Raw genomic sequence first — 72,089 nt, 5'->3', positions numbered from 1 at the left:
ATTGGAAGGATAACTGAGTTTAATACAATCAAAAAGTATGGAACAATTCCATAACTTACTGTAAGATTCAGTATACACTGCCACCAGACCTACTATTACAATTATGCTCATCTACATCTCTTTATTTTCTCTACATTACATCATTTTTCTTCTATTGTGCCATTAACCTGGCTGAGTGTTTGTTAGTTGAAGATAAACTTCCCTTTTGCTTCATCATGGCCAATCTTCATGTTTTCACGTTGAGGGACTTTGGCTGAAGTAACTTTCACTTGCACAGAACTTTCTTTCACACTCTAAGTTCTTAGAATATTTTAGTGGCAATTACATTTTTGTTTGCTCTCCATCATCAAACCTGCCCAAAGTCACTTCAGGAAGCCCTTCATAGGGTGCCATTGAAAGGAACAAGGAAAGAAATTCTCAACTGCTCAAGTATGTTTCAAACCATGAGTCTGATGCCATGAATGAAATCCCCCACATTAGTCACTCCTGAGGGACTTTCTGGAAACTTTGACTTTAACTAGGTGAAAGATGTTATTATCTTCTTAAGATAGGATATTAGCCTATTAACACATTAGCATGATTATCTTCTCTGATGAAATGTTTTTACCATTCATTTTTATTAGAGGAAATGAGATAAAGAATGAGGTAAAGAACATTTGAAAAACACTGCATGTTGTTGAAGAACTTCTATAGGGGACTTTGGGTAGTGAGGAGGCAGCTTCAGGATAAATTTTGTCAGGTAGGAGGTAAGGAGAAAGGCCAAAAAAAGAGAAATATTCTCAAAATAAACTGCTGTTTTTCTCCCCTTTGCCTAAACTTCTTTTAGTTCCCTGGTATCTGTGCTACTTGCTAGCTCTATATCAAAATGTGATAGTTTTTCATGAAATTAGATGCTGCTTTGATTATTCTTTTATTAAAGCAATATTAAGCAATTCTACAGCTACCATTCAACAGATCCTTTTGAATATTCCTCACAGAAGAGCCCTATGATACAGAAAGTCATTTGAGATCGAAAATGAAGGATTAAAAAGAAAGTGTAGTAAATGGCTAGTCTTTTGCTATGTGTTAAGTTTTAAGATTTACTCTGTAAGTAGTTTTTAGTCTTTAAGAGAAAAATATTTAAATTAAGAGATTTTGATGGGTCACATTTAAGAGCTTATAGTTTGAGACAAATTTTTATTAGCATATGAAGCTGTTGTCTGTAACATGGCTGGCTAAAGTCCATGACAAAAATGCTAAATGGTGACTTTTCCTGTGGGACTAGACAACCTCTAAAAATACTCCCAATTCTACACTTTTTTATAAGCTTTATGAGCCTTTTTTCTTTTGTCACATTCATGTAGCGCCCCAGTCCTTCTATTTTTTTTAAAGATTTATTTATGCATATAAGAGCTGGGGTACAGGCCAGAGGCGCTGGAGGGTAAGAGGACTCACCAGAGACAGAGCAGGGAACAGAACAGGCAGAGTAACTGAAATACACTGCTGAGGGGAGCAGTGGGTGAGACAGGAGGGGTCTGCTGTGCCATGTGGGTTAGCTCCCTGGTCAGGGATTGAACTTGTGCTGCAGATAGCTTCGTAGTGCTGAGACTTAACCCCTTGTGTCACCAGGGAGGCCCTCCTTGTACTTCTTTAAGTCACTGCTAAACCATTAACAGTGAAGGAGTTAAGAAGAAAAAAAAACTCTTCAAAGTGTGAGAATAGAAGCAATATACTTTCATTGTTATACAAACCAAAAATAAACAGACTATTATAATCATGCTTAAAGATGAAGGTAAGTGCTATGAGTTTTCTCATAACAAAGGACTGAGGAGTCATAAAAAGCCTCTCTTCAGAAGAGCCAACACCTGAGTTAGACGTGAAGGAGAAAGAGGTATTACAAAGTGAAAGCAGGTGAGTGGACTAAGGTTCAGACCATTCAAGGCAGAACATTCATTCGCAGGGGTTTTGTGGCTCAGTGTTTTCTGGATACCTGGTGCTAAGAGGATGCATCCCCAAGGAAGGGAGTTAAGCGAAAACACACAGGATTTGGTAATGATTTCGATAACTGGAGTTAGTTCTCCCTCAAATGCCTTGCTTTCTCTTCCTCCCTCTTTCTCTCCTAACAAATACCAAACATTTCAGTTAGTCATTAATTAACACTTTATATATATTAACTTAACAACCCAACAGGTATAGAGTAGACTATATGAACTCATGATTCTATCTGAATATCTCTGATTTGCCTTTTTCTGCTCCCAAATGTACTCAGCAAGTATATTTTGGTCATGCTAGAGCAATACCTCTCCTGCTTTGGAGAAAGACGCCCTATTCTCTTCCCCCACTAAGGTTTTTTTCTTTCTTTCTTTTTTTTTTTTTAAGGAGCTGATTTTTTTTTTTAAGATTTATTTATTTATACATACAAGAACCAGGGTACAGGCCAGATGCGTGGGAGGGTGAGAGGATTCACCAGAGACAGAGTGAGGAACGGAACAGGCAGACTGACGAAATACACTGCTGAGGGGAGCAGCAGGTGTGACAGGAGAGGTCTGCCGCGCCATGTGGGACCCTTGCCAGCTGGCTGGGATGAAACCAGTGCTGCAGAGGCTGCGGACAGCCTCGCAGCACAGCACTCAACCGCCTGCACCACCAGGGGAGGCACCCCACTGAAGTTCTTTTACCATAAACAAGCTTCCTAGAAATAAGGGTCATAACTGACAGTGGGGAATGGTAGGGGCTTGGAAGAAAGGGAAGGGTACCATACCTAGTATAGGAATTTGCTTGTACACACACAGAATAGACTGCATGCAAACACTATGTGATTAATAATCTGTTTTCTTTGAACTAAAACTCTTGTTTTAAGCTGATAGTCCTGCCCTAGTGACACCTAAGGAAGTGCCAGACATTGACATCATCAGGAAAACAGGATGTGCCTGGGTCAAGATGACCAAGGAATCAAGAATAAACTCTGGGGGCTGAACATGACAAAGACCAAGGACATCAACCATGACATGCCTTTGTGATGGGTTGTTTGCTTATCATTAACTATCTTTAACTCACTAGAAAAAGACCAGCTTGAGTTTAGATGTCAGATGGTTTGGGGAGTAAAATACTCGCTGTTCACTCAGATCACTGGCTTTCTGACAATAAAGTATGCCTTATAGATTCAATTCCTGTCTCTGCTTATTGGTTTTTGGCAGTGACAGGCAGCCTGACCCCAGCATTTCTGGTTAGTCATGCTGAGTGCCATGGCATGGAACTTAGGAAGAAAACAACCCATTCCTCATCCACTATTTCATGTAATGTGTAATATATATAAATAGTGTCAAGTATTGCTCAGACCATTTTATATATTTGCTTATTTAGTCTTTACACTGAACCCTATTGTTATGCCCATTTACAAATGAGAAAACTACAAGAGATTTCCAAGGAAGTGGAGCTAATAGTAGTGAAGGCAGGTGGAAGTTGACCCCGGGGAAGTCTGTTTGCAGAAGTCACATTCTTAAACACTGGACAACACTTGCTCATCTGTATGACTGCCTAAAGCTTTGCTATCTCCTAAAACTATTCTATCAGGTTCCCTTTGACACCTTAGGTAAGAAAAGTCCTCATGACAAGCATTGTATAACACTGAATTAACAGGAAAACAGAAACTGGTAGAATGCTGTAAGGACAACTACTGGAACTTCTGTTTCTTCAACAAATGAGAATATGGAAGTAATTTTGTGGCCAATGAACATGGAATACTTAAGATATGCTGCAAGCCACCATGTAACTCTAGATTCTTGAAACTGGTAGTATGAAAACAGCTCTAAAGCTACTTTTAAGCAGGGATTAAAGTCAATCTTATACTACTGAAGTAATTACAGGAAAAGTCACTTTCTTGCCATATGTTTCTCCTTTCATTATTCATCACTTTAATCACTCCATTGTTTACACTCTGTTTTTTTGCTGCATTCTTCCTCCATTTTACTCTCTTTAACGGGTAATAAAGCACTTCCATTTTATTTTCTAAGTGCAGCCACTGTTCTAAGCACTGTATACTGATGAACTCAATGGTACCTATGAGATTATGGGCGAGTACGAGGGTCCATATGCAGATTGGTTGGGTGACAGGATGGTGGAAGCACGTGAAATATTTTTTCTGAACGCTTTTAGTCTCTATAAATGGGAAACATGCTGTAATCATTTCACAGATTAGGAATCTGAAAAAATTGTTCAAGACTATATAACTGCAATATAGGACTATGATTTAAATCCAAGCAATCTGATCTGCAAATATTTTCTCCTGCTTGGTAGGGTGTCTTTTTGTTTCATGTGTAGATGGAATATTACTCTGCTACAAAAAAAAAAATCCTGCCATTTACAACAATATAGATGGAAATGGAGGGAATTATGCTTGGTGAAGTATGTCAGACAGAGAAAAAAAATACGATTTTGCTCATTTATGGTGCACGAGATCTCAAAACAAATGATTGCACTAAATTAAGTAAAACAAAAATAAAATCATAAGAACAAAATAGTTATCAGAAGGGGTTAGGGAAGTGGGTATAAATCCAGTAAAAGGGATCAACTATGTATGCTGATGGATGAATCTAGAATTCTGGTGACAGCCATAAGGTAGTACTTACAGATGTTGATTGAAAAGGTTGTACACTGAAACCTATCAAAAGCTATAAACCAATGTTACTCCATTTAAAATAAGCACTTCTCTGCAAAAAACAATGTCAAGAAAATGAGCAGAAAATCATCTGAGTGGGGGAAACATTTCTGAAAGACATATCTGATAAAGGACTTTACCAAAAAACACAAGAGTTCTTAAAACTCAACAATAAGATCAACAAATCCATTAATAAATGAGCCAAATAAAGAGCACAAGGGCCTATGGTGATGGTTTATGGGTGCTGTGGTGGTGGGAGGGCTACGGGGACTACACCTGAGGGGAGAAAACAATTACTGTACAGAAATGAATAATGATGTAAGGAAATAATTTTTAAAAAATGAGCAAATATCTGAACAGATATTTCAAAGGAAATACACAAATGGCAAATCAGCGCATGAAAAAATAATCACCTTCAGATGTCAATAGGGAACTCCAAGTTACAATCATGACATATTACTATACACCTGTTAGAATGACCAAAATCTAAAACATTAACACCATCAAGTGCTGGTGAAAACATGGAGTAACAGGAATGATCAGTGTTGCTGGGACTGCAAAGTGGTACAGCCACATTGGATGGAAGTTTGGCAATTTCTTCCAAAACTGAATATATCTTACCAAAAGATATCCTTGCTATTTACTCAAATTAGCTGAAAAGTTATGTCCACAAAAACAATTGCACATAAAAATGTTTATAGCAACTTTATTCATAATTGCCCAAACATAGGAGCAGCCAAGATGTCCTTCAGTAGGCAGATAATCTGTGGTTTATCCAGACAATGAAGTATTATTTGGTGCTAAAAAGAAGTGCATTATCAGACCACGAAAATATGTAAAGGCACTTTAAATGTATGTTACTAAGTGAAAGAAGCCAATCTGAAAATGTTATGTACTGCATGACTCCCAATACAAGCGAAAGGGCAAAACTATGGAGACAATGAAAAGATCAGGTGTGGGACCTCCATGGTGGCGCAAGGGGTTAAGACGCACCTATGAAGCTTCTGTAGCCATTGCAGCATGAATTTGATTCCCGGCCAGGGAGCTACCCACATGGCGCAGCAGACCTCTCCTGACTCGCCTGCTGCTCCCCTCAGCAGTGTATTTCAGTCAATCTGCCTGTTCTGTTCCCCACTCTGTCTCTGGTGAATGCTCTCACCCCCACACCTCTGGCCTGCACCCCAGTTCTCATATGCATAAGTAAATAAATCTTTATTTTTATTTATTTTATTTTTGTGGGACCCATGCTGGTGGCCGGGAAACGAACCGGCGTTGCAGAGGCTGCGGGCAGCCTCGCAGCCCAGAGCACAACCGCTGCACCACCAGGGGAGGCCCAGTAAATAAATCTTTAAAGAAAAGATCAGGTGTGAAGGTATGGGTATGAATAGGCAGAACACAGGCAATTTTTAGAAAAAATGGCTCTGGAAATTGGAACCATCTGAAAAATCACAGAAATTCATCCTGGAAAGGCAAAATGGTGGGTAAAGTAAAAGGAGAAGTAGCTATGAGGGGAGGATGTGATGAATTGGTGAAGCACAGAACTTGACATTACGGTGCAGGAGACTATAGTGGTGGGTATATGTCACTATATATTTGGGAAAATCCATTGAAAACATACTATCAAGAGTGAACCATAATGCACTCTATGAACTTAAGAGTGATGATGATGATGTGTTGATGTGGGTTTATCAGTTGTAACAAATGAACCTGGTAAGGGAGGGATCTTAATAGGGAGAGGCTGCGTGTGTGTGTATGCGTGTTCAAGGAGTATACGGGAAATCTAGCATATGCTTATTTTTTTCAGAGCAAACGAAATAAAAAAACAAATTTAAAAAAAAAAAAAAAACTCTTCCCTAGACCTCACATTCCTTCCAGCCACCTCATTTCTTTGCTTCCTTTTAGAGAAAAATGCGGTGGAGTTCCCTGTGTTCACCGTCTCTTTCCCTTCTTCCCTCCTCTCTTGAATTATTACCAACCAGACTTTTGCCCACTCACTTTTCCAATAAAATGTGATCAATTCTTAGTCTTCATCTTGAAATGGGTTGCTGTTTCTTTTTTTTAAAGATTGATTTATTTATGCATACAAGAAACAGGGTACAGGCCAGAGGTGTATGGTGGGGGGGTGTTGAGAGGACTCACCAGAGACAGAGTGGGGACCAGAACAGGCAGACTGACTGAAATACACTGCTGAGGGGAGCAGTGGGTGAGACAGGAGAGGTCTGCGCGCCATGTGGGTCACCTCCCTCGCTTGGAATCAAACTCGTGCTGCAGTATCTGTGGATTGCTCAAAGTGCTCACGCTTAACCCATTGTGCCACCAGGGATGCCTGAAATATGAGACGTTTTTGACACAGTTCTTCCTTTCTTGATAGACTTACTTCACTTGGCCAGAGACACTCATTTTTAATGTTCACCTCCATTATGGGTCAGACTTTATTTTAGCGTCCTTTGCTGCTTTCCCCTCATGTTCCTTGTTGGAGTATACTGAGCTCAGTCTTTGGTCTTTTTTGTATCTGTACTTCATTTTCTTGGTGAGCTCATCCAGATTCATGTTTTTAAGTATTATTGATGACTAAAAATTCATCAAATAAAAATATCCAATCTATAGGATTGTGGTGAAGAGTAAATGAATTTATAAAGGTACTTACTAAAATGTCATATAAATTCACTTTATAATTACTGTATCAGTTATAAACTTGCTGACTGTTTTGCAGGTATTAAGGATGTCACATGTTCAAAAACAAATTTCCAATTTCTCTCTCTTAAGTATCCCTTCTGCACACTTCCCAAATATACTTAACTCTTTAGTTTCTTTTATATTCTCCACTAGTTTATTATTGTGGTTCTATCTTCAAAATACTTACAGAATCTAAATCTTCCCAATATTGCACCACTATATCCTAGTCCAAAACATCTCCTGTCTGCTCTATTGCAATTACCTGCTTAGTCTCTGCTTTTTCTTATTTCCCTTTCATCTGGTTCAACACTCACTAGAATGATCTTTGTAAAACGCAAGTCAGATCATGTCACTCCTTTGTTCTGAATCCTCCAATTGCTCCCATATTACTCAGAGCAAAAGCCAGTATCTAGGCAGTGGTCTACATGGTATCAGATAATTGTCCTTTGTTCCTCCTCCGATCTCCTCTTACCTTTCTTTCTATGTGGTCACTCTGTGTCAGCACATTAGCCTCCTTGCTGTTTCTCATATATACTTGTTCCTGCATCATCTTTGTGTTAGATTTCCCATCTGCCTGAAATGTCCATTCCCCCCACCACCCCGATAATCTGCTCAAATGTCTCTGCTCATCCCTTTCTGCCTATCTATTTCAAATAATTTTTCTCTCTTGCATCATTAGGTATATGAGGGGGGGACTTGGCTTATGATTAAGTCAACACCACAAAGTTGGGGCCTGGATGTAATCCTTGAGCATCTGGAACAAGCCTTGACTAATGATTGTCTTACCACTGAACTGTATATGAGGTACTCATACATTTTTTATTTTATAACAATTCTAGGAAATTTTTCAAATAACTTGGAAGGCACTGTACATGAAAAACATCATTATTGGTAGTATATATTTAATCATAATTTAGAATTGTTCATATTTTAATGTGCTGCAATTGATGAGTACTAGCAGAAAGAAAATTGTAATTATGTAAAAAGAGCTGGAGAAAGGTCTGGCTTAACAGTTCCTTTTGGAGGCATATTATACAAAACAAGAAGAAGGGGGAAGGAGACAAAGGGATGGAGACTGACAGTTATAAACTGTTAGGCTTTGTGCCAAGTGCTTCATATGCATTTTCTTCAAAATTCAGCATCCCCAGTGTGAGTCTTTTTTCTCCACATTTTACAAATGAAGATTAAGGTCATCTACCTATTGAGGACAATAGTCAGCATTCATGACTCGGGCTCTGTAACTCCAAAACACTATGCTCTTGCCATTTTTAGCATGCTGTGATTGGTCTTTAAATCTTTCTACAGTAACTAAGTCCAGCTCATTGAGTCTCAGTGAGTGAAGCCAGAAACCAACTGGAAAAAAGAATTCTTTTCAGTCTGCAAATGTCAAGGGTGATCATATGTAGCTGTGTTCTTAACATTGAACTTAAAATCTTGCAACCCAGGCTTTTATAGAATTATGAAGAATATTTCATCAGCATTTAAGAAGTTAATGAATGATAAAATGTTTTCCATAGTGACACTTATTTCCCAGGACCTATCCTATGAAGATTATGAGTCAACTCTAAGTAGAACATATTAGCTCATCTATTCTTACCAGATGCAGTAAAATTTAGTACCTATGGTTATGGTTGGATTAAGGGGCTCCCTGAACTTGACTTCAGTGTGCAAAAAATTTGAAATAGTATTCCTAGAAAATTATGATTATTCTTTCACATTGTAGTTTAGAATGTATTATATTAGAAACATTTAAAGAAAATTAACTTGTCTCAAGAAAGATTAAACTGCAATAAAATATACAGCTAATTCACTGAAGTCAGTATTATTAGGTTCTACTTGTACTTTGAACTCTGCTGGATACTACATACAAAGAAAGCATGGTGTACTCAAACTAGTTCATAGTCTCTAGCCTTGAGCGACCCTTCTTTTGTGAGTTCCCAGGCAATGCAAAAGCTATTTGAGACGAGCACAAACCAGTCATTTAAGTTGGTTAGTTCATCTTCATGGAGCAAGGAAAATTAAAGTAATAGCAGGGTATTCTTTCTCAATCTCATTGCCAATCTACATTTACTCTTTTAAGTATCTTCTAAATTAACCTGTTTTGCACATGTATTGCTATTCTTTGAATCTGTTCCAAAACACTTTATATATTACCAGCACTGATAGAGAAATGGATACTTAAATTTCCCAGTAATTTGTGTGAAGACGTATATATTGAAAAAAGTCATCAGTATGGGTTTTTTGTTGGGGACAGATGCCCTACCAAGGTTTATTATTGATATTCTTGCTGTTAGTTTGATATTCAATTTTCCTTGTAAGATCAATATTCAGTTCACTTGTTCAAAGTATCCTCATCCCATTAACATTTGTGCTATGACAAACAATATTTTATTGTTTAGTATTATTTATTAAAACTATACTACAGTATTTGGTCTGTGTGTTTATTTCTGTTCTTTTTAGAATTTGCAATAGCAGCCAATCTCCGTTTGGGGCCACCACTGTGTCATCTTGCTTTCCTTTCATGTAACAAGGAAGTTGTTCACAATGTTATATCATACAGTTAAGAGTCCAAGAAAAAGTTTATTTAAGTTCAAATCAACCACACCTTTCAACACATATATAGCAGTGTCTGTACATGAACGGGAAAAACACTTGGCAAACAAGACTACAATACAGCTGTGAGAAGAGGAAGGATGACACATGGGCTATGAATGTTTACTTCTTAGGCCAAGAGAGCCCTTATGCCTGCACTTCTGGACTTTGGACTCTTGAGGGTCCAGATTCAAGAAACACTGTTAGTATTGGCAGTCATGGAGCACATGTTAGTTTTTGGAGATTGGGTGAGGTATCTAAGATATTTTTTTAATGTATCCACATATGGCAATTTTCAGGGACCTTCCTGATTTCAGAAAGAAATCATGACTACTAATTTTATTCTTTTTTACCCAGTTATGGGATATATAGCTTTTGTCAGCTTGTGATGTGCATATGTCTGAAGGACAAGGATGAAGTACTGTAAGAAAAAAATAGTCTACGTTAAAGTATGAGACTCCAAAAATATAGTAACAGTTTCCAATTTAGTGAGAAATATTAAGCTCCAAAGTATCACTGTTATTTTTTAGAAAAAAAAAAAATATCAGATTATGATTGAAAAACCTACAGTTGATAGGTATTAGTTTGAAATTGGGAAGTTTTTTCATTTTAATGTTGAAGATATGAAATAATTCAACAGACTTGGGTATTAACAGTAGACATATATCATTAAATCTGTTTCAAATTTTCATTTATCAAATTAATTAGACATTATTATTTCTTTTTTTCCAATTCATATAACTTAATAGATCTGAGAATTTGGTCAGTGTAAATAAATATCTTATTCACACTCAGTAAGTAGGCTAATGTCTATCAATTTAAAAGCATGTTAGGGCCTCCCTGGTACAAGGGGTTAAGTCTCAGCACTATGAAGCTGTCTGTAGCCACTGCAGCACAAGTTCAATCCCCGACCAGGGAGCTGACCCACAAGGCGCAGCAGACCTCTCCCGTCTCGCCCGCTGCTCCCCTCAGCAGCGTATTTCAATCGGTCTGGCCCGTTCTCGTCCCCACTCTGTCTCTGTATGTATAAAATCTTTTTTAAAAAAAGCATGTTAGACTGAGATATTAATAAAACTATATTTGAACATGATTGCTGAGTTAATTTTTTAAAAAATATGCATACAAGAACTGGGTACAGGCCAGAGATTGGGGGGTGGAGGAGGGTTTGAGAGGATTCACCAGAGACAGAGTGGGGAGCAGAACAGGCAGAGTAACTGAAATACACTGCTGAGGGGAGCAGTGGGCGAGACAGGGGAGGTCTGCAGCGCCATGTGGGTCAGCTCCCTGGCTGGGGATAGCTTCATAGTGCAGTGTCTTAACCCCTTGTGCCACCAGGAAGGCCCTTACTGGAGTAATTAAGTAATTCATTGAGGAAGCTGGGGTGGATAGGATATGTAAATAAGGGGAAAGTCCCACCTTTTGAAGATCATAATCTAAGCATTTTAAGTAGCATAACACAGTCAACGGAATTAACTTGGCTACTGCTTGGGTTTGATGAAATTGACTGCTGAAGAAGATCACTATCTCTAGTAACATTTCAGAAAAGCAAAGGCTTTTCTGCCATTTCAAGCAGGCCTGATTTGTTTTTTTGCTGTATGGGCTTTCTTGAACCATGCCTTTTCCCTGCACAAGTTACCTCAGTACCTCGGGGTTTCAAATCTCTTTCTAGTGTAATCCAAAGGCTAGGAAAACTAGATTTACTTATGTCATTAAAGACCTTTAAAAAAATCCAAGTTTTGACATTTTGGGAAGAATACAAAGAATAGAACTTTTTAACTTTTAGCAATGTTATTTGACTGTGAAGGTTTTGGATTTTAAAGAATCTTAATTATGGTTTTCTTATGCCTCAAATGTTTTCAGCCATGAAATCAGAAACCTCTCCACTCTTCCACTGAACTAAATCACACTTGCTCACACTTGCATTACAGTCATTCACTAAATTTCTGTCTTCCCCATTAAGTTGATGCCTCATGGATACAGCTATTATTTCAACAATTTAACCACTGTCACCACCAATACTACCCTAGTTTTTGCCGAGTAGCTGCACACCAAGTGTTGAGTAAATTAAAGATGATACTTAACAAAGGGACAAAACGGTGGGGATTTGACTGTTTCCTCCATATTTGAGCTAAAGTTGTTAAGTAGAGATAGCACCAGAAATCATCATCTATATGCATCTCTTATATAAAAATATCAGATGAATTACTCAATAGCAACAATTTGTCCATGAAACGTAAGTATATTAACTTCTGGAGTTAAAGCAATGTATAATGATAGCATGTAATTTTTGGGTAAAAAGTTCCAGTTTTAAGGACTGCTGTGAGAATGTCTCAGTGAGAAAGAAAGAATGAGTAGATCAAAGAATGGAACAAATGAAGTCATTAAATGGCTAAATTTTGCTTTACGAGTTCACTAGTGACATTGCACCATCAAGGTCCCAGGGTTCAGTATTCATTCTGAATGGGTCTGCTGTGCCTTTAGCCCAATTAATTCATGTTGCAGATTCATTGCCCAGAAGTGAGTAGTGGTTTAGATTGTCTTCTAATTAAATCATAGCGATGTTGATTTTTATATTGGCAATCACAATAGCCCCACAGTATATTAGTAAGGTTAATAAAGAACTATTCATAAAATAATGACCATAAAACTGTGAGATTTCATTCTGCTTCTAACACTTACTGGCTATTTGCCCTTCGTACATTTCCTTACCCTCACTGGGCCTCATTTACCTTTCATGTAGCATGGGGCTAGAGGACTCAGCTCACAAGGCTGTTATGAGGGATACATGAAATTAGCATGTAAAGAATTTATTATATTTTAAAAGGACAGGTTTATTAGGAAAAGGGAGAAGACCTTGCCCAGACAAAGTGGGCAGAAAGAGCTGCTGCTGCTTTGCAAAGGGAAAAGATTTGTGAAAAGAAATGCCTACAGAATCACAAGCAGGCAGGAGCTGCTAGCATGTAAAGAATTTAGCATAATGCCTAGGATACAGTATGTTCTCAGTAGATATAAAGTGTTAATATCAGCATTATCATCCTCCTTCTACATGTACTATTCCCCCTCAAATCAATAGAGTTTAAATACCAACTAAAGAAAAATAAAATAATTAACAAAGCACAAATAGGCCAAAAAAATCTTTTAAAGTACTTTCAAATATTCAGTAATTAATTCTACTATCTTCAGCTTTTATAATTATAACATATTTATAATAAAATATAAATCTAAATACATGCCATGTATATTTTAGGAATTTAGGTACAGTGTCACAAAAAGGAAACCTTTCTGCACTCAATCTCTTAATATGATACAAATATTGCTTTTTAAGGCAGGAAAATATACTGTAATAAGTGAAAATACCAATAATTCCAATAACATAAAAATATTAACTGGGTAGTTATGAGTTCACAGTATTTGGATGGTTTTCACTTTTTCAAATATATTCTGTATTTTTCAGATTTTCTATAAACACATTTTTACTTTTACGACGTTTATTTTTAGATGGTAAAGATATCTGTCTTGCTTTTGTACATATGCACACAAACATACAAAAACACTCAACAGAGTTTTCAGATTTTAGAATAACAATCCCTGTAAAAATGATATAAACAAAACAAATATATAAAACAGAAAGAACATAAGAAAGCAAGGTAATATATATCACATTACCAAAATGAAGTAGAAAAACCAGATGATTATAAATTAATGCAGGAAAGCATGTGACAAAATCCAATACCCAGACATGATAAACGACTCAATAAATAGGAATAGAAGGAAAGTAATCTCAACATAATACAAAACTATATATGAAAAATCCACAGGAAAATCATTTTTTCACAAGGAAAACTATTTTTTCTACCCCTCCGCCCCCCCATCTATATGACGGATTTAACTAAACTTAGCTGTGGTAATCATTTCACAATATATGTAAGTCAGGTGTTTATGCTGTACACCTTAAACTTACACAGTGCTGTATGACAATTACATCTCATTAAAACTATAAGAAAAAAAAGGCAGTGAGAAGAGGGAACCAGGAACCAAACCAAGACGACTTTGAAGATCATAGGCTGAATGTTTAAATTCTATTTGGTAGACAATTTAGAGCCACTTAAGGATGATAAATATGGAAAACTCTTGATTTAGAACATTGCTTTAAGAAGCTAAGTCTGATAACACTTTTTAAGTGTTAGGAAGGAAAGGAAAGTACAGTGTATATGCGCAGGTTGGCCGGGGCAGACTCAATGCATATCTGATATCCTAGTACACGTATTGAAAGAGCCTTGTTCCTTCTCCCTAAAGTTCCTGTCCAACTCAAAATATCCCAGTTTGGAAGAGAAATAATACTTAATAATTATGGTGGGAGAGGAACCTGAGTAATATAGGGCAGTGAATATGAGAGAAACCTTGATGTGACAGAAAAACCAAGTATTTTTTAATTCAAGTGTCTGGATAATGAAATCTCAACTGGGTGGGGGGGGGGAGAAAAGGAAAAAGAGAAGATTAAGAACACACATGAATTAAGTTTGGAATCTGACATACCAGCAGGATGCTCATGTAACTTATTGAGCTGTGCAGTAACTTACTGGAAGTGTGAGGCTGGAAGTCTAGTTCCCCACCCTTATGGAGGTATAATTGAAATAATTAAAGTGACTGAGATTACCAAGGACTAGAGTATAATCAAAGATGGCAGCAAGGCATGGAAGCCTCAAGGAAAGCTATTTAGCAAATCTTAAAATTGTAAATATAAATGAAGTCAATGGGTAGTTCACAGTTAATCCTATAATTACCTGATCATTTGAGCTAGAACAAAATTACCAACTGCCTATGTGGAATGCTGAGTTTGACAGGGAAACCAAAGGGTAACTTCACAAACTGTTTCGTTTATAGACATCTTTATCAACTCTTGTTTCCTACATAATTTGCCAGCCTATTAAGCTGAGGGTTATCCCACAATTAGCAGTGCTGGCATGAAGATTATAGAACAGAACTTTGTATTATCTATGTATTCAGAACTACATTTGCACACTACTATTGACTAGCTGTGTAATTTTAAACGTGAACATCCATGACTTACTGTTTCATTTACAGAGATATAAATCGCACCCAGGAAAGACTGTAAACTTACACCTTAAAATTATATGAAATTGATAAACATATGAAAGGAATTAAAATTCAATTTCAAGGCTACTTTGATGAATGAGGAAAAAAGTACATGTAGGAATTTCACATTTTGTAAAAGCAAATGAAAATTCTTTTGCCCTTAAAACAAAGCTATATGAAAGCACCCCAAGTACAAACTTCATCTAACTGTACAGAAAGCTGAAATTTAACAAGACAAACAGTGGATGATTTCACTCATGTGGTATACAGGGACAACATATAAACGAAAACAAAACTTTAGGCTTTAATATCAATTAATGGTTGCGATAAGGGAAGGGGAACTCTGTCAATCAAGTAAAAGGGGACAACTAGACAATGTAAGTCAGAATTGGACTTCTAGTGGTGAACTAAATATAGTACATACACATTTTAATGGTATACACCTGAAAAAAATGCTAAGTTCAAAACAAATAAGATGACAGACTTTTATCAAACACAAGAATAATCATGTTACACGTAAATGGTCTGAGCAGCCAATTAAAAGACAGATGATTAGAGTAATAAAAAAAAGCAAGATAATAATATGCTGCCTAAAAGAAGCTCATTTTAAACATAGAGACACAAATAGTTTAAATGTAGAAGGATGGAAAAGATATGCCATGTTTGCACTTGTCAGCAGGATACAAAAATTTGAAAAAAACTATTCACTTATAGAACATACCAACCAATAACATCAGAAATACCAAGATGAACACTATTCTGCGTCGTAAAACCAGTCTCAGTGATTTTATGCAAACATCCTCATTACAGAAAGTACGTTTTCTGGCCACAATAGAATTGGAATTTCTGGAAATTTTTCAAGTATTTATGAAATAGCACATTTCTAAATAGCCCACTGGTCAAAATGAAATCAGAAAGTATTTTGATCTGAATAAAAATGAAAATTTATGGAATTTAACATCAAAACTTTAAGGGATACAGCTAAAAGGAGTGGTAGGAAATATTCAATGTCTATTTTGAAAAGTATCAAATGGTAACTTTAGCTGCCATGTTAAACTGTAAGAGAGCAAATTAAACCCTAGTAAACAAAAGAAAAAATAATAAAGATCAGAGTGAAAATCAATGACACAGAAAATAGTAAAATTACAGAAAGGTATCAATAAAACTAGAACTGGCTCTCTAAGATGCTCAAAAGATACTAAGTTTCCAGAAGGTGAAAAAAAGATAAAACACTATTACATTAGTATCAGGATGAAAGATTTAATTAACATTGATACAAATCCAATGATACTACAAGAAAAATTCTGAACAAGTTCATGCTAACACACCAAAAACTAACATGAAATGAACAAATTCATTCAAGACAATTTAACAAAGTTCACATAGAATAACCTAAGTAGCCCTAAATCTATTAAAACACATTGAATTTTTAATTAAAAACCTTCCCAAAAGGGAACAGGTCCAGATGGTTTCACTGGTGAACCCTTCTACATATTTAAGGAAAACATGATGATATACACAACATATTCCAGAAAATCAAAGAGCAGTAAATGCTTCTAACTCATTCAATGAGGTTACCTTGATCCAAAAGCCAAAGAAAAGTGTAAGAAAACTAGACCAAAAGGCATCAATTATGAACAGATATTAAGTATTCTAAAAAAAATTTTATCAAAATTTAACAAAACAAAGTATGTCAGGATTAAGTAGGGTTATGTCAGGAATTCAAAGCTGGTTTCTTCATATTAACAAGGTGAAATAAAACCATATAATCACTTCAATAGATAACAGAATATCTGACAAATCCGACATCCATTTTTTTATTAAAACAAAACCCAACTATAAGTAAACTAGAAATAGAAGCATATTTGTTCAACCTGACAAAAGGAATGTATGAAACATCTATAGATAACATCATTATAAATGGTAAATGGTTAAATGCTTTCCACCTAAGATCACGAACAAGGTAAGAAAGCTTGCTCTTACCATCTTACTAAAGGTCCTAAGTCAGTGCAAAAAAAGCAAATTTTAACCAGTCTTTTCTTTAAAGCATCACAGGCTTTGTGGAGTCTTTCAGTCTTTGTGGGCAACTAGTCTACTCTACCACAGTAGCATAAAAGAAGGTAAAATAACATGAATGGGAGTGGATATGTTTGAATAAAACTTTATTCACAAAAACAGGGTTGCTGACTCATGCAATAATCAAAGAAAGAGAAATAAAACTTAACCATATTGAATAACTTACCCAGACTGGAAATCATCTGTCTTTATATACATAGGTGACTATCTGTGTAGAATACTATGAAATGTATAAAAATGCTAACAATAAATAAGCTTAGGAAGGTTGTGAAATATAAACTGCAAAAATCAATTTCACTTCTGTATACTAGCAATGAACAATTACAAATTGAAATAAAAATACATTTACAATAGCATAAAAAATGATACTTAAGGATCTGACCAAAGATATGCGAGGCCTGTGCACTAAGAACTATAAAACACTGCTAAAATTCAAGAACACCAAAATAAATGGAGAGAAACCATATTTATGGATCAGAAGACATACTATTGAGATGCCATTTCTTTATAAATCTGATCTACAGTTATAACACAAGCCCAATCAAAATTTCTACTGTGTTTTTGGATAAAAATAGATACACTCAGTTGAAAAATGCACATGTCAAATAGAAAGAATCTAGAATAGTCAGAGCAATTTGGTAGAAGATTAACAAAGTAACATTTATTCTTCCTGATTTCAAGGCTTCATTGAAACTACAGCCATGAAAATATGGTATTGATACAAAGATAAAAAGATAAATCAGAATAAAATTAATAAAGAGCTGAATAGCTGATTGATGGTCAGTTGATTTTCAACAAAAGTGAAAAGGCATTTCAGTGCAGGACCGTCCTTTCAAAAAAAATGCTGCAACAATTATATGTTCACCACACGCAAAAAAAAGATATTTTACCCATACTTTGAACTACACAAAATTTTAGCTCAAAATGAGAAATACACTTAAATAAACTGACTACATCAGTGTTAGCAAGGATGTGGAACAACTGGAAATCCTATATACTGCTAGTGAGAATATAAAATGGTACAATCACTTTGAAAACATTGTGAAAATTTCTTAAAAGGTAAAATGTATGAACCAGACATTGCACTTTCACATATTTTCCCAAAGTGAAACCATATAGTCACACAAGACTTTTCATGAATACTCATAGCTTTATTTATAAAAACCCCAAATTGTAAATAATCCCGAAGTTTATCAATAAGTGAATGGATAAACAAATTGTTTTATCCATACAAAGGAATACAACTTAGCAATAAAAAAGGCTGCACCATCAATACATGCAACAAGGATAGGTCTCCCAATAATTATACTGAAAGCCAAAAAAAAAAGTATATATTATGATTCTACTTATATAAAATTATAAAAATTGTAACTGATCTATGGTATTGAGTTTTTGCTTGGGGAAGGAAGGATTATAAAGGGCATGAAGAATCTTTTGGTAGAGCATATATATGTATCTTATGATTATGGTTCTACAGATATATACATTTGTCAAACATCAAGCTGTGTTATTAAAAATGTGCATTTCATTGTATGAATTATACCTCAATGAAGCTGTTTAAAAAGGTTAGTAAAAGATCTATTAAAAGTCATTTAGTTTTATCAGAGGAATTAATTCAGACATCCCTATCACTTTTTTTTGAATTTGGCTTATTTTATACTTGTAAATGTTAGTGACTCACTATAAGCTCACATTTTGAAAAATGTATTTCATTTAAAACTGTGTTTAAGTCTCCATATGAAAGCCATTACAGAGTAAATCCCTGAATACTGTTTCCTCATGGAAGGGCTTGTTCTCAATTTTATAGGCAAATATGGTGACTCATTTATGTATGTGATTAAATCAGATATAAAAAATGTTAAGTGCAAGGATAAATCTGTTAGCAGTCTGAATTTGTTGTCAAATCCTCTGAAATCCTGTTGGCTCACTTTAACTTTTTTCCTATGCTTATTTGTTTGCCTCTGGACAAGATCTGACAGTCAATTTTGGTCCTCAAATGTTCCACACTCAAAGGTAAGAGAAAATAAAAAAGACAAACTTTTAAAAAACTGTTAGCACCAGGTGATTCTCTTTAGGAAGAATAAGCAGTGATAGTAATACTTCACATTATACACTTAAAAATCTTAGCTATACTTATTTTCACTTGAGTTCACATAAACTATCAGAGTTCAAGCCAGTATATAAACCACCTATAAATTGGAATGTTATTTCTAATAAAAATTATGAAAAGGTAAATAAATGGCTTTAAGACACTATTTAAAATGCTCGCTGGCTAAGCTGGTTTTAGAAAACGAGTTGTTATTGTGCTCTTTCTACTCCATGAATGACATTCTGTGGGGGGATGAAGGGAATAGTGGTCAATATTTACCATTGTCTCTTTCTCATACTAATTTCTTTTAGCTAAAATTTCCAAAAATGCTTTGGAAACACTCATAGATTTACTCAACAAACGTAAAAAAAAAAAAAAATACTGATTTGAAAAAAAAAAAAGGCAGTTGTTTTACTGAACATAGTCTAGTATGCTTTGTTTTTCCATTGAAAATTTTCAATTTTGAAAAATTTCCATTAAAAATTTTAAGATGCTTGCTGAAATTACAAAGTATTTTGGTATGGATACCATATTATCCTAAAATTCATTCCTTTGAAAACTCAAACTCAGTAATTTCAAAACAGCCATAGATACCATCTTGTATTCACCTTATTTCATCATATACATTTCTTTGAACTCTTATGCTTACATAATCATACTCTATGTCAGGGAAAAGGAGAAATGAAGAAATCTGGATAAGATACACTTGATTCTTGCAATTTTGATAATTTTACCATAGTAGAGACAAGCTGATTGAAATTAACTGCCAAGTGTCTCTAGTGATATTCCCAAAATTTGAAACATAGAGGACAAGGACCTGTGTTTTTAAAAAAGTGTTAGTATACATTAAAACATTTCAGGTAAAGAGAACATATTAGATATAATTCAACATGCTCACTCTTATTAATAAAGACTTCTTCATATCCAGTTTTAGAACTCTTCTTTAAGAGTTCTTCCTTTTGTATGTACATGACACTCACATGTAAAGGATAAAAAGTACATTTCTGTTCTTGATAGTATTATTTTTATATAGTAGCATACTATATAAGGAACATTGAAATCTATCATGTTAAATTATTATCCTACGAATGCCCTCTCAGACTTCCAAACATGAACTTGGTACAGACAATGCACCTGCACTGATACTTCTGTTACTTCTAATCATTCTGCCTTTTTTTTTAAGAGTATCAATTTTCACCCTTCACGTTTATTTTTCACAGATATCATTAATCAGAAACCATCTGTGCAATAAACCTACAAATTAAATGATCTTTTAAAGTTATCTCTAATGTTGAAAGAATAATTTAAAAGATAATTAAAAAGAATTCTTTGCTGTCAAAAATTCTCCTGGGAGATAATAGATGTGGTGTGGAGTGTCAAGGGATGGATAGGGTCTGCTGTTCTATATATCTAAGGGTTCTTGAATGCTGTAATTAGATAGCTGAGCCTTTACCCTTCCCATTAGAATACTGCTCTAGTGGAAAAAAGAAAAAAGACCAATCAAGAAATCAGAGAATGGTCATAACCAAACTGACACATCATCATAGCTCCTTTTAGTCCTACTTTTTTTCTTGAAGGTAAACAGGCTGAAGCTAATTTGTGATTAATTCTTCCCCACCCTTAAGAAGTGGAAGATAGGTTTGGGATATGAGTTAATTATTTACTTTTCCTTCTATGGTGAGTCTTATTAAATACCTAATAATTCTTAGCATACTAGGAAAAAAAGACCTATAGAGTGAATCACCAATATGGTTAATTAGCTTATATACATGGGAATAAGTAACAGGTAGTTTAGTATCTCCACAAATTAACTATCTTAACCACATGTTAATTCACAAAAAGAATTTCAGTATTAAAGTCTTTACTTTCACTACCTATTCAATACTGAGTAAAATTCCAGGTATGACCATTTCTACGAATGAAGTGGATTCCACCTCACTCACACTGAACTTTTCTAACTTTAAGTGAAATATATACAATAATGCACATCATGAAGTGATCCACACATTAATTTATTATTCTACACTATATTTCTAACTTGAGGTTTCAGTTATTCAAATACTTTCTTTAAAAACTACATATATTTCTCCATTTACTATTAATTTATAAGCAAGAATACTCAAAATAAATAACTACCAATTAAATATGGGAACATAAAAAATTCTTAAAATACTTAAGAGCAGTAAAAGTGGAACTGATGACCTTTGTCACTAAACAAAGTTCCCTAAGACTTAAGATAAAAATATAATTTAAAGGATTCACAGGTGGAAAGAAACAGTTACAAATGTGGAATGAAACTGATACAGAAAACACTAGTATATCCTACCTACAGATTAACTGGTGTAATGTCTCTGAAGACCAAGTATAAAATAACCACCTTTGCCTGAAAAATATCTATCATAATATTTTTACCTAGGACATTTTTATAAAAACAAAAAAACTCTAGCATGTAATGGAATCTGAACACAAAATAACTGCAAAGTTTGCTTGTAGTTTGATTAAAAAGTCATTCCTATTAATGGATAGTATTTCATAGCTTAAAATTTCACAGCCTTATACTGTTACATGATTTTCTCCTTCTAAAATATATATTCAAAATCAGGTATAAAGACTGAGTACTAAAAGTTATGACATAATGTTCAAGCTATCTATAGTGCCTACTACAAATGGTTGCTTTGTGAAAAGCACAAAAATGTTAATTGGATGAATGAAAACTAATTACTATCTGACTTCTTTGCATATTAACAAAAAGCCGTTAGTATTAAACCAGAGGAAAATTTATTTTGTACCAGTTTCAGGTTTGTTTCTGAAAATGTTATGAAATTTTACAGTTATTACTAAATTCTAACTTAACTAGAGTTCAAATGCTGTGACTTTTATGGTAATTCTTATTGAGAAACAAGGTATCAACACTGCTATTACCAGTAGAATACGTAGCTAAAAAACCAAAAACCCAGAACACAAGATTTTGGTAATCTACCTCTCATCTGGGATTCCTTGAGATATATTCATTGCAACATGTTTATGAGTTCACGTGGTATGATCACAGTGTGTTAAGTACCTAAAAGCAGTAACATAGTAGTATATGTATCAGAATCACAGTCCTGAACTTTGTATGAGTAACATGTGACCCTGAAAATTCTTATACAGAATTCATTACCAGGGATGTAAACAGAACTCAAACAATAATATAATCATCTGTATGAATGCTGAATTTTCTCCACATTGAGCATGAAAACCTGAGGGTGGATGCAATACTTTAACTTAATGATCTGCTACACCTAAAAAAATGTATGATCCTATAAGTTTCATTACTATAATATTCTAAAACACTACAAGTTAGAGTTGACTAAATAAAATACGAAAAGTACATGGTAAACAATTAAGCCATTTTATATCAGTCTATGGTGGACTTACAGTATCACCTATGTCAAAGCTCACAATATACAAAACACAATTTATTCAAAAACAGAAGATTTTGGTGAATATGAGATGTCTATTGGTTGTAACTGTTACTGAATACAGGCTAAAGAGTGTGGGGTTAAGTAATCTAGACATAAAGGAAAAATAAAAATCCTCACAGTTGGGGAAATTGCCTAATTTTATAGACTATAAGGAAGTAAGTACAAAGTCATAGCTCCCTTCCCGTGGGGGTTTACATTTTAATTTTCAAAGTTTCTAAACCACAAACTTAAAATGAAGCTTAGTCACATGATCAAAATCAAATTACAGAGATCTGCTATGGTAACAATGGGAATTACATAAAAGAGCAATCTGTAAGAAAAAAACTTTAAAATTAAAAATTCTATATAAATAGGTTTCAAAGAAAAGTCAAATTCAGAAAAGTCAATTTCTATACTAAGACAGGTAACTGTACTCTCTTTCAAGCAAAAATGCCTCATGACTTTTCTGACAACCCAGTATTTATAATGTAAGAGACCTAACGGCAAAATAGATGAAAGCCATTCTACATTTAAAAAACTGTATCAAAAATCTTTTCTGCACTGTATTTTCTTTTGACTCACATATTAAAGAAAACTTGGTTTTCAAAATCATATCTTCTATAGTATTTTAAATTTAAACAACCAAAGCCTTCAGCATACTTTTGTCTACATGGGCCTATTGTTTTTTAAAAATTAATTTGCCAGTCATTTACATATCTATATAACTTTGGGGGTACATTTTCATATAGGAACATAAAAGAATGTTCAACATCACTTATTTTAAGGGACTATCTTACATACACTACAAAAAAGCTAACAATTTAGCATCTAAAGTAAATAGATTCTAACTTTTATAATTCTTAGGATAAGTTTTAAATGGTCTCAAAAATAGATTTGGAAAGATTTAAACTTCAGATTATTGAAAAAATATTTCATTATTAAATAATGCAGCAGGTAACATTTAAAACTTATTCATAGAAAGAATGGAACAAATGTTCATAGACATAAACTTTAAAACTCAAGCAGCCTCTGTTTATATACAAAACAGTTAAGTATACTTTTCACTGTAGATGGGAAATAAACTTATGTCCATGATGTTCTAAATTTGAAAACTGTCAATTATAGAACTAGTACTGAATAGCTATGAAGTCCATTTTTATTAATTTTGATGTTAACATTTAATGTGATTTATAGTGTTTTCTTAGGTTTCATAATTCAGACATATTTTAAGTTTTAATTTTCATATGTAGACAAAGGATTCAGAAATTTGAAATTATGTAACTTATCTGAGGCAGAAATGAAATTAGGGCACAGGTCACCTGACATTTTAATGCTACTTCAGTTGCATTAAAATATATTTGCAAGTAACAACAACAAAAAATGCTGTGTACATATCTAGAATATACTTAGGTGCAAATGATTAAAAGGTGTAACTAGTACTAAACATGTCATTAGGAAATTATGTGCATCACCCTACTTTTTCATAGATCTCAAAGTCAAAGGCACTCAGCCCACACTTTCAAAAACAGAATAATCAAATTTTAGTATGAATTATTATAACCCCATGAATCTCCACAATGCTTAAGTAGTATTTGACTCAATTGCAAATAATATTTAATTAAGGTTGATAATACAGCAATTTAAGAATTACTCCTTTGTATTACATCACCTATAGTTTTCTTTTCAAGGTTAGTAACCTTTTCAAGGTTACTAAGCTCATAGCAGTACTGGTGTTACTCTACCTAGTTTTGTAATATTGTCTGAGTCTTCTGTAATAGTTAACTCTATCAGATACTTAGTAAGAATCTTCAAACTAGAATGCTAAGAAAATATTCATAGAGAATTAAAAAAAAAAGCCCGTATTTGGATTTTAATGTATGATGGTCTTTATTTACAACTTTATTGGCAAAAAAGAAGAGTGAAAAGTTTAAAACAATTTAACACAGGGCATTGCAGCTGATCCTGTCAGATTTCATTTTAAATGAGTTTCATTTTAAATATCTAATTGTCAAGATATACAATACTGAATCTGTGTATGCAGTTTCCTTTATGAAGTACAGTGCTCTTATTTTAGGCATCCCTTTAAACATATAAATGCAAAGGAAATGAATCACTCATTATAACTGCATTAAATGGAGGGTATTTAATTTTAAATTTGTTGTCCTTAAATAACACATGCCCAATGAAAATCAAAAGCTGGTAAAGCAGTTACACTTCCTACTTGAGTGAACAGTTACAACAATCAATTATTTTCTGTAATGACCATTATATTTTGAATTTATCATGAACTACTCTGAACTTACTATGAGATGCAGCCAAAGTCAGAAGACAAGACGTAGGAAGAATATTCCTTTTTTGGAGGAGAGCAAGCCCTCCAGAATCAGCATGGGAAATAAACATCCTGTTTGAAGAATTCTAGGTGGAAAGAAATTAATGTAGTCAATTTCAACTCATGCTGAGCTGACAATTTTTTCATTGACTTGTTTGATGTCATTCTTCTAAGTCAAGTGTGTTTAATTCTTCTTCTAGTTCATCCAAATCTTCCCCAGTGAAAAGATTTTCATCAACAGGAACAGCATCAATGACTCCATTTTCCTGTCCCTCCCCTTCGTTGTCCTCTTCCAAATCACTTCTTTCACCATTTTCAGCCCTACCACCAGAAGCTTCACTTAATTTGTTTTCTAAAAATAAAAATTGAAATCAATAAGGCCTAGAAACAGAAAACACTATTCCATTAGTAATTGAAAGTCACAGACTGATAGTATACCTTATCTTTTCCTTTTTCATGAGCACCTTCCCTGAGGTCACTCCATCATAAACTTATCTTTTTCTAAACTAATTTTCTTTTTCTAACCTATATGCAGTATAATATACTGTCTTTTACTATAGATATCTGACTGGTTCACATATTTGAGGACAAAATTTATCTTATACATATCTTATTCAATTTTGTGTTCCCTACATGACCCAGCAATTAGGTATTTAACTGTCACATATTTTGGTTATGAAATAAAGCTTATGATATAAACAGCAGTATTACCAGCTTTTGGTTTTGTAGATAGTAGTTAAAAATAACAGTGAATGCAATGCTGTCAACAAATGAGAATCCAAAAACATTTCACCTTCAACAAATTGTGAAGAAAGAATCCAGGGCTGTGCAGCTACTTTTGCTTACAGGACAGAAATGACTGAGAACACGAAAATGCTGCCTTGTTCAATGACACCAACTTTCACACAAAAAATTGTTAATAGCTTAATTTAGATGTCAGCTATTTCAAATACCGCTGATGACAAAATCTTGGGTATTATAATCTGAAATATTTTCAATTGTGCCTATAGTCACCAAAGTCCTGTTTTTACAAGGAGTAAATCAGTCTGCAGACTGATCCCATTCTCAGATCTCAGGAGGACAGACCAGTTTTTCAAGTCGCAACTTGTATTTCTCTTATTTTAAAAATAAGGTTTTTGCTTTCTCTCAATTTTTGCCTTGATTAGTACTCTTCTGCATTTTCCTCCCATCACAGCCATGCCATACTTTTACTTTTTCCCTTCACCCAAAGAACAATTAGATACAAATTATATTCAATAATCCTTATCTCAAAATACACGTAGCCAACCATCTCATTCTTATTCTTAGCCAAACTTCAAACCGTACTTCCAGATCTTGCTTCTCTAAAATTCTTTCATCTTTAATTGTATCTCCTCTCTCAGATCCTTTCTCTTTGGCCTCCATATATATTTAAATCTGTCCTCAGTCTCTTTCCCAAGTTTTTGCTCTTTTGTCTATTCGAAAACATTGGTGTTTGCAGCATGTTCAAGAACGTTCTCATCCTGTGATTATGCTTAGGTGAGCTCAATCCCTCTCAACTATCAATGCAGATGACTTCCAAACCTATTTCTCCTGCAAATATCCACACAGTTTATCCAGTGTGCAAATATCCACACTGTGATAAATGCATGAGACCCTGACTTGAACTATTAGCTACAAATCCAAATTAATTTTGTTTCCTTCTAGTTTCACTTAATGACTGATATTCACCCAGTCACTCATTTCTATAGCCTCCACTACTTAGCACCTTTATATACCACCAAATTATACATCTACGTTACAGTCTGGTATGTGCAGATATCTAAATTTCTCAAGCCAAATTGAATCCTCTTTACACGGCTTTCTAACTCTTAGAATTACACAAAAGTTAACATACTTACCATCCTTTTCTGAAGTATATGTGCTGAATCTTTCAAGACTGGCTACAGTAATACCTGTCTCATCTACAGCTCTTGGGATGTACAGGCTTAAATCTATGTCATTTACGCTCACTGAATCATCAACCTTTAAAAACAGAACAGAACACTGTTACAAATAAGAACTGTTTTCATGAATTACTTGTCTTTATACCTCTAATATTTATCTTAATGAAATAAAATGCTTACTAATGCCAGTGAAAATAAATGATCAAGTACTGCCAAATTTTACTTTGTCCAAACACCATGAAAGAAGTTGAGCAATGCCATATCTGAAACTTCTCTGACATCACATTTTTACATATAGAGAATGACGTTTATTATCTTCTAACTCAGAAGACAGAAGTTGTAATTTTATAACCATACAAAAAATGAACAGTTAGCTATATGCAATTAGTAAGTGAGTCTGCAACCAAATCATTCTGCTGTTGTTTGCTGTTCTTTACTGTATTTTTAGTGTCTCTATCCCATGCTTTTTTTTAATGGTATAAAACAGCAAAAAACAAACATACAAAAACCCCACATTTTTTTGCCTTAGAGGGAAATAAGTTTCTACGGCTAATACATATAGCGCTTACCTATATAACAACCACTATCTTAAATTCTACAAAGAATCATAAGTAAGTATACACTAAATGCCCATTAAGTTCCCTGTAATGTAGGGTCTATCATTATGTCTATATTACAGAGGCCTAGAGTACAGACAATTTCCCAGTTTAAGAGTCCATTCTCCACTCTTGTCATTCTCTATTCTTGCTCTAAACCAACATGCAAAGATAAGGTGCCAAGCCTCCCTCCTTACCTCATCACCACCTGTTCCCTGGGTGTAACGGGTATCATCTGCTTCCTCATCATCATCATCAACCAGTTCAGGTCGAAATTCAAACACCTCACGACCACTGATCTACTCGGATATACAAATATTTCAACTTAGGACAAAATTCAAAATTTCATGGTGACTGATTTTAGATGACATATGATTAAGTAAGTACAAAAGCTTGTTTGATAAATTATAAAATGAAAGGAGGAGTGAAGAATTTATTCATGAGAATCTGAGACATACCACTAGAGCTTTCCCTGCTTTGAAGTCTGCTTTCCTTCTTTCCATATCTTGCTCAAGTTTATCAATCTTTTCTTGTCTTTTCCTTTTTTTCCATGCAAGAAAAGATTCTAGGGTGATTTTGGTTACATTTGGCCCTAGGGCAGAACGCTGCAAAGAAAAAAGAGTTAATTTTCCCCCTAGAGTTGTGTACAATAGTATTTAACATGTTTCTTTTAATGCAGTTGAGTTCTTATCTAAGACTGACATGGAGACATTTAGAATAAACTGATTTTTTATTTTACACGTCCATTAGCAAAATGAGTGTACAGAAATACAAATATTTCTAAAAATATTCTGAATTAGATTTCTTTTCAAAATTGAAGGTGAGAAAACCTGTCATGAGAAATTATTTAACATAATTGCTGAAAAAAATAAATATGAAAAGTGTCATGACAATACCCAAATTTTATCTGTGTTCCTCAGGAGGAACAACTACCTGTTTCTCAGGGTCAACGACCAAGTAAATCCACCAGGTATTTAGTGTTAAGTGCTTTATACATATATATTAACACATTTGACCTCCACAAATAAGCAGAGGAGAACAGGCAATTTACCAAAGGTTTACAGCTGAGACATAGTAAAATTAGAACACAAAAAACTCACATATATATCTCTCAAGTCTACATTTTCTATTACATTCCCTCCTATGTGAGACAAGAAACAATATGTCTGTTAATCAACAAACGCATATTACCAGGACATTAGACATTTACACATTTATTCAAGACAAGGGGAAAAGGATAGTTTGAAATATACAACTCTAAATCTATTATTTCTAATAATATCAATGTTTCCATTTCACTTCCAATAGCCATGTTTGATTACTCAATATCTTTTCTGCTAATTCATAAAATAAAAACTCTTTCATGTGGACATACAGATGAGTAGCTAAATGCCCTCTTCAATCACTCATGCCCCTATGAACACAATAAATGTTTTGAGTTCAGGAATGATAAAACACATAATTGAAAAATAATAGTGGAGGTGCTGACTTTAATACGTTAATAAGAAAATGGTGAAAATGTAAAGACATGAGGGAAGACATCTAAAACTTCAAGTTCAAATCAATCTGTATGTTGACTAAGCATGTTAAGAACTGATACAATAGTATATCAATTTTATGGAAACAACTTATTTGATAAGTTAATGGCTGGTACTTCATAAGGCAACTTTGAGAAAAAGACATTATTTTTTTCCCTTTGAAACCAATATGTTATTGCCCCCAAGTGGCAGATATCAGAACTTCGCAATTAATATTGCTTTAGTTTCTTTATAGGGAGTAAAGATACTAATTACCTCTCTTTCAATTAGATCTTCTAATGAAATTTCATCTTCTTTCTCTTCTTTCTTTTTATCCTTTTTCAACACAAATCCAGGAGGAAGTGCATGCCGATACATGCAAATATCACCCCCTCCAGGGCATACCCAAAACCAGCCATATTTATTGTTTTCAATAGCTTCAAGAAAATGTTTGCACACCTATAGAGACAATTTAAACATAAATAGTGGCTCAGTGTAGTACATTTCCAAACAAACACTTAAGTATCTGGAACAAGCACATTCTCATTCACATCCTTAGGCTAACCACTTATGCATAGAGCATGTGTGTGTGTGTGTGTGTGTGTGTGTGTGTGTGTGTATTAAATACTTAATACCACAACAAATTACCTTTAGAAAAGATCTATATAAAATTTCTACATTCAACATTGTTCTTAATTCTGAATTACACAAAAAGGACTTGCCACAGTTTAGTCTTTGTAAATAGAATCCCAAAGACTGATTTTTAAATAAGAGAAAGCAGAGATGGCTATAAATACATAAAACCAATTATTTTGATTTGGTCTTTTCTAAAAACTAATCACATGTAGTGATGACATAAACACTACCTGAATTACCTGAAATTATGAAGCAGTTTCTTACATCTAAGAAGAAAAAAGGTTCAAAAGGAATACAAGGATAGTGATCCTCCATAACACAAATGGGTACAAATGCAATTGTACTGAAGCTTCAGGTAATACATTTTCAAGTATTAAGAAGGAAAAATGAATAAACATTATCTTACCCTCCAAAATACAAAAGATATACGTGACACTAAGACTTTTTTCCTAGCATAGCAAGGTTTCTAACCATAACTGCAATACAGAAAAATACACTGACAAGAAAGCAGATCTGAGAAATAAGGCACCAATTTCCAAAAGCACATTTCCTGAAATTCTAGAGCCATTACAAAAACTCATTTGGGAACTGGTATGTAACAATATTTTCACTTTTGTGATGGAAAATGTCTCCCTACCATTAAAACAGAAGTTATTGTCCTCCCTGGTGGCGCAGGCAGTTGAGTGCAGCGCTGTGAAGCTGTGCAACTTCTGCAGCGCAGGTTTCATCCCAACCGGCCGGGGAGATGCCCACATGGCGTGGCAGACCTCTCCTGTCTCACCTGCTGCTCCCCTCAGTAGTGTATTTCAGTCTGCCTGTTCTGTTCCCCGCTCTGTCTCTGTTAAATCCTCTGACCCTCCCGCACATCTGGCCTGTACACCCCAGTACTTGTATGCATAAATAAAATAAATAAATCTTAAAAAAAAAAAAAAAAATTGTTTAAAAAAACCCAGAAGTTATAATGTGGGTTAGTTTAGCAGTTCTTTTTTCATTCATTTTGCGGGAAAAATAAGAATTTTTATCTGGGGGGCCTTCCTGGTGGCACAGGTGGTTGAGCACAGCGCTGTGAAGCTGTCCACAGCCTCTGCAACATGGGTTTGATCCTGGCCAGCTAGGGATATACCCACATGGCAGGGCAGACCACTCCTTTCTCACCCCCTGCTCCTCTCAGCAGTGTATTTCAGTTAGTCTGCCTGTTCTTTCCCCACTCTGTCTCTGGTGAATACTCTCACCCTCCAGCACATATGGGCCTATACCACAGTTTTGTATGCATGAATAAATAAAAATAGTTAAAAACAAAATTCTTATCTGAACCTCTCACTGGGCTCATCTTTACTTGACAAAGTAAGTTCCTCTCAAAGAATGGGGTTGGAAGCACTGTAGTCACAAGGTTTTCAAAGGATATTTCCAAACAAGAATCTAATGTCATATAACTTACACTTGTAAATTCCAAAAACAAAGCTTGATGTACCTTATCTTTTGAAAAGATCCAGGAGAAAATAACAGATACCTTGCTACATAATTCTCTCTAATGATAAATACCACAACAACTCAAGAAAAGGACATACTATTTGAGTTTTTGGTTTTTTCTTTTCCGCCTCACCGTGCTTCTTGTTCACTACTTCTTCCAGTTTTTTCTCATCCCAATTATCCATAGTATCTAAATAAAGAAAGAGATATGAAGACTAAGTACTATAATTTTTCTACTGTCATGTACTGTTCCCAAACATTGCACATCTCCTTAGACAGGCGATATTACAAGTCTGAAGACATAGCACCTTTTCTTTAAAACTAGGAATAAACAGTGTTGTGAGTTTTTTCACATAAAATTCTATCAGGTTCAGACAAATAAGAAAGTAGAGTTGGGGGCTTCCCTGGTGGCACAAGGAGTTAAGTCTCAGCACTATGAAGCTATCAGCAGTACAAGTTCCATCCCTGGCTATGGAGCTAACCCATATGGTGGAGCAGACCTCTCCTGTCCAGCCCGCTGCTCCCCTCAGCAGCGTATTTCAGCTGATGTGGCTGTTCTGCTCTCCACTGTCTCTGGTGAATCCTCTCACCCCCCACACCTCTGGCCCGTACCCCAGTCCTTGTATGCATAAATAAAACTTAAAAAAAAAAAAAAAAGGAGAGTTGGAGAAAAGAGAAAACAAATCTAAAGTAAGTCATTGTTTTTTAAGCATTTTCATTTACTTAATCAAAGGGCATAATGTGGTAAATTCAGATTTTATGAAAAACAATCACTGTTTACATATTCCTAAGACTGAAATATTCTTCAAGCTACTAAATATCTTAGTAATAACAAACCAAATGTAATAGGCATTTATTTTTAAGAGAATATTCTTCAAAATACCTTTTTCAAGTTCTTCATCTCTTGCATCAATGTAAACACTTCGCTTTTCACACTTTCTTTCCAGAGTCAAGTCATGAGAAAACTTACACTTATCTCCTTTAGTACACTGTCCCTGCTTGAAAAACGCACACACCACAGATTTGGGATCTGCACCTATGTGAAATGACATATGGTATTTGCATTACAATTTGAGACATCATAAAGTATATAGCATCTATCTTAGATATAATTATGTTTGATTAACTTGTTAATTTCCATTCACTGATTTGGGAGGAAAGTACTATTTATAGAAGACTTGTAAGACATTTTCTTAAAGTTCTTTCTATAGCATTTTATATCTATTTTTGTTTACTCTTACCAAAAAAGAGGGCAGGGAGTTAGAAACCAAATAAAACCATAAATTATTCCATAGCCACTTTTCTAGCTGGGAGTCAATGAGGCAGGAGATAAAAGAGAAATATAAATGGAGATATACCTGTAAGAGTTAGTTTATCCAAACATAGGTCTGCCTTAGCTACTACCAAAGACTGGCTGTTACAAACCAACTAAGGTTTTTTTCAATCTCTAATTTCACTTGAATAAGGAGCTAATTGCTACAGTGATAGTCATACAATGAAGTAAGCCGTGCACATATAGAGGAACCCTAAGAAAGTCATTGATGTAATTCTCACAAAAGGGGTATTATATTCACAGCAGAAACAATTGGCTTATAATGAGAAAATAGATGAAAACAAACGAAGAACTTTTAAATATGAATTATATTTGATTACAAACAACACTGAGGGCCTCCCCTGGTGGCGTAGGTGGTTGAGCGCGGCATGCACCAGACCTCTTCTGTCATACCCGCTGCTCCCCTCAGCAGTGTATTTCTTCAGTCTGCCTGTTATGTTCCCTGCTCTGTCTCTGGTGAATCCTCTCACCCTCCTGCACATCTGGCCTATACCCGGTTCTTGTGTGAATAAATAAATAAATCTTAAAAAAAAAAAAAACAAAAAAAAACAAAACACTGAAATTTAAAGTTTACCTTTACTTATTTTTTGAGCAGCAACTACAGGTTTGAATAGCTCGTTTAACTCTTGTAATTCTTTCTTCTTATCATCTTTCTTCAATTTCTTTTCAGCTTCACTTTGTGCTACCTGTAGTATATAAATTTGATTTCATGTACTAAAACTGCTTTTATTACATATAAAAATATAGTAATATTTTACAAGCATAACAAGTAAATTTATATATTTTCATGTATAGTCCTTACACCTCTGAACATCAGTGTTACATGGTCTTTCAGTATTAAATGATGTGGTTAAACTATTAAACAAAAGGGCTAACTCTATAATGACTTAAAAAAACCCCAAACAATAAATAGTACCATGCCAAGCTGAAAATATGTTCAAAAGTTTAGTGATAAGCACTTTTTTAAGCACTTACTACATGCTCAGCATTTTTAGCAAATGGTTCTCAATCAGGATTTTCTTTTTGTGACAACCCACTCCCAGAAACATGGGTGATTTTGAAGAGAGGCAAGCCTCCTGCAATGTGCAGTCCCACACAATAAATGATTGTACCCTCAAAATACTTACCGTAATCTTGTGGGGAAAAAAACACTGGGCTAGGTCAATGTGGGAGATCAAAACCAAACAAACATAGCATGTGACATAGGTCCAGGCACACAATTTACATACCTAATATGATTAGAGGATTCATCCAAACATTTATATGTCAGGTCCTATGTTAGATGACAGGAAATATAAAGATGAAAAGATAAAGATGCTTAAAGCTCAGAATCTAGTGGACAGACAGACATGTCAACCCCTATAAAATTATATATGGTGCTCTGAGAACAAGGAATCCCTATATGCCTAAGAAACTTAGACTAAATTAAAACCTTATTGATGAATTCTTCAGATGGGCAAGAAAGAGACTATAGAGAGAGCAAGTCAATGCAAAAATATAGGAGGCAGAAAGAATAAGGCATGAGAAACATTAATGAGAAATATGGACTTTATCAGTAGTGACAAGATAAGACTCAAGGGTTTAAAGTAAGCTAGTGACACAAACGGGTTGTATTTTATAAGACTCAAGATGGTAACTTAGTGAAGGGTCAACTAGAAGGAGTCTAAGAATGAAGGCAAGGAAAACCAAGAGGTTATTACAATTGCTGTAGGTAAGAAAACACAAGAGCTTAAAACAGGCATTAAAAGCAAGGCTGGAGAAAAGGTGAGATAGGAGAGCTCTTTAAGAAGCATAAGTGATGGGGCCAAGAAACTCAATATGAAGTATAAGAGATAGGGAGGAGTTTAAGATTATCATATGTATTGCTATTTTCTCCTGGATCTTTTCATGTGCTATTAAACAAGACAGGAAATACAGGAAGAACAGGTTTCAGGATAGGAGACAGATACTCAGTGTTGAAAATACTAAGTATGAGATACTATTTAGAAAACAGCTGGATATGGATCTTAGTTCCTGGTATGAGGTAAACATTTTAGAAAGAGTTGCTTATATTTAATAATTAGTAGATGAGATTACACAAGGACAATATACAAAAGTGACAAGAGCAGAAGAGAGTTCCCTGAAGAATGCTAATATTAAATGGGCAATATAACCTTAAAAAAACTCATCAAAGGAATGAAGTAACATCAAAAAAAAAGGTAGATATTCAGGACAAACTCAACAAGAACAAATTTTAGGATGGAAATGGCTAAATGCTATAATAATGGTAAAAAACATTCCAAAATCCCAACTTTGACCACACGGTAGATGTATTTTAAGAGAAAAATGGGAAAATATTTAAGAAAAAAATTTAAGTCAATTTATTTTTAATAACAGTATCCTCTGCTCATCTCAAACATTTGTGGGGGCTCAGAGCAAGAGTACAATGAAGGCCAACAAACTATCTTTGTAAACATTTTAAAGTGAGAAATCAAACTAGTGTTAAATAAAATTTGGCTTATACTCTCATCTGATAAATATAACTTATCACTTAGAAGGACAGATTTATATTAAAAATGCTCAGGGTGGGGCCTCCCTGTTGGCTTAGGGGTTAAGTCTCAGCAATGTCATGCTATCATTGCTGTGGCCTGAGTTCGATCCCTGGCCAGGGAGTTAATCCACATGGCGCAACAGACTTTTCCTGTCTCACCCACCGCTCCCCTTACAGTGTATTTCAGTAAATCTGCCTGTTCTGCTCCCCATTCTGTCTCTGGTGAATCCTATCACCCTTCACACGTCTGGAAAACACCCCAGTTCTTCAATGCATTAAAAAATAAATAAATAAATGCTCAGGGTTGTTTTGCGTTCCACACTGGAGCATGGCAATAAAACAGGAGTCAATCCCTGACTCCTCTTCTCACACCCATTGTGAATGTGAGTAGATAGGAGTCAAGGAGAACATGCTACGGATCGAGGCTCTGTCCACACTCCCAGCACATATCTCCTCTTTGACCAGGTTCAGGCATACCATCTGAGCAGTATACCCTAAGATGGACATTGGGTGGCATGACCTTTGTAGGCCCTGGGCTGCTGTGAGGGGTAGCACACACTCTGGATGGTATATCCTTTGGTTTCACCAAATCCTTGCCTGGAGAATAGAGTTAGATAGTGCTCTTATAGCACAGTACCTAGGATGGGGCATCTCTTCTCTGGCTCTAACAGCAGGACTGCTGCTCATTTCCAATGTTAAATATTGTGGGTAGGTATCTCATGTTCCCAGGTAAAAGCCCAGGTACCTATGAAATCATCAAAAAAATTAATGTGCTATCAAACCTAACTACCATCATAGATTTTATGGCTTTCTCAAGTGTTTGAAATCTGAAATTAGCAATTAATACCATGCCCTCTAGACGAAAGAAATGGAAAAATGGGAACAGGGCTGAAAAGGGGGATAAAGGAAGAAAGCAAATTCTTGTTACAAACCTGCATCACGTAAGAAGACTTATGTTATCATCTCAATAAACCACCATAGTAAACCCAAAAGAGCAATATCCTGACAATATACAAAGACCAATGCTGCTAAAGAATTTAAGGAATCATATCCAAGATATTACTCCAAGGTCTGAACATATATATTAATTAAACCAGGTTACTAAGTTAACAGTGTGAAAAATCAATAGTTTTCAGCTCTGAATAGAACTGTATATAAGAGGAAGGAGAGTGCTGGTGGCACCAAATTGCAGACAGCATGAAAGGGAGAGATTTGTTTCATGTAGGAGTTAACCACCTCACAAATATATATCCTGATATTCTCAGATAAAACAAAGCATTTTCCAAAGTTAAAAGAGAGAGGGTGGTGGAAAAAATACTTTCAAAAACACAGACCTGTGTTTTCTCTTAAGAAGTGAAAGATGTAAAGAATCTATATAGGCTCAGCTTTTTTGAATAACTTGTTAATGGTGGGCCTCCCTGGTGGTGCAGGAATTAAAGTCTCAGTGCTATCAAGCTATCCCCAGCCACTGTGGCATAATCCCCGGCCAGGGAGCTAACCACATGGTGTATCAGACCTCTCCTGTCTTGCCCCCTGCTCCCTTCAACAGTGTATTTCAATAGATCTGCCTATTCTGCTCCCCACTGTCTCAGGTGAATCCTCACACCCACCACACCACTGGTCTACACCCCAGTTCTGTATGTATAAATAAATAAAAATCTTAAATAAAAAAAAACTTGTTAATGGACATAATTTCAATATTCACATGGAAAAATAAATGCCTACAAATAGTTAAGAAAGACAGAAATGGAGCAAGACTTGGTGAAAAAGACTTGCCTTAACAGCCAACAGAATATGCTACTAGGCCATTACAATCAAATTCAATTTGATATTGGTTTAGGGACAGTTAATAAATAGATCAGAAAAGAGAATCCAGAAACAGATCCTACATATTTGAGACTTTAATGTTTTAATAGTGGCATTCTATTTTCAGTGGGACAAATGTTGACCTAACTAGTGATTCCTTTGAAATAAACACATTGACACAGTAAATTAATTTATATGACAAATTACAGATTGTAAAAATAAAATTGAAAAAAATCTAGGCAATTCACAGTGTAGTAGGCAAGGGAGAGCATTTAAACGTACAGCAAAGCTAGACATATATGACAATATAAAAACTAAAAATTATTGTATAGCAAAATGCAACTAAAACACCAATTATCCATAATGCAGACAAAGGGTATTTCTCATTAACTCACAAGAAAAATACAAATAACTGAAAAAAGCAAGATATGATAAGACAAGTCAGAGAAGTACAAACTCAGTCAGTCAACAAGCATATGAAAACACTCAAATTCACCAGCAGTGAGAGAAACAAAGTAAAAATGAAGTATTACTTTAGACTTAACAAATTAGAAAACATCATAGATCTTTAGTACCTATTACGCACTCTAAACGAAAATGTGAAATATAATCAGGCAAATTTATTTAAAATTAGAAACCCTCAATCTAGAAATATGTGACGAAATTATGCCAAATGAAAAAAAGCAATATGCATGTAAGAACATAGGGATATTTCTTACAGTATTATTCTTAGTCTGACTACAGATCTGAGGCATCCAGAGGGAGAGACTGAGAATGTGGTGGGGTGGGAACACAGCTCAAAGGACTATGGTAGATGACTAGGGGTGCTTTAGTGGTAGGAGAGCCACTGTAAATACACCTGAGGGGAGAATCCTCAGTTATAAACTGAATGGATACAGTACAGTGTATCTACATTGTAGACTAGTGTGCAGCCACTAGAATAAATTAGCAAATGGACTGGAGGAGTATGTAAGAGACACTGAGTAACAAAGATACAGAATAGTTTGTGAGCAGGATTCCATTTTGAAATACAATTAAAATAACCAAGTATTTTTGTCTATAACATGCCATACAATGTATTAAACCCTTAAGAAGGAAACACAGAAATTTTATTTACCTGACGAGGATTTTGTTGACCAAATTTAACTTGATGAGTAACAGCCTTGATAAACTTCTGTTGCTTTGCTCCTTTCTTATTCTTGAGGCCAAAGGTTTTGTCCTGAATGAGAAACAGTACAGAAGTATCTTAGCAATCTATATTATTTTATCTATTTTTCTAATCACATCAAGTATTAATCTCATTCATTTACTGGTATAAAATCTGACCTCAAAATACCACCCAAGAGTCTTTACAATTCAATACAGGCTTAAAACTATTGTTGAATCTGTTAGTCTATGATACCTTTCCCAAAGTGTGCTTTGGAATATCAGCTTTAATGGGGCAGAGTAGTTATAACAGAGTAAGAAGTCCATAGTCAAATAAATTTAGAAAAATGCTTGCAGTAATTCCATTAACTTCTTATATGCAGTAATTCCATAACTTCTATTTCTTCAGTATGCATTCTTCTCACAGTAGCCTGAGAGATTATGCACTACTGAACCCATTTTGGGGAATATTGCGCAAGAAAGCATTGGTTTGCTGGAAAAGTCATGATACATTTTTGCTTGAAAAACAGAAAAAAATACATCATGACTTTTCTGACAACCCAATACATTAAATTTTGGACTGGTTTTTTGGTCAGTCAAGTTATTCATCCAAAATAATTAAACAACTCAAACTACTGAAATGTATACTTCGTTTATGCTAAAATGGAAATATTAAAATTGAGGCATACTTAATTGAAAAGGAACACTGTATTTAAATATGGAATATAGTAATTTGGGAAAATTATTGATAGCAGTTATCATACTAATTTAATAGAATATTAAATACGTATGGAATGTTCATTAGGTGAAAAGTGCTAATGGTTATCTATTTATATTTAATAAGGATGCAGTCTAAAAGCATTTGGAAGCCTTTGCACAAGTGTGTGGGCCGTATAGTGTTCTCCCCCCCATTTCATGTCTACCAAGTACCTCAAAATACGACTTTATTTAGAAATAGGTCTTTGCAAATAGCAAGTTGAGGCCACACTGGATTAAAATGGGCCCTAAATCCAAGGACTGGTATCTTTGTAAGAGGAAAGGACAAAAACAGAAAACAATGTGAAGACAGGCAGACAGATGGGAGCCACACAAATCTAAAGCAAGGAATTCAAAGGACTGCGAGAAATCACAGGAAACCAGAAAAAGGCAGGGGTGGATTCTTCCCTAGAGCCTGTAGACCCTGACCCTGTCCACATATCTTTGAGAGAATAAATTTCCAGTTTGTGGTACTTTGTTAAGGTAGCTGTAGGAAACTAATACAGAAGGCTTAACTAGTGAGCATCATCCTTTGGCGAACAGATGGCAAAGCTGTCAAGAAACCACTAAATACTGGCATCTAAATTTCCCCTCCCCCACTTTTCTGTTTCTCTGGAGTAACAGAATCCTAGCTGCAATCCTCTATAATGCAATAAGCCTGGGTACAGTACTGGAAAAGAGAGCCATGTGGGGGGGGGAGTGAGAGGTTTATAGCACATTTAGTGGCCATTTCACAATCACAGTTTAACCACACCTTTGAACTTCAGCTCCAGAAGCAGAGGTCTCTTGATTTATATTCTTCCCTCTCCTGTTACTTGCAGAGATATTTTTCATTTTAGTGGTTTATAGGCAAGAACTATCTGCTACATCTACACTTTTAACCACCAGTTTTTAGCCTCTCACCTTCTGTACTACTTACTGCATGCTACTGTTGGGACTTTTCCAGAATTTTGCAGAGCAAATCCATTTGTTCCTCAATGGCATACTCCTAGCTGGGTACTAAGGTTTGACTGCTTTGAGGTAAGCCAGTTACCAATTCATCCATTCACTATCAAATCTTCATCTGTTGATGTTCAAAATTACAGATGTCTCCTAATTTCAAGATGGAGTTTGTAATACTTTCTCATTCTCCTTATGGGTGGGTCTCAGAAAGGAAGAAGAGACAAAACAGTCTTTACTTCTGAAACTAACTTGAGCCCCTCTGAGAGCCCCACTGAAATAAGTTAAAGTCCTTATTTGGTATTATTTCTAAGAGCTGAGACATGAAAATGAAAATATTACCGGTACAGAACACCTATGTATCTATGTGGATGAACTGGAAATGGAAAACAGCACTGACAGAATTTGAAAACATCCAACACAACAAGAGCATCTCAAAAACTAGTAAAACTGACCTTTTAATGTTGTTAAGGTTGTGAATAACACTGCTACGAACACGAAGTGCCTATCTCTTTTTGTATTACTGTTTTCATATTCTTTGGGTAAAACACCTTGCAATGGCATTGCAGGATCACATGGTATTTCCACTTTTATTTATTTTTTTTTTTTGAAGCGTTTCATATTATTTTCCATAGAGGCTAAACCAAAGTACATTCCAGCTAACAATGGATGAGTGTTCCTTTTCCTCTACAGCCTTACCAACATGTTGTCTTTTTGATTTAGGCCATTTTCACAGAGGTGAGAGGATATCTCACTGAAGTTCTGATTTGCATTTTCCTTATAATAAGTGATGTTTAGCATTTTCTCATGTGCCTGCAGGCCATCTGAATGTCTCCTTTGGAGGAGTTTTTACTTAGATCTTTTCCTGCAGATGTTTAATCCAACTTAAGTCATCAACTGACCTCAGTAAATTTTTCATTGGCAACCAATAATTTCTCCATGCTTCACAGACCCACCTATTTATAAATAGGATTCCACCTATTTATCTCATTACTATTTCCTTGCTGTTACAAGTTCACAGTTGGACATGCTTTACTATGCTTGCCCTAAACCCAAAGATTATTCCCTCCTTTCATAATCAACCTATTTTTTAAAACTGGCTTTAGTTTTTGCTATTTGATACAATTGTGCAAATGTCTACAAGAACCATAATGAATGAATCTGATAAACTCAATTCAGAAAGATGATACTTACTAATCAAATGAAGTCATGAAATTTGGTGGCGTTTAAAGAAGGTAAATTACAGGTTAATATAAAGAAATTATTTCAAGTGACAAGAAGTAAGCACTATATAGATAGTGCAGGTTAGTCTATTTCTCCTAAGTAGTTCTTATAATATCAATAAATAACAATGGTCATTTACTGAACATATTATACACCACATGTGAGGTACTTTGCATGTCATCTCATTTAAAATCATGCTCTGTAACATAGAATTAACTTCATTTTGCTGATGAAAAACTGTGGTTTGAATAGGTCATGCAAATTGCATGGAAATACAGAGCTTGAAATTTTAACTTCAAATATTGGATGACAAATCCACATCTATCTGACTTCAAAGCAGGTGCTTCCTTTATTAAATTATGCTGCCTCTTTTAATTTCCTTTCCTTGGGCCTCCCTGGTGGCACAGGTGGCTGTGCGCAGCTGTTTTGAAGCTGTCTGCAGCTTTTTCAGTGCCAGTTCGATCCCCGCTGGCCGTGGAGATACCCACATGGTGGGGCAGACCTCTCCTATCTCACCCGCTGCTCCCATCAGCAGTGTGTATCAGTCAGTCTGCCTGTTCTGTTCCCCCCTCTGTCTCTGGTGAATTCTCTCACCGTCCCACACATCTGACCTGTACCCCGGTTCGTATATAAATAAATCTTAAAAAAAAAAGGGCCATATTAATTTCCTTTCCTTAAGAGTTCCCAAGTTACAAGCTGATGCTGTTTTCCTTAGTAAGCACCAATGGTGGTGACAATGGAAGCAAAGGAGGTACAGAAGAGGGGACAAGTAGGCAGAACTACTTAGAAATAGTTTACAGAGTATACAAGAAAATTATAAGTCATAAAGATCAATAACCAGTATGAGCCAAGTTTCAATTACATTCATCATGAATTTGTCATAAAAGATATTTTACTTCAACTTTAAAATGCATTAGTAACACTTTCCAGTAACAGAAATTAGGAAAGTCTATACAAAAACTAAATAAATTTTGTTTTGGATGAAACCTGATGGGGAGTTGGAAGCTATACCTCTCTCTTAACCCTTTACAAAAGCCCCTGAGATATGGTGGGGCTTTAAGGAAGTTTTTAGTCAGTGTTAGATTAGAAAAAATACTGTTCTAATCAGGCTGGAAAACAGAACTTTCGTTACAAATCTAGCTGTACAATAAATGATGTAACTTAATAATACAGTCTGTGCCTCTCCAGTGGTAGCAAACATTCATATAAAATACTTGGGCCTGCAAAACTTTACTATCATTAAAAAAAAATAAAAAGAAAAGGAACTCCTCATATGTATATGTTAAATATGTATGTGGCAGGGAGGAGGACAGGCTTAATCTCACCACTATTAGGATAGTCTGTCAAGGAATGCAACTGTCTTATTTTGCAATTGTTTTTTATTTTTCAATTTCAGTTGATGGGCCACTATGAATAACTTTTATGAACAATTTCATAAAACAAAAATGCCAGTCCTACCAATTAAAAAAGAAAACAAATAGCCGTATACAGTTAAAGCTAAGTAACACATAATATGTACTTTAAATTGTCATGTAATAATTTAAACATGTCTATATGGGAGTTTTACTTTGCATCATGGCCTACCATATTAATTTAATCTCAGTAAAGGAAAATCAGAAGTAAAATGACATCCCTTTGTGCTTTACATAGCACCCCCAGAGATCTACCTAAGTGCCACCTGTACAGATTACTCAAAAAGGTAACAGCAAACACAGGTGTGATGGTAGTAATCATTATTTTAAAATAATTCAGAATATACCACTTCACGACAGTTTTAAATAATACAAACTGGCAATCATAAGGGTTCTTCAGAGTTGGAATTTGGACAAGGTTACCAGACTCTTTCATAAACATGTTTTACTTAAACTAGCACACTGCAAAAATTATGTGAAAATTGACCAAAACAAGTTTTAATTGGGCTTAAACAATTAAACCCTCAGGACTTTGCTAATTTAAAAGTTTGAAATATCAAATATTAAAAACAATAATCACTTATAAAACATTTTGTTTCACAACACCCACAGGTATTTTGGTTCCGTTCTGATAAAAATTAAGTATTTTTGCAAAAGGTTGTCTATTATTCAGATATACGTTATGCAGGAACATGCCATTGCCATTTCCAATTACATCTGAAGCTCACAAGGAACTATTTAACTGTGAGAAGGATAAATAGCAAAAACCGAGGGGAGGACTATGTTCTTGGAGGATGTATGATAGGTTTATGGAATCTCAAATGTGGTTCATTCTTTTAAGGAAATTCACTGATATAGCTGTTGGAAGACAAACAAATATAAAAACTTTAAGGTCAATGGCATTCTTCAGTCTCAACGCACTAAAATATATTCTCATCTCTCACATTCGGGTATGGCACTTAACTAGTGACACTGAAACTAATCTCTTCAAAACTCTTGTTCTATTAAATTTCGAATATATACATCAAGCTCTATGGTCCAAGACGGTGGGCTGCGACTCAAAGAAATCTCCACCCTTTAAAGAACTTTAAATACATTAGAGACGACTCGAAAAAGCCCCTCAGCAGTCATTTATTGGCTCGAAATAAGTAACGACTATTCCTAGGTGAGACGTAAAGGAAAAAAAACACAAAGGCTCGTGGGGAGGAGGTCTTCGAGGAAGACTTTGGCCCGAGCCATTCAACGTTATTTTTTTTAACACACAAGCCCAGAAAACTCTTCAAATTTGAGGACTGGGGAGGAACAAAACCCAGCAGCCGGCACTGGGGGGTCGTTCCGCACCGGGTCGGCTTAGGCCGGCGTGTGGGCGGCGAAGCAAAGGCTGGGTGTGGGGGCGCCAGCAGCGTCACTATCGCGATGAGACACCCCGGCGTCAGCACCGGCCAGGAGAAGGGGCAGTGGGCGACACCCGGCCAAAGGGAGGGACACGTGGCCCGGCAGACACGAGCCGGAGCCCGGGAGCCGGGAGCCGGGAGGCTGTGCCGGGAGGGCTCGCGGCGTCGGTGGGGGAGGGGGCGGGTACTCACTTCGATAATCTTCTCCTTCTTTTTCTGCTCCGCCTTTTTGCTGCCCCCGGCCTGAGCCTGTTTCTTGGGGGGCATCGCGGAGACAGGTGGCACCGGCCAGGCTTAAGCGCAGCTGGGCACCGTCAGGGGAAGCTGGCCCCTGGCAGGAGGTGCAGGAAGGCGCGGGCCGCGTCGCCGCCGCACCACGGGAAAGCCAGTCGCTCACTCGCCGCCGAAACGCGGCCTTTGCGACAGGTCGCTGTCGCAGAGCATTGTGGGTAGCGAGGAGCGGCGCCCGGAAGCGAAGCTGCGCGTGCGCGTCTGCCGCGGCCGGCCGGGAGGGGGCAGGGGCGGGACGTGGGAAAGTGACGACGCGTCACACGTGATGTAGCTCACCCACCTGGCCCTTTCTAGGCCGGCGCAGGTGGGAGGATGAATCGGGACGCGGAGGTGGAAGCCCACTTCTATGTGTCCTTCTTCCGCATTCTCTTTAGGTGCTCAGGGGTAGCTCTTGGCGGTCTTTGCCTCGCATGGAGACTCGTCGTGCCGTCAGCGTTATGGTCGCCTGCGCCACACCTGTCCCGAGTGACCACCGAGCAGCCGCAGCGGCTGGTTGAAGTGCCAGGTTACCCGGCCGGCTGACCAGCCCCTGCGATGTGCTCAGGCGCCTATGAATGTTTTAAGAAGAAATGGAAAGTGTCCTTCCTGTGAGGGATACCTTTCACAGGAAGAGCGTCTGCAGATAAACTGTATTTATGAAGTTATTTTCAGATTAAGGAGAATAGCTAGATAATTCCTAAAGGTTACTTTATAATGTGAAATTGTCTACACTAAGTTTGAGAGAGCAGAGCATATCTGAATAGGCTTCATCGATAAATCTGGAAACCAATTGTCACATAACACACATTTTAATCACCACAGTTACATTGTGATTGTTACTGTTCCATTTTATAGATGAAGCACAGAAAGGAGGAAGCATGTCCAGGATATGTTTAAAAGACTGGGAATTCCAACTTTTGCAGTATGACTTCAAAGACTAAATACTTAGCACTAACATAACAAATGTAGGTCACTTTTGTAAGGTACTTGAATAGGGCCTATTAACTTGTACAAACCAAAGGACTTTTAAAAATACACATTACTTGGCTGTCCCTATTGTTCTATGGTTATTTAAATTTTTTCCCTTAGAGAATTATTCTTATGAAGTAGATAAATTGTAAGTAACAAATACAGGAAAATTACAAAGAATCTGGAACTTCATAAATTATAATTCATAATCCCTAGTTCCTCTCTCCCTCTGACCTTTCTTTGCTTTTGTTTCTGCACTGAAAATTTGATGTAGGTAGAGAGAAAAGACTCTCACCTAAAGTGGGAAGAATACATTACTAAATATGGAAGCTAGTTTGATAGCCCTCTCCTGTCTGGTCATTTTTTTCATAGATAAGAAATAAGTCAAAACCAATGAATTTATTGTTTTCTGAAATAAGGAAATAGTTTGTGGTGTGGAAGCAAGATTAGGAATTCTATATTTTCTATTCTACATCTTTAAAATTCAAACTAAACTTTCAAAAAACAAAATTAAGTGTGTAGTCCAGGGTTACAAATTTAAATGCCAGGCCTCCCTGGTGGCCTGGGCGTCAAGTCTCAGTACTACCACCACCACAGCCTGAGTTCGATTCTGGCCCGCGAGCTAATTCCATATGGCGCAGCAGACCTCTCCTGTCTCATCCACTGCTCCCCTTAGCAGCATATTTCAGTAAATATGCCTGTTCTGCTCCCCACTCTGTCTCACCCCAGAACTACACCCCAGTTTTTCTATGCAATGGCGCAATGGGTTAAGACGCAACCTATGAAGCCAACGGCAGCCACTGCAGCAAGAGTTCAATCCCCAGCCCGGGAGCAACCCTCATGGTGCAGCAGACCTCTCCTGACTCGCCCGCTGCCCCCCTCAGCAGTGTATTTCAGTCAATCTGCCTGTTCTGTTCCCCACTCTGTCTCTAGTGAATCCTCTCACCGCCCACATCTCTGGCCTGTACCCCGTTCTTGTATGCATAAGTAAATAAATCTTAAAAAAAATAAGTAAAATCATTTTTTAAAAGCACAGATAAATGCCCCAGAAATAATGAATATAAACTTGGGTATCAGGGTGAATGAAATACATTAGAGAACAGTGGAAACGCAAACTTGGGGTAACTACCTCCCCTCCCCATTGAAAGAATGAAAAAAGAAAAAGTAATGGTGAGCCCAGCTGGTTCGATTTGGTAGATTGAATTTACTGCCTTCGATGTAGTACATCCCTATAATTTTAAATTTTTTCAGATCATAAATCATTTACCCAGCAATATTCCCTTGTTAAATCTATATCCATGCATGTATCAAACTCTGTTGTTTGTCCATTGGGATTATTGAATTAAAATAATGTGTGAAATCAGAAGAACTCTTAATTATATAATGTATATGATGAAACTTCTCATTTTAAAAGCGGAATATTCTCAATTTCAACAAAATTTGCCAATATAATTTTTGTTAGAATAAAAGTAATACTTTTCCTCTATCTAATATCTTTAAATGTTATCTTGTTTTAAAATTTTTTTCTTAGTTGTGGTAACATTGGTTTACACCACTGTATGTAATTTAAGGAAGTAAGTTTATACCTCCTCAAATATATATATTTCCATGCTACCCCATCATCAAAGCACCCACAGTCCTTTAACTTAAGTCATTGGGCCCCCTACCCACATTGTTCCTATCTTCACCCTTCCTGTCTTTCTAATAACCTCAATTCTGCAGTCACATTTCTAAATTTTGTTTTGGTTTATTTTGTCAATTTTTTTTTTCTTCTTCTCTCTGTTCCACATATGAGTGAAATCATAATTTAGGTTTGAGAAGGCAGATAGATAATTTCTGCCCTCACCCTTCCCACATGCCTGAACTTTATAATCTCAAGGGAATTGAAATTTCAAGGGAACTCTTGAATTTCTTGAGTTCAAGAGTTCTTCAGGGCATTAGAAGAATATATGTATTACAAATCCAGTGGTGGTAGGCCAGGGACAGCATCCACATACCATTATCTCTTGCTCCTTTTGTTTTTCTGACCTGATTTCCCAGACTTACCAAAATTCTGGACTTCCTAAGATTTCCAGGGTCCCTTAGATTCTGTGAACAATCTTTTCAATAAGTTATTTTTCTTTTATCTAAGTGAGACATATGTTTAGTTATTTACAACAAGGACTCTATTGTGTTCTAAATTATGGTCCTTCCTTCCTGTAAGATTCATATGTTGAAGCCCTCAGCCCCAGAACCTCAGAATCTAGTTGGAAATGGGGTCTTTATAAACAGGGATGAGTTAATTAAAACAAAACTGTTAAAGTGGGCTCTACTCTAATCCAACGGGTGTACATAGAAGAGGAAATCTGGGGTCTCCCTGGTGGCTCAGGTGGTTGAGCTCAGCGCTTTGAAGCTGTCCATAGCCTCTGCAGTGCGAGTGTGATCCTGGCTGGCCAGTGAGATACTCACATGGTGCGGCAGACCTCTCCTGTCTTGCCCACTGCTCCCCTCAGCAGTGTATTTCAGTCAATCTAACTATTCTGTTCCCTGCTTTGTCTCTGGTAAATCCTCTTGCCACCCCCCACCCCCCACACACACCTCTGGCCTGTACCCCAGCTCTTGTACTCATAAATAAATAAATCTTAAAAAAAAAAAGAAAAGAGGAAATCTGGATACGCAAAGGTACTAGAGATGCCTACACACAAAGTTAACACAACCTGAGGATACGGTATGAAAGCAGGTATCTACAAGCCAAAAAAAAAAAAGGCCTCAAAATAAACCAACCCTACCAACACCTTGATCTTCTAGAACTATACCTAGCTTCTAGAACAATATCTTGCTTCCAGAACTATAAGAAAATAAGTTCTATTGTTTAAATTACCTAGTCTGTGGTATTTTATTATGGCAGCCCTAGAAAACTAGGCAGACTCTTGTTGATAAAGGACCAAACATATGCTGTGGGCATTGCCATTATCATCTAAATAATTTCTTATAAGGAGACTAATTTGGCCAGATAAGCTTCCTATCCATGTTGTGGGTTGAAGCATTACATATTAAAAAGTATTTTGATTTAAATATTGAATGCTTCAAAATGCTCCTGATATGTAAGCAGTTTCTGTTAAGACATTTTTCCCTCCAAAATAATAAACTATTACAAAAGATTTGCCAATGTTTCAATAGAGCATATAAAATCTCTTTTAACTTGTCAGTTTGAGTTTCAAATCCGTAAATCTTCACTTTAACCTACACTATATTGACATAAATTTCTTAAATGGGTGACTTACGTGGGTGACTTATCTGTTTCTATTTGAAATATTTCTTGGTGCCATTATGGTAATTGTTATTATGGCAGTTGTCAAGAAATCAAGATGTACAATTTCCAAATATTTTTTGCTTCACTGAAGCTAAAACCATTTCTGGAGATTTCTATCAATCATGTCATTCCCTGAGTAATAGCTTTCTGATTGTTTCCCATGTCCCTTTGAATTAGATACAAGAAATTCCATGTCTTTCTCAGTTCAATAGCATTTGCTTTTTAATCTTCTGTTATTTTAGTTTATACTCCCCATTTGAGACTAATTTTTCCTATTCCTCACCTCCACACCCGACCTACTACTCTCTACTACCTCAGAGCTTTTCATAAATAGTTGTATATAACCCAAAACAAAAATTATCGCCTAGCTTATATCTAGGTACCATAAATAGGAACTGGTTAGACATCTTTGATTCCTCTTTCAACATCCAAATCATGTCTTCATGACTCAAGCATCTTTCAAATTTTGCCCTCCTTACTTCAGTGGCTTATTTCAGTACCACATATCTTGCTTGGGCTTTTGCAATAACCTCTTAATTGCAATTTCAAGAACTCACCTTCACACTTTTTCTTAAAAAACTTATAGGTTGCTGGTGTTTTTCAGCTAGAAGATAACCAAATGGATAAAGAACCAGTTTCAACAGACAAAATATTTCAGTGAGTGAAAAATATTTTATATACATTCTAAATAATGTAGATATATTTATGTGACATGTAGTTTTATTCTCTACTAGAAATATATTGAGATTTTTGGTAGAATTAAGTATATCAATGCTCAATTCCCAGTTCTTTGGTTATACCCAAATAGTACCACAACTTCCAGATGTTTGCTACTGGAACACATTTCAGAATATTTGATTTAATTAATCAAACACCTTGCCATCTGTGTAGCTGGATTTAGTGACAGTTATTCCAGAATCTAAAAATTGTTGAAGTGGTAAGTTTTGGAAAGAACTGGTAAGTTGAATGCTTAATTTTTCTGTCCAGAAATCTATTTTTTTATGTTTTTTCTCTGCTACAGTGTTTAAAAGTCAAACTTTAGAGAAATACGTGGACTATATCTCATTCCTTCCATTTCTATAAATGACTTCAGGCAAATTGCTGAGCACTCCTAAGCTTTGTTTCCTCACATATAAAAGAGAATAATTATACTGTTCGTAGTTTATAGGGCTATTGGAAGGATGAAATGATATAATGCACATAAACCACTCAGAGAGCCCAGCGCATGATAAGCACACAATTAGTTGGCATTACTATGTAAGCTAGGCCCTACTATAAATAAGTAAACAATTCAGGTTTAACTCATTAATTTCTAAATTAGCTCACTCCAATAAATATTAAGAATGTAAATTAGGAGGCTGGGTGAGTAAATGTAGGAGCTGAGAGGAAATAAATCAGAAAGTAGGAAAGATCTTCTAGGTGCCAAACATAGGCAAAGGATCAGTGATGGTAATAGGTGGATTAAGAAAGCAGGATAGATATAAGGCTTTCAGTTTTAACTGTTGATTTAGGTTTCTAGTGGGGTATCCATATGGAGAAATTCAATGGCTATGAGTATTTGACTTGGAAACTCAGGAGAGACTGGGGAACATATGAGCATAATTAAGAATGGAAAATTTTGATGGGGATTATACAGTGCAAAAAAAAAAAAAAGTGAGGGAACATTTAAAAGGCAAATATGGAAAAAGTATCTCAGACAGGAATGTGAGAAGAGCCAAGTGTGATAGTGACATGTAGAGAGAAGAATCTTTTTTTTTTTTTTTAAATTTTTTTTTTAATTTTTTTTTTTTTAATAGAGGCATGTTTTTCTTTATTTATTTGTTTGCTTGTTTGTTTGTTTTGTTTATACATGCACTGGGTACAGTCAGAAGCGCGGGAGGGTGAGAGAATTCACCAGAGCCAGAGCGGGGAGCAGAGCAGGCAGAAGGACCGAAGTACACTGCTGAGGGGAGCAGCGGGCGACAGGAGAGGTCTGCGCGCCATGTGGGACCCTCCTCCGGTGCCGGGGAGCAGCCGGGGATTGAACCGGCGCCGCAGAGGCCGCGGGCAGGTTCGCAACCCAGCGCTCTACCGCTGCGCCACCGGGGAGGCCCGAGAGAAGAATCTTTAAGGTAGGAGTTTATCAACAGGTAATTTTGATGCTGGAGTTTGCTTTTAAAATGTGGCTGCTCATTCAGAATTAGGATGAATCATAATGGACATCCAATTTAAGACATACAGATCTGACGTTAGCAGATATTCAAACCTATATTCAAATATAGGTCTTGACCTATATTTCTTTTTCTGGGTACATGGATACTTGCCATCTGCTGATAACCTGCATTTTTGAGGGGTCTTTGTTGTCATTTAGGGTGCTGCATTTAGGGTATTTTTACTTTTGTTCCCAATTTGATCTATTCTCCCAGATCTCTACATGACTGACTCACTTTGAACCCAGAGGTGTCGGCTCAAATACCAGCCCCTCCAAAATGGCTATTTCTAGCTATTATATCTAAAGGCTTCCCCCATCCCAGTTAATGTAGCCCTCGTCACTCTCCTCATTTTTTTTAATAGCATTTATCACAGTCTGTAATTACATTGTGTTTTGTCTCTTTATTTCCTCATTGGGTGTCTCTTTCCCCAAAATATAGGCTTCATGGAAGAAGGGATATTGACTTTCTTATTTACTGTTACATAAATGTCTAATATTTGTCACTTAGAAAGAATGCAATAAATGTGTTAAAAATGAATGATGGCCGGGAACTAAGGCAAGAACTGAGAGTTCTTTCTCATTTGCTATGTAAGAGTGTATTTAGTTTTGCTATTTATCTTTTCTATTGAGCATGGATTTAATAAAAGACTGTCAGGATGTTCTAACTGCTCAGTTCTTTCTGGGGAATTTCCTAGTAATAATGGGAATGTAATATATGTCACTAAATGACAAGATTCCACAGAAAAGGGCAAAATTAGTGGATAAGATTTCTGAGAATAAACACTACTAATTAGGTTTTCAGACACTTTTGTAGGATTACTTTCTTCCAGTTCTCCTGATGACATCTGAGCTGCTCATTACAGCATGTGGGTTTGTAATAGTGTGTTAATATTGTGGTAAATGGGGAATGAGCAATCTGGAGAAGGGTATAGACACTGATAAAATGTTACTTATGTGCTGGGCTTGAAATGAAAATTTGCCTTCTTCAATGATGCATGTGTGTAACAAAATAAGAAAAGATTTAAAAAATTCTGCAAAAGACTGATAAGTCTCTTCCTGCAATTGGTTTTTTTTTTTTTTTTCTGAAATAACTAGAGGGGACACCTAGTGTCACTAGCAATCATATTTTCTGAATTAAAAAGCAAGAAGCATGGTCTGACAAATTTATTCATATTTTTATGAGCACATAAACACAAAATGTTTTAAATTGAAATAGTCTAAACATGATGTGTAGGTGACAAAGATATGTTATCAGTATATACAAGATGATGTGGAAACAGTAGATAAATGACTGCTTACTTTCGGAACTCAGAGAGAGGAGCTTAGAGGAGGTGTTGTTTGAACTCTAAATATAGGTAATTACCAAACAGAGTGTAGAGGTGGGTATTGCAGGAAGAGAAAGTAGAATGTGCAAATATATGAACATGTGAAAGTTCATATTTTTGGGAAATGAGAAATTGTATTGAGGCAATGACAAGAGATGAAGTTAAAAACATTAGCATCCAAATTTAAAGGACCTTATAAATCATTTTAAAGAACTTGGGCTTTAAACTGAAGTTATTAGTGAACTGTTCAAGGTTTTTATAGAAATTTATGATCTCAGATCTATATTTTAGCCAAGATAAATCTGACAAAAGATAAATTAGAACAAGGAGAGATTAGACATAGTGATCTATTATTGGGTTACTGCAATAGTCTTGAGAGAAATGATGACAGCCTCTATAAAAATAGTGATGATGGCAAGAAGAAATAAATTGAAAGTTATTTAGAAGGTATAAACTATAGGGATAAATCTATATCAAGGGATATGAGAAGTGAGGAGAGGTAAGAACTAAGGATGACTTCATGCTTTCTATCTTGGGTAACTGGGATGAAGATATAGAAGACAGGGCCAAATTTGAAGCAAGAAAAGAAAACAAGGGGATTTGGTTTTGGCCAGGCTGAGTTGGCTTTGCTGGGGGATATGTATGATAGACAGTTGAAAATATAAATATGGATTTTGGAAGAAAGGTCAGAACTAGAATAATGAATCTCAACTGATTTGAGATTCATCTATGATACAGATCATGCTTAGAACATAGCAGCTGAGATCACCCCTGGAAATAAAACGAGATGGTAAGAGGACAAAGGTAAGACCCATAAATAACAGTAACATTCAAGGAATGAAATATATTTGTGGTAATATATAAAAATATGTCCACAAATGAACTGCTATTCTTCAAGAGGTAAAACCTGATTCCTCCCTTCTCGAATGTTGGACTGAACTTTAGTGACTTCCTTCCAACCAGCAGAATTAAAATAGAAGTGACAGTATGTGATATTCAAAGACTATAGCATAAAATGTACTGCAACTTTTTTGTCTGTCTGTCTCTCTTTGCTTAGTCTGGGAGAAATTATCTGCCATGTTGTGAAGTCACTCAGGCAGCCTATGGAAAGGAACTGAGGCTACTGGCATACAGTTGGTGAGGAACTGAGATGTGTAAAAAGTTAGAGAGGAAATGAGTGAGACTTTCTGCCAATTGCCTTGTGCTTGAACTGACATGGAAGTAGATCCCACAGTCTCATCCAAGCCTTTAGATGACTGTAGCCCTGGGCAACATCTTGGACTGCAGTTTTGTCAGGGACCCTGTGTCAGAAAGTCAATGCCTCTCCTCTCTCATGTTGCTTCTGAATTCCTCACCAACAAACACTGAAGTAATTAATGGTTGTTGTTTTTCATTATTAAGTTTTAGGATAATTTGTTACAAAATAATAGATAACTAACACAAAAGACTTGAAGAAAAATATGAGGAAATATCAAAAAGCAAGAAGCAAAATAAGGAAAGAAAGAGCAGTGTTGAAAAACATCAAGAAAGAGTTTTTAGGAGGAGGAGTTGTTCACATGGTATATGCAATTCACAATTGGAAAAGGTTACTGGGTCTGGCTAGAAGGGTGCTGGTGATTTAATGAGATTCAATTTTATTAGAGTTAATAGAGAGGAAATCCATAGTATAGTGTATAGAAACAGCATCTAGGAAGTGTGAACAGTAAATGTAAATGGTTCAAGGATTTTGGTAGTAAAAGAAGGGGGGAATGAAGGAATGATTAAAAACAAGGAAAGATATTCAAGATAGTATGGAAACTTGAGTGTGTTTATAGGTTGAGAAGTGAAAGACAAAGGCAGAAATTATAAGTGAATTATTGAGGAAGTAAAATCAAACAGGCTGAATACCTTTAGACTGAGAACATAGGGTGAGGGGTTCTCCTTGGAAAGGTAGAGAAAGTACCAGACTCTTAAAAAAGTAGAAATGGAATATGAGTGGACACAATATAGGTATTTGGAGGTAGAGAAAAGATCAGGTGGCAAACCTTACAGTATTCCACTTTTTTTCAGTTTGTTTTTTTTTTAAGTGATCATTGGTTAAGAACAGGGGTGTAGGGCCTCCCCGGTGGCGCAGTGGTTGAACGCTGGGTTGCGAAGCTGTCCACAGCCTCTGCAGCGCCCTTTGGATCCCGGCCACCGGACGAGGGTCGCACATGGTGCGCAGACCTCTCCTGCTGCCCACTGCTCCCCTCAGCAGTGTGCTTCGGTCCTTCTGCCTGCTCTGCTCCCCTCTCTGGCTCTGGTGAATTCTCTCACCCTCCCGCCCTTCTCACTGTACCCAGTGCTTGTATAAATAAATAAATAAATCTTTAAAAGAAAAAAAAGAGTAGGGGTGTGACTTGCAAACTCACTGGGAGGGTTTCTGTGCCTATTGCAGATCAGTTTTCCCTCCTTGAGCTGTCTTTCTGAAAATTTACCTTTTCTCTCCAATTCATCTGCTATTGAGTACTGCTGGAGAAAATCATGCTAGTTAGTTTTTTTTTTTTTTTAAGATTTATTTATTTATACAAGAACTTGGGTACAAACCAGAGGCATGGGAGGGTGAGAGAATTCACCAGAGACAGAGCAGGGAGCAGAACAGGCAGACAAACAGAAATACATTGATGAGGGGAGCAGCGGGCGGGACAGGAGAGGTCTGTTACGCCATGTGGGTATCTCCCTGTTGTGCCAGGAATTGAACCCCCTCTGCAAAGGCTGTGGACAGCTCCACAGCACTGCGCTTAACCGGCTGCACTACCGGGGAGACCCTAGTTGGCGTTTTTAATGTGTTTAAAATTCATTCTTTCCTATGTGTTTTGTGGGGGAAGGAATTTTTTTAAGGAATATGTGATCAAATTGTTAGAGAAAGAAAATATGGGTTGCTTTATTGAGGCCCACAAGATAGGGTGGAGGAAGTGACATGTTACTTCATTATCAGTTATCTTATTGAATGCGATAGACCAGTTGTGCAGCTTTCTGACTCCTACACTTTACAGAAGATTAATGGTCAAGTAAATCACAGTTTATTACCTGAGTTACCTGTAGGTTTGTGGTTTTTTTTTTTTAACCAACTGCATAAAAGACAAATTGAAAGGAGTATTGGGGTATATTAATTCAAATGTCAAGTGCAAAAATAAAATTCATAGATACAAAAGGCAAATGGTGTCCCTTCAGTAAAAATATATTGTTCATATTGTGAGACAAAGGCAGCACACACTGATTTGAAAAAGCCATTGTGTAAAAGAAGGCAAATAAACACAGCAAACCTCAGTTTATGACTTTGATCAAGTTATGTTAACTTGTTGTTACTTTAAAATGAATAAATAAATATTAAAGAAACTTCTCAGGTTTAATTGCTAATGTAAATATTGAGAGTGTCTTTCACAAACAAAAGTGCTTTGGTTACCTAATAATTTTTAAAAACACAAAGTGGTCATGAGACCAAATTAGAGAACTGCTGTCGTAGATGGTAATTGACAAAGCTGACCAATGGGAAACTTAGGTGTCTCATTTGAACAGACCAGGTTGCTATTTTTCCAGAAGAGGTAAATAAAAAACTTTAGGTCTGTTACCCTTGTTTGCAGATGTTGAGTTAATTTTTATTATCTAGGGCTCCAATCATGGTCAATTCTGGTATTTTTCACTCTATAGTAAGATCAGTGGGGTACTGCAGCCAGCTATTTGATTTTTGACATTTCTCACAGCTAGTATTGGTTCACAAAATGGGTCACAGAATTTTCAGGAATTGTGTCATATAGTTAAATATAGGCATTATTAAAAAATGAGGTATAAAAACTTACAATGAAATAAATTTTATTACAAAAGTAAAAATCATATAAATTAATTGGTAGTAAAAAGGGACATAGATTATTTATGGTGCTTTTATGTTTCTAGTTCACCAAGGGTCTTTTGTTCTTCATAATAAGGCAAAAATAAAAGTTTAATCAATAGGATAAGTGTTAACCTTGGATTTGAATGATTCTATTGATTTGGCTCTATGAACCTGAGGCATCTAAGGACTGGGGTATACTTTAGTTTATAATGAGTGCTTCTTAAGTTGTTCACAAAGAGACTGCAATTGCTGATAAACTGGGCTGAGGCAGGCTAAATAATGGCTAAGTTCAAACAAAGATAATATCTCAGATAAATATAGGAGTCACAAAATGTTCACTGTCAAAATGTTTTACACCATAATTATTAAAATAAATATCACCGTAATAAGAAGTGAAGCTAGCCAAAACTCCTAAAGGGTATTCATGACCTCTAGTGTGGAAAACAAGAGTTTAGTTTTAAACTTTTTTTTCCTAAGAACTATCCTTCAGGACCTCCCTGGTGGCTCAAGGGGTTAAGATGCAACCTATAAAGCTATCCGCAGCCACTGCAGCACAAGTTTGATCCCCAGCCGGCCAGGGAGCAACCCACATGGCGCAGCAGACCTCTCCTGACTCCCCCACTGCTCTCCTCAGCAGTGTACTTCAGTCAACCTGCCTGTTCTGCTCCCCACTCTGTCTCTGGTGAATCCTCTCACCCCCACCCCCACATCCATCTGGACTGTACCCCAGGTCTTTTATGCATAAATAAATAAATCTTAAAAAAAAAGAATTATCCTTTTTATCTATTCTCACTTTCTTCTTCTATAATCTACAACATCAAATTTATCCATGGGAAAGTTACATTTAAGTCAATTCTTACATACTTGTCAAAGAAGTTCTAGCTCTGCAACCTTAGATAAGGACAATGGTTAAGTCAGTGTGGGAACAGAGAACCGGAGATGAAGGAAGCACACAGTTGCAACTTCATGCTTAATCCTCCCTCACCTTTTCCCTTCCAGGTTTTCCACATGGTTCGGCCAACTAAAACATCAGTCATAGTAGAGGGAATTTACTCCTAATGATAATACACATTTACCTCAAATATCTTAATTTAGGTGAGTTAGTGGGTTTTGTTTTTTTTATTTTGTTGCCTTCTAGAAATTAGGAATTCAAGGTTGAATAAGGCATAGCTCCTGTAATTAGTTTAAATAAAGTAGTGACTTTGTGTTTGTTTTGGTTCCAATACCAAACTGTTTTAACTGTTTACAATAGGTAAAACCTGGAAACAACCCAAGTGCCCAAAAATAGATGACTGGATCAAGAAGATGTGTATATATATATATATATATATATATATATATATACACAATGGAATATTATTCAGCAATCAAAAAAGATAAACTCATGCCATTTACAGCAATGTGGATGGAGCTAGAAGGAATTATGCTCAGTGAAATAAGCCAGAAGGAAAAAGAAAAATATCAGATGGTTTCACTTATAACAGGAATATAGGGGAACCAAATAGGACATCAGTGTAAAAAAATAGTAATTACAGTACAAACCACAACAAAGCAAAAACAGACAATTGTAAACCAGAGACATACTGCAGGGGAGGAGGAGGGAGAGGGGTAAGAGGGAGGGAGGGAGGAGCACAGGGGACTGTGGTGATGGTTCATGGGTGCCTTGGGGAAGGAAATTCTATGGGGACTCAATCCGAGGGGATAGGGGGAAGCAAATATTTTCTAAAAAATGTAAAAAAATTGATAAATGTTAAAATATAAATGAATAAATAAATAAAATGTCTCACTTAAAAAAAAAGTAGTCACTGTACAGCATGGTGAATTCTGTAACAAAATCTGTAAAGTATTCTGAGACTATGGTATGAAGAATAATTCACAGTTGTCACTTAGGATGACATGTAAGACAATATAAAAGTAGATTTACAGTATGTTGGAAATGTGTTGACATAGTAAAAAAGCAATTTAAGGACATAAGAATATAAGGAAAAAATAGAAAACAAACTCATTGACCTAATACCAATAGACTTTAGGGAGATCTTACAATAAGAAGATAGGTAACTCCGATTTTAAAATAATATGCAAACCTGGTCCAACCACTATGGAAAGCTGTGTGGAGATTCCTCAACCTACTAAAGATAGAGCTTCCACATGATCCAGCAGTTCCACTCCTAGGTATTTACCCAAAGGACACAGAAACATTAATTCCAAAGGGCACCTGCACCTATGTTTATAGCAGCACTATTTACAATAGCTAAGCTTTGAAAACAACCCAAATGCCCAAAATAGATGACTGGATCAAGAAGATGTGGTACATATACACAATGGAATATTACTCAGCATTCAAAAAAGATAAACACATGCAATTTGCAGCAACATGGATGGAGCTGGAAGGGATCATGCTCAGCGAAATAAGCCAGAAAGAAAAAGAAAAATACCAGATGGTCTCACTCATAGCAGGAATTTAGAAAACCTAAATAAGGGACCAGGAAAAAGAATAACTATAAGAAAGAAAAAATCAAAATCAACAAACAATTATGAACCAGAGACACACTATGGGGGGGGTGGAGAAAGTAGGGATTTGGGTCAAAATAAGGGGGTTGCAATTGTATGGGGAATATAAAAATAATAAAAAAAAATAACATGCAAATGGGACCAGTCAAGGTGTGGGTCTAACACAATCCCAGGTGGTCAGAAAGGAGTTTTTTGTTTTTGTTTTTTGTATAAATATGTATATCCAAGCCTGTGCTTTTGAGAACTTTTGGGTACCACAAAACTACAGTTTCACTCCCTGACTTTGATGAAAACAGTGCAGATAACACAATACAAAACTGTTTTGCTACACTTGTTCTCCGTTGACCTCAGTGAATAAAAGAATCCTTTAACCTGGGAAAAATCAAAAACTACATAGGAAGTATTAGGGAAAGTTCATAGGACAGGTGATGCTTTCCAGGCATAGAAGTAATAGGAAATTTATCCTATAAAAAACAAAGTGCTTGTGCAAAGGCTCAACAACATAGAAAAATTATGGTGAACTTGATAGATAATAAACTGATTGAAGGAAGTTCCATAGCCCCTGCCACGTGCAGAATTTTTGGTAAAGCTGCAGGGCATAGCTCTTGATGCCTGACTATTTTTCAACATGAGGAACTATGGGTCAAGACTGTTTTAAATTTTTTAATGAAGAATGTTGAAAGGCTTACAATACTAGATAAACTTCCAGAATACTGAAAGTTCTGTTTAGAGATCCCAGCATGGGCATGTGAGATTACTGGGATTGGTTTTATTTCTCTATGTGCCACAAATTTTCCTTTACTATCACCCATTTGTCCTTCACCATTAAGAGTCTGAAGGTTTAAATCAGAATGCTCCTATTTAATATGGTTTGGTTGGTTATTTTTAAGGTCTGGGAATGATCAAATTTTTTTCATATAAATTATCATATCATTCTCAGACCCCCAAAATAACTTATCAAAGTCTACCAAATAGGAACGTTCTACTTTTGGATATTGGGGAAAACCTGTATTAACCTTAAGTACGAAAATAGCCCTAAATGATGAGGAAAAACGAATGCATTACTGCTTTACACTTAGAAGAACTCCAGGTGAGTTACACTATTATTTACATAATAGCACAGTTCTGTTGAGAGGGTTATATAGACTTTATATAATTTTCTAGTATTTAGTTCTGTTTCTATTTTCTATTTTATGATAATATGCATACTACAATAAAGTTATCATGCAGTAGATGCTATTATAAAGTTGTGATTTTCCCCCTTCTATAGTTTTTTTCATTGCTGACTTTGACTTCTGCAGGAACTGTTAGTTATATCACACAAAAAAAGTACAGTAAAAAAAGTGACTTACAGGCACAGTTATTAGTTTTCTTTTGTTGTATAACAAATCATCACAAAATTTGTAGTTTCAAAGAGCGTACACTTGTTTCCCTGCAGTTTTTGTGTATCAGGAGTTTGGGGAGAGCTTAGATGGGTCCTCTCAGAATCTCAAAAGGCTGCCATGGAGATGTTAGATGGAACTGCAACTAAAGTGAGGCTTGAGTCTTCTGCCAAGGTCTTTGGTTTCTGGCAGAATTTGGTTTCTTATAACTCATGGGATAAGGTCTTCAACTCCTAGAACAATCCCCTTACCATCCCCAGAGTTCTTCTAGGCCAACCATATAAGGTCATATGTCTCTTTTAAAGACTCATCTGATTAACGTAGCTCCCTTAAAAAAGTCCTTTTTGATTAATTCAAAATCAGAAAGTTAGGAGCTTTTATTACATCTGCAAAGTCCCTTTCCCTTGCCATACAGGAAATGATATTGGGTCACATTCATGGATCATGCCTTCACTCAAGGGGAGAGGATTATAAAGGGTGTTGATCACTGCAAGTCATCACAAAATTCTTCCTACTACATATATCAATCTTAAATTACAAACATTTTTCCTATTTTCACAAATGAGCAAAGAAATTTTATAATACCTTTATAATATATAAGACTTAGATGCTCTCACAGCAACATATACTTACTAGAAATATAATCCAAGCTACAAATATGTATCACATATATAACTGAAAAAATTTTAGAAGCCACATTAAAAAATAAATAGAAACAAACAATATTTTATTTTATAAACACATGCAGAATATTATCATCTTAACATGTATTTGTGAGAAATTTTTTATGATATATTATACAATTTTTTTCATATTAAGGCTTTGAATACAGCATCTAAATTTGGGCTAGTCACATACAAAGTGCTCAATAACCACAGGCGGTGAGTGACTCCTATTTAGGAAACGCAACTGTTATTACTTGCTTTTTCAACAATATCCACCAGGTGTCACAATGAATTTACCACTTGAAGTCAGTGGCATCAACAAATTTTCTTGATCACATTTGTTGAAATTCTACCTGTATTTCGTATCACTTAAAGTTTTCTCCTAATTAAGAAATCAAGCAATGCAGGTTTTACTACTTAACCAAACAAATTAGAATTAAAAATTATTTGTGGGGCCTCCCTGGTGGCGCAAGGGGTTAAGTACCGCACTATGAAGCAATCCGAAGCCTCTGCAGTACCAGTTCAATCCCCGGCCGGCAAAGGACCAACCCACATGACGCAGCAGACCTCTCATGTCTTGCCCGCTGCTCCCCTCAGCAGTGTATTTCAGTCAGTCTGTCTGTTCTGTTCCCCACTCTGTCTCTGGTGGATCCTCTCACCCCTCCCCACCCCCACATCTCTGGCCTGTACCCCAGCTCTTGTATGCACAAATAAATAAATCTTTAAAAAAATAAAAATAAAAAATATTTGTATATCAGATCCATCTTTCTTTCCTTTTTTTAAAGTCTCATCCTATATGATCTGCCTAGTGAGAAGGCACATAATCAAGAATTACTTGCACATAAAGTTAGATCTTCTCAAATACCCGAACAATTTTCACAACCTCAGAAACAATTATACGGTCTTCTTTTTGCCTTCTTAAATTGTTTAATTGAACACATTTGAAACTCAAACTTTAAAAAAGTGGGAAAATATTCTATTTTCATCCCATTACTGCAACTCATGAATTGTGGGTAAAGATTGCTACTCCTCATACACTCATATGGACTATCATGTTTGAGCTTATTAACACTTAGGACTTTGAAAAATGGAATCACTTAAGATTTTTCATTTAGCTATTTGAAAGTTGTTATAGGATTTCTTTTTAAATGAGAGATAGACTGCTCTTGTTTTAATATTCTGTGTTTTAAATTTTTATAGTCTTGTACTTTATATATTTTGTAAGTAAAACTATATATATAAAACTATATATATATTTAGAAAATATCTCAAATATTTTCTTTTTTAAATTTTAGAAAATCATTAATTTATAATATCAGACAAATATGAACAGAAGCCATACAGAAGCAATAATAAGTGGCAAGAAAATTAAAATGTACATTTTTATCACTAACTTCCACAAAATGAGTATAATTTTCTGTACCTAATTCTATACCAAAAAGCCTTTCTGTTTTATTATTCTCAACTATATGGTGTTTCCAAAATAAAATTATTCTAAAGAAAAATAACAGTTAGGTACCTCTTGAAGATTTACATTGTCAGCTAGTCTCAGAGGAACAGAATCAATCTTGGTATTTTATTAACTAGTATATTAAGGAATGAACAGTGTTATTGCCACAACTACCTGAGAAGATGGAAGAATAACTAAGTGGAGGTATGTAAGCAATATTAAAAATAACAAGATTTTAGGGCCTCCCCGGTGGCGCAGCGGTTGAGTGCTGGGTTGCGAAGCTGGCGCCAGCAGCCTCTGCAGTGCTGGTTCCATCCCTGGCTGCCGGGCGAGGGTCCCACATGGCACGCAGATCTCTCCTGCTGCCTGTGGCTCCCCTCAGCAGTGTACTTCGTCAGTCTGCCTGTTCTGCTCCCCTCTCAGGCTCTGGTGAATTCTCTCACCCTCCTGCACTTCTGACTGTACCCAGTGCTTGTGTAAATAAATAAAAAAAAAAAAATAAAAAAACAAACAAACAAGATTTTAGTTAGGATAAGGTATACATTTTTCATTTTTGACTGCTATTTGGATAAATCTCTTAACACATCCAGGAAAACTTAACCATATATGTAAATGTTTTATAAACCAGCCTGTTAATGAAATAATCAACTACATGCAACTATAATTTTTGCTGCTCAACTCTTTACGATTTTTCTTATTTATTTCTTGAAGAAATTTTAGCAATGTAAACGTGAAGAACCTAATTTGTCTTTTTGAAAGCACAATGCTCAGAAAATCCAAGAGATGGCAGCCAACACCTTTTGTAAAGTACATGAATTATGTCGCTATTTTATCATGGTAATTTAAATACGATTTCTTTATTTTAATAACATCAGTACTAAAGCAACCATTAAAAGAATAAAAACAGCTGAAATTCTAAATAGAGCTATCTTATTATGTAAGTGTGCTTTAGAGATTCCTCAGAGTATTTTACAAAACAAACTGAATAGGTTCTGTCTTTCCTTTTCCCCATGCTTTCAGAGCAGTGGTTTCAGCCAGGTCTTAACCTAGAATTACCTATAGAGCAGTAGGACTAAAGAATAACTGGCAATATTAATGAATATTTCATGGGCATTAAAAATTAAACATGTAAAATACTAATAATATCATGTAGAAAATGTGTCAGAAGTGATTGTTGAGGTTTTCTAAAAACTGTAATAACATTTTTGTTTAAATTCATAATGAAAATTAACCCATATTTATGGCAGATGGGAGAGACTATAATGCAAGTAAAGAGGACCAATACAATGAAGATTTTGCTATACATTTGATTTAAGGGACTATTTGAACGTCTTAATATATTATGTTTTATAATATTAAGCTGTTTTGTTGTAGGATTCTATAGGATAAGGAAAGGTATTGCCCTGTTTTGGTTCGTTAATCTATTATAAATTAATGTAGGGGGTCTCCCCTGGTGGCGCAGGCTGTTGAGTGCAGCGCTGTGAGGCTGTCCCAAGGCCTCTGCAGCGCCGATTCGATCCTGGTTAGCCAGAGAGGGTCCCACATGGCGAGAGCAGACCTCTCCTGTCTCACCCACTGCTCCTCTCAGCAGTGTATTTCGTCAGTCTGCCTGTTCTGGTCCCCGCTCTGTTTCTGGTGAATCCTCTCACCCTCCCGCGCATCTGGCTTGTACCCTAGTTCTTGTATAAATAAATAAATAAATCTTAAAAAATTAATTAATTAATGTAGGAAATTCAACTTCTCAGAATTCAGAAAATAACTCTTTCCATCAGTGTGTAATTTAATTTTTTGCATCAAATTACCACAAACTTAGTGGCTTATAAATTACCCATTTATTGACTCAAAATTCTGTAATTCAGAAATCTGGGCATAGCTCAAATCAATTTTCATTCAGCATCTCAAAACTAAAAGTTGATGGTTCTCCCCTGTGGCGCAGCGGTTGAGCACTGGGTTGCGAAGATGCCCACAGCCTCTGCAGCACCGGTTTGATCCCCGGCTGCTCCCCGGCCACCGGAGGAGGGTCCCACATGGTGCGCAGACCTCTCCTGCCGCCTGCTGCTCCCCTCAGCAGTGTACTTCGGTCCTTCTGCCTGCTCTGCTCCCGGCTCTGGCTCTGGTGAATTCTCTCACCCCTCCCGCGCTTCTGATTGTACCCAGTGCTTGTATTTAAAAAAAACAAAAACAAAAAACTAAAAGTCGATGATTGCCTCAGCTGTGTTTGCATCTTAAACTCAGATGGTCGTGGCAAGATTTAATTCCTTGTGGTTGTAAAACTGAGATTCCCATTTGTCTGATTGTCACGCAAGTGCTGATTTTAAACCTTGGAGATCACCCACATTCATTGCCATGTGGGCCCTTCTTTATTAAAAACCATCAATATAGGATATCTTTACATTGGTCCATTGGTCCCTCTCTTGTTTAGAATATCTCATGTGGGGTTTTGAGCACTATCACTCGGAAAGTGTGACGGCGCCGCTAGGATGAAGCTCGTGAGATTTTTGATGAAATTGAGTCATGAGACTGTAACCATCGAGTTAAAGAATGGAACACAGGTCCATGGAACAATCACAGGTGTAGATGTCAGCATGAATACACATCTTAAAGCTGTGAAAATGACCCTGAAGAACAGAGAACCAGTACAGCTGGAAACACTGAGTATTCGAGGAAATAACATTCGATATTTTATTCTGCCAGACAGCTTACCTCTGGATACACTACTTGTGGATGTTGAACCAAAGGTGAAATCTAAGAAAAGGGAAGCTGTTGCAGGAAGAGGCCGAGGAAGAGGAAGAGGAAGAGGACGTGGTCGGGGCAGAGGAAGAGGGGGTCCGAGGCGATAATACCGCCCAAGATTACTGTTTCAAAGCGATATGTGATTTGGGATATTTTTTGTACAGGCCTTGTTTGTTTATGTCAGTTTTTAATAAACATAAATGTAGGGCAAAAAAAAAAAAAAAAAAAAAAAAAGAATATCTCATGTGGAAGAAACAATTTCTCTTTAAAGTCTCACCTGATTAGGCCAAACTTGCCGGTGATAATTTCCTTATCTTTAGGTTAACTTAATTGGTAAATATTACTTACATCTACAAAATGCTTTCACACCAACATCTAGGTTAGAGTTGATTAAATAATTGAGAGAGAGTATGCATGCGCACCAGGATTAGGGACATTTGATGGTCATTTTAGAATTCTGCTTACCACAACAAACTATTTTTATTGTGCTTTCAAGCACTCTCTTTTATAGTAAACACACAGAAATTTTCATGTTGGAGTGGTTAATTTACTACTAGAGAGAGAAGCTTTTACCTATTTATTTTATTAGGTGCTGAGGCACCACTTATTTTCTAAATATATGTATTTATAGAAATAACTCACCAAAGAAAATACATCACAAAGAACATTACCTGGAACAACCCATAGAAATAATTTGTAAATCAGAAGACTAAGGCTTTGAGATAACAAGTCTTTCTTATAGTCAGTTTTATGAAGCTCTTTTTTGGGTACCACCTCTGACCAATTAAGAATCTATTAAAAAAATTCCTAAAACAAAAAATTTCCTTAGTACTTCTAGTCCACAGTCAGATTCATGAAGAACTACCCCAGAGAAATAAATTACCTTATCCAAGGACCCTGTTACTTAGTTGCACAGTCACAATTAAAATTTTACTTGGGCCTCCCCTGGTGTCGCAGGCAGTTGAGCGCAGCACTGTGAAGCTGTCCAGCCTCTGCAGCGCCAGTTCGATCCCAGCCGGCCCGCGAGGGTCCCACATGGTGTGGCAAACCTCTCCTGTCTCGCCTGCTGCTCCCCTCAGCAGTGTATTTCAGTCAGTCTGCTTGTTCTGTTCCCCGCTCTGTCTCTGGTGAATCCTCTCACCCCACCACCATCTCTGGCCTGTACCCCAGCTCTTGCATAAATAAATAAATCTTTAAAATTTTACTCTCTAGCTGTTCATGTCTACTTCTTTTCATACTGCCTCCCATGCCTGATCTCTCATGAGACAAGATAAGGGAAATATCAACCTCCAACTATCAAAAAAAATTGCTATAGATACAGGTGAACAGTCATGGCTCCCTGTCCAGTATATTTTAACTGGAGACTTTCTGAACTGGGATTCTGCATCAGCCATCTAGTATCATAAAAGAGCAATCACAAATAAAGTGAAATATGCAGTAAAAAAGTCTTAGTGACATGAAAAATGTACTTATGTTTTGCTTTTTGATATATGGGTAGTTTGACTTGGTTTGCTGACCTAGGGTGGTCTTAACCTATGTCAACTGGGTTCACTCATGGGTTTGTGGTCAGTAGGTTAACTGGGAGCCAGTTGATCTAGCATGTCTTTATCTGGAAAGACTTGGCTCTGTTTTTATGGTCTTTCATCCTAATGAAGATTTATTATCATAGTGATGGCAGGGTCACAAGAAATAGTAATGCTTGGATTTTAGACTTGAAATTGGCATATTATCGCTTTCACCACAAGCTAATTGATAAGACTTGATGGACCAGGGAACCAGACTTTACTTCTTGGTGAGAACTGTTATAAAATTATGCAAAGATTATGGATATAGGAATAAGTGGAGAATTGGGCCGTATTTTGCAATTAATCTATTATAAACATGATAACACATAAAAATGTTTTTTTTTGGTTTGATAAAAGGCTGACTTTCGCATAATGGCAAAAAATTCATACATCTTTTAACAGTTTTAACACTCAAGCAATCCTGACTCTTTTAGTTTTTTTTTTTTTAAAGAGTTATTTATTTATTTATTTATTTATTTATTTATTTATTTATTTATTTATTTATTTATTTATTTATTTATACAAGCACTGGGTACAGTCAGAAGCGCGGGAGGGTGAGAGAATTCACCAGAGCCAGAGCGGGGAGCAGAGCAGGCAGAAGGACCGAGGTACACTGCTGAGGGGAGCAGCGGGCGGCAGGAGAGGTCTGCGCGCCATGTGGGACCCTCCTCCGGTGTCGGGGAGCAGCCGGGGATCGAACCGGCGCCACAGAGGCTGCGGGCAGCTTCGCAACCCAGCGCTCAACCGCTGCGCCACCGGGGAGGCCCTCTTTTAGTTTTCTTTTTCTTTTTAAAAAAGATTTCCTTGTTTATGCATAAAAGAGCTGGGGTGTAAGCCAGAGGTGGGAAGATGAGAGGATTCACTAGAGACAGAATGGGGAACAGAACAGGTGGACTGACTGAAATACACTGCTGAGAGGAGCAGCGGATGAGACAGGAGAGGTCTGCTGCATATGTGGGTCAGCTCCCTGCAGGGGATAGAACTCAAGCCGTGCTGCAGTGCTGCGGATTGCTTTGTAGTGCTGATATTTAATCCCTTGTGCCATCATAGAGGCCCTTAGTTTTCTTTTTACCCCAACTATTTGATAATACTTTTGAGAAGCATTAGATGCATTGTTGCAGTGTTGGGCAACTCTAAAAAACTGAAATTTACTTTGCAAAAATTAGGGCAATACATGCACATAATTATTAAAAAAGGATTCAACAAAAAATAAGTACTTTGTTCCCCAGCCTTTTCCATGATCACTCTTGCTCATATATTTAACCCATCAATTTTTAGTAGTTAAAAAAAGTTTTAAAATAGTTCTATTCAGACTTCTAAATAATCTGCTAATTCTATTATTCCTTCATTTACCAACTTTAGGTTTACTGATTTTTTGCCATTATATATCAAATACCCTGGACCATGATGGTGACATAGAAGCTTCTGAACAAACTTCCTCCTCCCATGGATGTAGCAAATGCACATTTACACACAAAAAATTCCCTCTGTGAGAGATCCAGAAATTAGTTGAGTGACTCCCACATACCAGGTGAGTAAGATTTCTGTAGTGTAGTGGTTATCACATGCACCTTACACATCAGATAAGTAAAAAAATACATATTAAAGGGTAAACTCTAAAGCAAAATTTGTGGATAAAAATTATCAAGTACATTATTTCTTAATGGAATTAGACTACATTATTTTTCTCTTTTGAAGTCTTAATATTTAAGTGGTATTGTATAGAATTTTAAGAGGCATAAAATTTCCAGATTCAGTATTTCAAATTATTTTTATATAATATATTTTACATAATCTGTCTAATAAATGACCTCATGCTGTGACATATTGATAGTATAACTGGTTGATATTTGCATTTATTTCTGTTTTAAAGATTCCTATTTCACCATAGGCCAGATTAAATAACTTTTCTACAGTTTTCATGCAAACATGATGTTTTCATCACAGCACTTATATTATCACATTACATTATATTACATACTATGTTATTAAAAATGTTCTTTTTATATGTCTGTCACCAACCTCCCCAACCCTAACCACCACCCTAAACTATACAACTTTTTTTTTTTAAAGATTTTTATTTATTTATTTACACAAGAACCGGGGTACAGGCTAGATTCCCAGGCGGGTGAGAGGATTCACCAGAGACAGAGCGGGGAACAGAACAGGCAAACTGACTGAAATACACTGCTGAGGTGAGTAGCGGGCGTGACAGGAGAGGTCTGCCATGCCATGTGGGACCCTCACTGGCAGGCCGGGATCAAACTGGCGCTGCAGAGGCTGGACAGCCTCACAGCGCTGCACTCAACCGCCTGCGCCGCCAAGGGAGGCCCTAAACTATACAACTTTAAAAAGCTTACCAATTTTTTTGCTTTCAATCATAGTACAAAATATATTTTATGACTTATGCATAAAACTGTAATTAAATTTCATTAAGCACCATTTATATTTACTATGGGCAATGTACTCTGATATTTTTCATGCCATGACTTGCCATTCCATTCCATTCATTTAGAAATATTGTTACAACTCAGTATTTTGATTTACAAATCTCTCATTGATCTCAAGCGGGTTTGAAAAAAGTTGCTGCAAGACATGTCTTTCTGAAGCTCATATCTCTGGTGTTTAGTATAGGATCTGGAAACCTTGGTTGAACGTGGGTTTGTGTATTTCATTTAGTTAGTGCTGCAGATGTAAATTCTAATACAGGAAAACACTGCTTCCTCTGTGCTTAGCATAGAATTTTCCAAATTCTTATTTTAAGAGGTAGTATATACTATAAGCTATGATTTTTGTTAGAACAAAAAATTGTAAAGCCTTATTGCATTGCATTTTTGTAACTTTGCTAATACAAGTGTGAATTATCCCGGTGCAGTTAGGAGTAACATACTTACAAATACTCAATAAAAACATTTCTAAGCTTCTAGTTGTGATTTTTAGTGTATTAAAAGCTTTAGTGCATTAAAAGCTTTAGCATGCTTTAAATATGGAAGCATAGAAACTAAATAATTAGAGCATATAAGGGAGCTCAAATTTTTATTTGCTATTACTTAAATGTGTAGAAAAGTACATTTAAAATAACTGCCCTTAGGTAAGCTAATAAATTAAGAGAATTATTCTTTTTCAATATAAGTAAGTCTTAAAAAATCTGATGAAATGTTGAATAAATTTAAAAACCTTAGATGTTCATATGTGTATTCCGTGTTTTTATTTACTTGAATATATACTAAGTAAATGAATAATATATCAATCCATTATGAAATTTATAATATAGACATTTACATTCATATAAATTCATATTTTTTCTAGTAACCTCTCTCACTCTTCTCACTTTGACAGTTACAAATTTCTAAATGCCAACCTATTTCAGCCAAGTTTTTTGCCAATTATACCTCTGAAAATCCTTTGCTTCAATTACAAATGATTTCATCATTGCAAATTTCAAAGGCCATGTTAGGACCTTATCTTTCTTGCCAAGTCTGTTCAACCTGATGCTGTGGTCAGTCTTGGAAATTTTTCTTCCTTCGTTTCTTTGCCATTATTCTTTTCTAGTTTTCTTTTTACCTTTTTTTTTCTGGCCACTCCTCAATTTCTCCCCAGGTTCTCCTGACTTGTATTTCAATATTTGCACTTACTTTCATTTTTAAAAGTCTTCATGGGAGGGCCTCCCCGGAGGCCCAGCAGTTGAGCGCTGGGCTGCAAAGCTGCCCGCAGCCTCTGAAGTACCAGTTCGGACCCTGGCCTCGGGTGAGAGGGTTCCACATGGCGCGCAGACCTCTCCTGCCTCACGCTGATCCCCTCAGCAGTGTACTTCGGTCTTCTGCCTGTTCTACTCTCCTCTCTGGCTGTGGTGAAATCTCTCACCCTCCCGCGTGCGTCTGACTGAACCCAGTGCTTGTATAAATAAATAAATAAATACACACACACACAAATAAATAAATAAAAATAATAAAAAAAATCTTCATGGGAAATTTTTTCTGATTTCATATATTGCTGAAACTCATATGGCTGCTTAATCTATGTCATCAATACAAATATCTCTTCTAAAATGAGGGCTCTTACATCTATCAAAATGCCTTCTTAATGTAATTCCTATCTAGGTGTCCTGGAGTCTCATTCAAACTCTATATATTTCCATATAAATGTTTCCGCATAGTTTTATGCCCATCATTCTGAACTTTTGAAATTCTCTTTTTTAAAAAGAATTATCTCCCTCTCCTTGCCCCCCACAACTTGAATACATCTGCTTCTTATATAGATCCTACTTTAGTTACTTGTTTTCAGTTTCCCCTTCCCCTCGTTCAATTATTGACCAAGGAAAATTTTTCTAGATATTAAATATTTCCTGAATATCTCTATATCTTTATTTCTATACTGTTCATATCTGTTTCTATACTGTTTCTATATCTATTTCTATACTGTTCTATACTGCTCATACTGGGATGGTCAGGAAACCAGAAATTATTTTAGGTGGAAATCATTCCATATGGGAAATTAGACACCACACTGTTGGAAGTCTGGGAGAAGGAAGATTAGAAAGAAAGTGCTACTGATATTTAGAAAATCTAAACATGAATCAAGCACAGGGGCATGGATTCTGATGATCTGCATTTCCTGCAGTTTGGAAGCAAGTAGTAAGAGCTTTGCTTTCACTGTAGACTTCGACTCATCCTGAACATGCCCTGAAACTTTGCAGAATCAATTTCTGAACATTTCAGAAGCTGTGTTTCTGTCTGAGGACTTGTGGGATTATAAGGACATGCAGCATATGGAGCAGCCCCTAAGTGCTAGGGAGGAATGTCTCAGCTGCCACCCTCAACCACTCAGTGACAGAAGTTGGTAAATAAGTAGCAGACTCCTTGCCTTCATTGGTACAGTTCTGAAATATGTTCTACAGAGTCCCTCCAAGAATCTCCAGCAGGATTGAGTCCCAGTCGACAACAGTCATAATCCACATGTAAATGTCTCATAACTGGCTTTCTTCCCTACCCTGTTAACTTCTCCACTCTTCCTTGGCTTCCGAATCAACTCCAAAGCAAGCTATTTACCCTCAAAGTCTTGTTTACAGTCCAAAACACATGTTTTACACATTGCTTCTGGAGTAGTGCAATGCCTTATTTTTTCAGTCTTCCACATTTTATGATTGTTTCTCTCTTGGACAGAATTTAAACCAGAGAATTGTTTGCAAAGATGTTGTTGTTGCATCATGGAACATTTTGGAAGATCAAGGAAAATGCTGAATATCTTTGATCATGTATTCGATGCTATTATTGTAAATTTACAAATATAACACTACATATTTTATATTCATGTGACCCTGAAAGTAATATATTATTCTCCTGAGTCTCAACACATAGCATATAATACATTATCCAAATTTGAACTGTACATGTTTCAATAATAGCAACTATATGACGCAGCATAGTGCCACTGTCTCTTGTATATGAAAAGGTGCTCATTATCTCCCATCAAAGAGAAGACACTAAGTATCTCTGACAGATGTTAATTTCTCTTCTAGTTTACTCAGGATCTCATCAGGATTTTCTGTAAATTAAATACTAAATTAAACCATTCCATTTTGCTAGCTAGTTATTCCTTACAAGTTTTCTCATGTTCATAATCCAAATTTTTGTTTTTATCATACGCTGTTCTCCCCATCTCACTGCACTCACAACTCCATCATACTCCCCAACCTCCCACAATAGGCATTGCATATTCTTTTCCTGAAGTTCCAAATGAATGCAACCATCTTCTTTTAATTAACTGATACTCATTTTTCAGATCTTAACTCAGGAAACCTCCCTTGACCTTGTGACTAAGCCTAAGATGCTTAGTTTTCATATCCTCATATATACATGCATATATACAAATACATAAAGCACATATATGATGTCACAGTTTCTATTTCTTATTTTTGTGTAATTAATTAATTTATTGATATGACTTCCCTACTAGAGTGTGCCATAATGGCATGGGCATTTATATTTGCTTTTACATTCCCAGGACTTAGTATATGTAAAATATACTCAAGATCAATTTGTTAGGAGTAAAAGCAAAGAGTTACTTATGAAAATCATTTATAAGGATTACTGAAATTTGCATCAGAAACTTTATCATGTTATTGCATGTTACTTTCTTTTAAGAACTCTTTTTCCTCAAGCAGTGTTTATTAGTTGTAATTCTCAGTAATTTCTGGAAGGATACTTTTACTACTTCATAATCTCTTAGTTGTGATTTTTAAATTACAGCTGTTCTTGATTTTAA

The 72,089-nt window shown here is 36.0% G+C and overlaps 2 protein-coding genes across 2 annotated transcripts; one reads left to right on the top strand and one right to left on the bottom strand.

The window, feature by feature from the left end:
• Nucleotides 1–24,477: 24,477 nt before the first annotated feature.
• ZC3H15 (zinc finger CCCH-type containing 15) lies at nucleotides 24,478–44,052 on the bottom strand. Its single transcript, XM_037523676.2, has 10 exons — nucleotides 43,815–44,052; nucleotides 37,869–37,970; nucleotides 32,990–33,101; nucleotides 31,966–32,118; nucleotides 31,181–31,272; nucleotides 29,253–29,435; nucleotides 27,918–28,064; nucleotides 27,657–27,758; nucleotides 26,819–26,942; nucleotides 24,478–25,290 (listed from the first exon to the last, which is right to left on the bottom strand). The coding sequence occupies exons 1-10, from the start codon at nucleotides 43,887–43,889 to the stop codon at nucleotides 25,100–25,102; spliced, it is 1,281 nt and encodes a 426-aa protein (XP_037379573.1). The 5' UTR covers nucleotides 43,890–44,052; the 3' UTR covers nucleotides 24,478–25,099.
• A 19,917-nt stretch (nucleotides 44,053–63,969) lies between these two features.
• Nucleotides 63,970–64,464, top strand: LOC119254801 (small nuclear ribonucleoprotein Sm D1). The gene has a single exon (XM_037521864.1). It carries the CDS (start codon nucleotides 64,008–64,010, stop codon nucleotides 64,365–64,367), a length of 360 nt encoding a protein of 119 aa, XP_037377761.1. The 5' UTR covers nucleotides 63,970–64,007; the 3' UTR covers nucleotides 64,368–64,464.
• The last annotated feature ends 7,625 nt before the right edge of the window (nucleotides 64,465–72,089 follow it).

This window comes from Talpa occidentalis, unplaced genomic scaffold (assembly GCF_014898055.3).
Source record: "Talpa occidentalis isolate TD23 unplaced genomic scaffold, MPIMG_talOcc4v2.1 talOcc4.3, whole genome shotgun sequence".
NCBI lineage: Eukaryota > Metazoa > Chordata > Mammalia > Eulipotyphla > Talpidae > Talpa > Talpa occidentalis.
The sequence above is the reverse complement of the archived record's forward strand: the minus strand, read 5'-3'. Positions and strand labels throughout refer to the sequence as shown.

Excerpts from the sequence above, each read along its gene's own strand:
- LOC119254801 (XM_037521864.1), top strand. The coding sequence starts at position 64,008 with ATGAAGCTCGTGAGATTTTTGATGAAATTGAGTCATGAGACTGTAACC.
- ZC3H15 (XM_037523676.2), bottom strand. The coding sequence starts at position 43,889 with ATGCCCCCCAAGAAACAGGCTCAGGCCGGGGGCAGCAAAAAGGCGGAG. Across the intron at positions 31,273-31,965 it reads AGATGAAGAACTTGAAAAAG|ATACTATGGATAATTGGGAT; the intron begins GTATTTTGAAGA and ends TTCTTTATTTAG. Across the intron at positions 29,436-31,180 it reads AAAAACCAAAAACTCAAATA|GTGTGCAAACATTTTCTTGA; the intron begins GTATGTCCTTTT and ends TTGTCTCTATAG.